A 72,089-nucleotide genomic window follows, 5' to 3' on the forward strand; every position below is an offset into this window, starting at 1 on the left:
ACAGCATCTTTTAACAGGACTACCTTGAGTCACTGGTCTGTCTATTAAAGATCCAGACATCTGGGAAACCTGAGCAAGTTTATAGAACAGACTGTTTCTGTTCATGCACTGCATTATGAATTGTAAAGTGCAACTGTGGGTAGGCTGTCAAGGAATTTCTAAATTAATCTCTCTTTTGAATAATAAACTTGTACTAATAAATAGTAAGGATCCTTTTGCCAGATCTTTCAAGTAAAATCTGCTCAGTGTAGAAATACCAAATGAAGTAGTAAATAGCTGCAAATTATTACAAACTTCCAAATCCCTGACCCAGTGAGGTCATCCAAACAGCATCCCTTCTTCCTCTGCCTCTTTTGCACTCTCACTCTGCTCCCTTGTTACGTTGCATAGGAACAGAGACTTCAGAGCAAGGGCAAAAATGAGTGCTCTGTGGTCCTCCACTCAAACCACTTTAGCGAATGTCAAGCACAGAAACAATAAATCCATGTATGACAATTTTCCATAAAGACAGAGGACTGGCAAACTGTAAAGCAGCCAACCCACTGCTAAAATTTAGTCTGAATGAGCTCACAAGCTGAATGATTAATGTGCATTTGCAAATGGGAACGAATCTGTCCAAAACGGAAGAAACCAGGCAATAGTCACTGAAGGGAAAAGAAGCAGGTTCTAAAAAGAATCTGAGATCACAGGGTCCAACTAATTGAACATCTTGGCATTGTTTATAAAAATCTGATGGCTGGTGGTGAGAAGAAGAATGAGCCAGACTCTTCTCTGCAGAGAAGACTGGACTGTGAGTGGACAAGAGACAATGGACAAAATCTGAAACACTGGAAATTCCCCTTAAACATAATAAAACCCTCTTGCATTGTGGGGTAAAAGACCACTAGAACAGGCTGCCCAGAGAAGCTTTGGAGTCTCTGTCCCTGGAGGTATTCAAAGCTGAACTGGACAGAGCCCTTGGGGCAATTGGTTCTAGGTGGCCCTGCTTTGAGCAGGGGGCTTGGGCAAGATGACCTCCAGAGGTCCCTGCCAGCATCCACCTCTCTTTTATTCTGTGAGAAGTTGACTGTGCTTTTCAGTACCTATGCAGAATTCAAAAATACAACAATAGAAGGACTAAAAAATTACTTATGTGACAAGATTTGAGAACTAGGAGCTGGTTTAAGTAAGATGCAAAATTTTGACCACCTGACTTACTGGAGCAATTTGCTAAGGACTATGGTGGATACTCTATCAATGGCAATTTCGAAATCCCATTAGACATTATTTTAAACATCATCATTTTATTCAACTAGGAATTAATTCAGTAGATTCTCTGTTATTGTGTTTAGATTAGATTCTTTTAAATAATGGTCTGTTCTATACAAAATATATTCTTATACTTTATAAAAGCATATTGCTGACTGAGGCCTATGCTCCACTGAATGTAAGTATCTTGATGTATCTTTTAGCTCAGGTCTTTCATTACAGTCTTTTAGCCTCAGAAAATTGAAAAACTACAATATATTTTTTTTTTCACCATGTAGGAAAACCCTATGATGAGAAGATCAGCTGATGCATTTTTTAACTCCATGAAAGTGCCTTTGAAGAAATAAAAAATCCTTTGAAAAAGAAAAATATAACACAAGACAGCCCTGTATAACCCATATCTCTCCCTAGGGTACCCTGCACTGTTGGTCTTCAAAGGGAAAACAGTATTGGTCCATCTTTTAGGTTGTGGTTTTAAAAAGTATATAAGAATGAAGAAATCTAATAATAGTACAACTGTAACCATGATGCCAAGCTTAATACTTGTACATTTATGGAAAACGTGGCCAACCTCCTTCTGACTAGAGAAAATGATACGGTGTGATAGGCACAGAACCAAGGCTTACTAAAATATTTTGAATTTTAAGCTAGGTTGAAACATGAGGACATGTGCATCCAAGTGGTGCATTTTCCAGATTACTGTGTCACCAGGACAGCAGCCAGTGTACGTAGCATGTTGCACAAGAACAGAGTGGCTTCAGACCTGCTACAGTTCAAGAATTTCTTTTGTAGCCTGCACTTTGATTAGGCCTAGGCAGACTCTTTGTCTGTCTATAGTGAGCTGCAAGCATTCAGGTTACAGTGCCCAGTTTGCTGTGTATCCTGCTTCTATGAAAAGCAAAACATACTTCCATTGTCTCCTTCTGAATGGCAGTTTTCAGAAGTGCAGGTGGAGCAGCTTGTCAGCATCTTTTGCGGATCACCTGGGTAGTGACAGCCTGGGCTCCACACTGGCATGCAGCAGAGCTGGGGACTGGTTTTTGCAGCCTTCTGTCAGGCAGACAAACCAAATTCCTTTAGACATAAAGAGGACATTTCTAGAATAACTAATGTTCAATCAGTGACAGGTCAGACAAAGTGATGTATTTCAGAAACTTGCTGCTCAGGAAGGAAGACTGACAATATCAGGGAAAGAGAATTATCAGCTTTACGGATTCATGTTAAATACTGCCAAATCTTTCCAAAAAGAAAAGAGATAAAACTAAGTTGCTAAAACCACGAAGTACATTTCATCTTTTTTTCCCCTATAAGCAAAATCTTAGATTTGAGCTGAGTTCTCCCTCTTGTGAAAAGAATAAAGAAAAGTTCTTCACTCTGATACATTTTTCCTTTCTATAGATGAAGAAGATGATTGTGATGTACATGATTCCAGCCTTCCACTCTAACTCATGTGGCCAGAGATCTGCCTCTAGATGGGACTGCATGGCAGAACCCCTCAGTAGCAAAGCTTTGCATTTCTGATGCTTTGGAGCACCCTGAAATGCATCTTTGAATCTGCAAAAAGCTGGGCTTGGGAATGACCAGTGCATCTTACCAGCTTTCCCCTCAACCTTTCACTCAGCTTTCATTAACAGAAAACCAAACAAAAATAACACACATGCACACACAAAGAGGAATATAAAGAACATTTCTCAGTCTTACGCACCCAGACTCCCCAGACACCAAGCGAAAATAACTGGGGAGGCTGCAGAAATCTTGTCATGTGAGTGCAGAAAGGGTGCAACTCACTCTCTCACATAAGCAAATTTCTAAATACCCAGAAAGGGCAAATTATGTGCTGGGACTAATGCTTTGTTTGTGTGATTGACCCGCAAAGTTCACTTTGTAAAAGAAGTGCAAGCAAGCACCACCATTTCTCTCTCTAAATCCGAGCCTGATGATTAGCAGAGGTCTGTACCAGCTCCTCAGGCTGCCAAATGATAGGTTCCCTGCCAAACACAGAGTTAAAATAGTGGCTTTCAATTAATGAAAAATAATTCTTTTTTTTCCTTTTATTTTCTCTTTTCTTTTCTTTTATCTTTTCTTTTCTTTTCTTTTATCCTTTCCTTTCCTTTCCTTTCCTTTCCTTTCCTTTCCTTTCCTTTCCTTTCCTTTCCTTTCCTTTCCTTTCCTTTCCTTTCCCTTTTCTTTTCTCTTTTCTTTTTTTCTCTTCTATTTTCTTTTTTTCTCTTTTATTTTCTTTTTCTCTTTTCTTTTATTTTCTTTTTTCTTTTCTCTTTTCATTTGCTTTCCCTTTCTTTTCTTTTCTTTTATCTTTCTTTTATTTTTTCCTCTCTTTTCTTTTCTCTTTTCACTTCTCTTTTTTCTTTTCTCTTTTTCCCTTATTTCCTTTTTTCCCCCCCTTTTTTTTCCCACCCCTTCCTTTCATGGGCAAATAGAATAAAATGAAGTAAACTAAAATAAAACAAAAATAACCCCCCATTACTAACTTTTAAAGTTTGCTGATTTTCTAAATTGCACCAGCATAATGCTTAACTAGCAACGGTGACAAAAATTCTTACAATCCATTAAACATGAAATCTTTCCAATTATTTTCACTAAAACCAGCTGCATTCAAAACCCAGGGAACACAACTTTCTTGACCAGCCCCCATAAATTATTACCATCCAGGTGTGTAAAAAGATGTGTTTACTAATCACAGGTTACCCACGTTTAATAGATCAGAAAGAAACTGTAGCATCAGTTAAAATTTAACAGTCGCCTTCTCGCATGTGTGGCTGCAGACTTTGAAGCAATGCCTAGAATAAAGTAGGAGTTCTTTGTGGGACTAACCTGATTTGAGAATGGTTAGAGGGTAACCTTTGAAGGACTGCCAATACAAATGATCCTTCTTGATAACATCTGCCTTGAGCATGGCGAAATATCCCTTGGATCCAATTCACTAAACATTTCTGTTTGAGCACCTTTCAAGTTAAAAAAAAAAAAAAATCACAGAATTGTAGTTAAAAGTTTACCCTAATGATAAGTCTAGATTGTTGACCCAAAATGGGGATTGCCCAAGACCCTTTTATATTTTACTAAATGAAGATATTTACTGTAGCATGATGTTAATTAATAACTGTCTGATGGGCTAATTTAAAGACCTCAGGATGGGACTGAATGATCAAAAGGAGAAGATTTTATCACTTAGTCTACATTTGCTGCCACAATCAGTCCTTTAAAGCTCTGCTTCAGCTCTGTTATGGTGAATTAAAAGCAATAAAGGTTGTGTACAAAAATAGTTAGATTTGCATGCTGGAGCTGGGATATAAAGGCACTGTTATTCTTATTCCCTATTTTTCTCCTTTCTTCTCCAATAGTACCATGATCTTCCACCAGTGATAGTACCATTTTTTAGGTATGCAGCTTAAGCTGAAAGTACCACAGAGCCCAGAAGTAGTCCACACTGAACTTTAAATCCCTGATTTATTCAGTACTTTGTTAAATGGAAGCCTGAACATTCACCATATGTACCTTTCTTTGCAGCTGGGAAGGTGGAGGGAAGCACAAGGTACAGCTTTTTGGGCCATTTTTCTCAGTGTAGTTTATGCTGGTATGCAGATTTGAGGACATTTAATCTGGAAGCCCAGTCCAAGCATTTCCCTTCGTTGGCTGCAGGATTTCCCAAACTTCTGAAGGCTGCTCCTCTTGCTTCAGGAAAAGAATGGTCCTGGAGCCCTACCCCATTTTGCATACTCCTGAGGCTTGTCACCACTGGATGGTGCCTTGTTTTGTCAAAAATACCACCTCAGGTTGTCATTAAAAAAAAAAAAAAAGAACTCCCTAACAGCTTCTCTTCAATGTCAGTATTTTAAGGGGTTGTTGCCAGTGTTAACATCAGTGTTCACTACACCTGCATGCCTTGTGTGTGACAGATTTCCCCTGCTATCCTTTCAGTGAAGTCTTCTCACATTTAAAGCTAATTATCACCAGCAGTGGATGGCTTGTATGGGTTTTCACAGAGTGTAAGTATCACAGGTTCAACTCTCTGTTTCTGATAGTTAAGTGTTGACTTCATTCCCAGAATTGAAAGGATGAACCCTCCCCTTTAGCTCAGGTACAGGACCCTTAGGAATTACCAAAACTTTACAGGGATCTCCAGAGCCCTGGTTAGAGATGCCATGAAGCAAACTTCCAGTGGACTGAAGAACCTCTGCTTTTGGTAAAATGGGCTCTAATCACCAAAGCACGTCAGCACACACACAGTGCTCTAATTCCAGCTGCCCAGTTCAGTAGCATGTGTAATCTTGGATTTTGTGTTATGATACTTAATGGCTGTAGGCAAGCAAGGAAATAGTAATAAAGCCATAAGCCTTTGCTGTGGCCTCTACAGCCTTAACGTTACTGCAGCAGAAAGGAGAGATGATTTTTCTGGTTATGGGAGAAATACAACTCTCAACAAAATCTTGTGCTGTGTATGAACAACACAAAATGCTTAAGAAATGTAAGATTCTTTTTTTTCCTAATATATTTTAGGACAGATTCTCCCACTAATGTCTTCCAGAAACATAAAGGACAATCTTGCTGCGGCTGAATAAGGTATTCCTTTGCTCTGTGCTTTGTGTGTTTCAACACACTTCCCCAGATGCCACTGTCAGCTGAAAGAGATGGGCTATTTTTACATTTAGCAAATAAAACTGTAAGCAGTCTGAACTAAAACTATGTCATGAAGTAGAGGTCTTTCCTCACACCCCAAGCAAGCATTTCAGTTGGCCTCTAAGCAAGTATTTAAATTTCTTTGAAGGCAATATTGCCAAAGTGGCTTTCATTCATTCTTCATACATACTAGCTATTAAATATGGAAATATCCTGGGACTTATTAACTGACAGGCTTGTGCTAACCAAAGAAGCTACTTTGTATACTTCAGTGTGAGAATATCACTGAAAGAAAGGAAAAGAGAGCTAGGGAAAATATTCAGCCACTGTAGGCAGAGAAAAACCATCAGAGAGTACCTATGCCATACGTTTGGTATCAAAATGCCCTTGCTTTCAGCAGGCAGAGAAGCTTGATTCTGAGCTGAGCCAACCTGGTCATATACCACTTCTGTTTCATGACATCTTTCCATCTTTCTTTCCTTTCCTTTAGTCATCCAGTCTAGAAAGTCCAGGTAAGCTCCAGCTAAGCAGGAGCTTCCCCTAGGAGCTGGATTCTTCTGACTGCAGTTTTTCCCTTTTGAAGCAGGTTCAGAATTTTCTTCCCCAAGCATCCCCAACAAAAAGAAATCTTTGGCAGCCCTGCAGTCTTTAGAACCGATTAAAAAAAATTAAATATCTGACATACAGCAGACAAACATGCATATGCATATCATCCTTGTATACACTGCTTTGGGTTTGTGTTAAAGTGCACTGAAGAGAATCTTCTCAGGGGCACTGGGATGTGACCACACTAATATTATCAGGCTGGTGGAAGGTCTTCCTGCCCATGGCAGGAGAGGGATTGTAACCAGATGATCTTTAAGATCCCTCCCAACCCAAACCATTCTATGATTCTATACCATTTTGCACATCTATTTTTCCTGGAAAAGAGAGAAATCAGTAGCACAGAGATGTACATTCCAGTTTCTAGAATTGTTCTGCTAATGCAATGTTAATAGAACATGTCCTGGAGAAAAGTCTTTCTTTGGGGAATATGAACACCCTTCTGCTTAAACATGGTGAAGATCTGAACAAAGAGTTATTCCATGTGTAAGCAAAATCTGCTGCTTATTTGAGAACATTTTAAAAAAAGCTGAATGTGGGTCAATCTTAGAATGTTTGAGAGCAACTTTCTGAGGGTGAAAAGGGGATACTCTAATGCTTATTCAGCATCATTCTTTATTGATGCTATTGGGTTTCAACAGCTGACTCAAAGTTGTGTTTTTAGCAGCCTTTAAACATGGAAGTGTCAGTGCCGTGCTATTTTAAGAAATCAAAAATGATGCCCAGAAAAACAAAGCTTGTTTCTTAATCTGGGAAGACATAGTTGGGAGTAGGCTGAGCTAAAAGCAGAGAAATATGAAACAACCATATAAAGGCAAAGAAAGTCTGTTGTAATCACTGGCTGAGGTAAATCTGTATTTGTAAGAAGCACATCAACTTAGCGAACAGAAGCTGGCAGCTATGTGTGCTACGTGTGCTAGCTTTTTCAAAGAAAAGCCAATGGAAAACTGGAATGTGTTTATTCTGGCATCAAGACACCTCACCTCAGCTGAAAGCTCACTATGTTTGTTCAAAGTCTAGAATGATCTTCATTCTATTCAGTGTATTATCATTCCTTTCATATATATATATGAATACATATATATATTCATATATATATATATATATATATATGTTCCTAAAACAAATAGTAGTTTGTTTTTGAGGACGGTTAATTCTGGTGAGATTACCTGAATGCTCATCAAGCAACAGGGTACCTTCTGCAGTTCTCCATTGTCTGGTGTCCTTCAGTATCCAGAGCTTTTACTAAAACCCTGCATTGCTCCCACTTTCTCATAGGTGGAAACTGAAGCCTAGGGGGATTACATGATTTACTGTAGGGTCAATGATTTCCAGTCCTACTGCAGCCTCATTTGAGAAAACTGACAACATACCATAATTCCCAGGTAAAGACTATTGGCTTTCAAAAAGAGTGATAATGAAGCAGACTGCTGTTTGCAAAGGTAATGTCACTCATAACCTATGTAGCTGAGGGAATGAGTTGGCTGCACTAAAACGCAAAATAATGATGTTTATCTTATTAGAGAGAGACGGGGGTCTCTCTCCATTTATACAGGCTCTAACTGGAGAAGCTACCTGGCAGCTGCAAGGAGTGGGGCTTTGTGATGCAGTTCAGCGTCCTAAGGCTTACCCAGGGCCATGATCCACATCCAACATGTCCCATCTGCTCCCCATACCTCACAGGGTTGCCCATGGGTGCTAGTCGTTGCTTGATCTAGGTCACCCAAAAAGCTGTGGTACAGAGCCAGATGCTGAGCCCAGATCTCTGGAGCTTCAGGCTAGTGCCTTCATCACAACCCCCTTAATTTCCTATCAAATTACTTGCACTCATTCTCCAAGGTGTATGTATGTCGGTGAACAAAAAAAAAAAAAAAAAAAAAAGGAAAAAAACCCTGAAAACCTGTGATTACTTAATGGAAAAATCTCACAGAATTAAAAAAAAAAAAAAAAAGAGAGAGAGAGAGAATTTTAGATAAGCAGAGTCTCACAGAAATGATAACTACTGTAGAATTTTATTATGAATTATGACTTGTTCTTTTCACCCAGAGTTGTATTCCTGCTAAGAGAGTTCTGCAGCAAGCCTGATAAGACCAGTTCTAAAGCATTAAATTATAATTGGTGCTTACTAAAGAAAGCCAGGGAAATTATTTCCTTATGCATATAAGCAATTACATACTTGAATGAGAGAGGGTTCACCTTTAAAAAAGTTCACTATCATTATAACTGAACAGTTCTCTGAAATATATTTTTGCATTTCAAGTGAAGTACTGCAAAGATGGCAAAGATGAATACCTTTGAATCTTTAGATATTTGCCCATCAAATATATGTTGAAACTTTTTTTTTCCCCAGATTACCTGCGTAACTGATATATCATGCAATATGAATGCACATTGTCATACTAAGTTCCTACAAACATACTTTTCGGTCATAGCATGAAAAGAGTTAAATTCAGAGCTAGACTTGTATCCTTACTCATTTAATTGCCAGCTGCAATTATTCAGAGACATTAGTAACCAGTTATCAATCCCAAAATATCAATGAATTTAATAACCTACTAGGTGGGTTTTAAATAAATAGATACTTTACCAACTTTGCTTGACACAGCCACATACAGAGCATGGTTGCTGGAAAGGATTTTGGCATCTCAGTGGTCCAAAAAACGTCCTCTCCCAGAGAAGTCAGACACAAAAGCTATCAGAGCCTGAATCTAAAGTACAGCATGTATCAGTTTTGAATTGAATCCCTATATTAACCAACTTCTGCTCAGAGCATGTACTCTGCCAGGAAGATTTATTTTCATTGCCTTCCTATTCAATTTTTATAGTGCTAATCCTGAGACAAGCTTGAAAAAGCAGAACACCATTTAGGTACCCATCTAGGTTTGGCTGAAAGTTTGTGGAGGTTGTAAGAGGGCTTAGGAAAAGATTATTTATCATCAGGTACATAGTTTCAGATCATATTTATTAGGAAATCTGCTATGATGACCAGCATTAGGGAGGTAGGACCTTGCTAATGAAATCCTTGCTGTTACTAGTAGTTTTTGCTGTATCCAAGACTTTATAATTTCCATGAAATGCTGCCTCTTGTCATAGGCTGCTCAAGATGCTGACACTGTTTTTAAGTAGTAAATTGGCAAATGAGGGATGAACAGGCTCCATGATGTGCTATGGCTGGTGTGACAGATCAGCCATTTCCATTTGGAGGGTGTTTTTTTTTTCTCCTCGCATCTGATATTGTATTCTTCGGAATCCTGCAATCATTCATGCTCTTACTAAGCTGGCAACAATACAGAATCACAGAATCAATAAGGTTGGAAAAGACCTCAAGGATCATCAAAGTCCAACCTGTCACCCAAGACCTCATGACCACTAAACCATGTCACCAAGTGCCACGTCCAATCCCCTCTTGAACTCCTCCAGGGATGGTGACTCCACCACCTCCCTGGGCAGCACATTCCAACCTCTAACAAGTCTCTCCATGAAGTACTTTCTCCTCACCTCAAGCCTAAACTTCCCCTGACGCAGCTTGAGATTGTGTCCTGTTGTTCTGTCACTAATTGCCTGGGAGAAGAGACCAACCCCCTTCTGGCTACAACCTCCCTTCAGGTAGTTGTAGACAGCAATGAGGTCACCCCTGAGCCTCCTCTTCTCCAGACTAAACAGTCCCAGCTCCCTCAGCCTCTCCTCGTAGGGTTTGTGTTCGAGGCCTCTCCCCAGCCTCGTTGCCCTTCTCTGGACACGTTCAAGTATCTCAATATCCTTCTTCAATTGAGGGGCCCAGAACTGGACACACTACTCGAGGTGCAGCCTAACCAGTGCTGAGTACAGGACTTGAGAATGCACAGGGCAAGAGGATATTTTACCTTGTCTGCCGTTTTCCTCCTCCTTTGTCTATGCTTGCTCAGGAAGTCCTGCTGCTGCAAGAATGGTGAGTCTGTAACTCTGGTGAGTAGGCTCAGCCAAATACACTTTCCTTATGGGAGCCTTAGAAGTAGCTGCTGTTGGAGTCAGGGCCTAATGTAAATCTAAACTCACAGAATTAGAAGTTTTAGCTAAGAAAACCACAAAATCTGTTTTGTTTCACTTCATGCCCCATCTTTTTGTCAGCTGCCACGCTAGCCTTTAAGAGAAGTGCCTGCAATATGCCGTGACACTGAGAATATTGGAAACGTGCCTCAAGAAAAATCTGAAATAGCATTTTCATTCGCCTGAAGTGTGCCTGGTAACTGCCAAGTCACACTAAGACACTGCCTCCAGAACCCTGATACTGATAGGGCAGGCTGATAGCCTCGACACAAGAGACTGGTCTGTCCACTGCAAATCCAGTCCGGCTCACAAATAGGCTTTGGCCCCTTCCTGGAGCAGCCAGGGTGGGTCACCTCAGCCCCTTCCCCTTCAGGTTATTGTCAGAAGACTCAGAAAAGCACAGCAGCACTGCCAAGGGAGCAATCCATGGAACAGGGACCAATCCATGGAACAGGGACCAAAGGCTCAGCCCTCTGCTAGGAATAAGCTGCTGTTGACAGACCAGGCCACTTAAGGGGACAAAGGAGGGGGGCTGGGCCCACAAACCTATCTTTAGACAATTGGTGCTCGAGGCACCATGGTACTCTGTACTACAAGCAGTCTGATGTCCATAAGGCATAAATTCCAATAAGGGGGAATCTAATATGTTTCAAAAAATGCATTAATTATACTTAAAAGATGAGGTAATTAGATAATGGATAACGCTCTTGGATTATGGGAAAGAAAAGATTTAAGTGATTAAAAAATTATAATGCAAGACAGGGTATGTTTCTGTAGATGAAATTTTTTCAGGAGGTTTTAAGCGCAGATTTTCTTTTTTTTTTTAATTTATTTTTTTCCATCTTAATTGTGAATGCTCCTCTGAGCAAACACTCCACATTAGAATGAGGATTTATTGTGGAGGTAAATGCTTCAGGTGGATTCTTGCCCAGCATGAACTCACATTTTTAGGGTGGAGGGTGGCTCTGCATGTTTAAATAGCTGTCTCCTGTTATACTGGGAATCACAGCTTTTGGTGCTGACAGCATACATGACCTGAGCAAGCTCCCCATATCAACTCTCTGTCAACCTATCAACAGCACTTCTTGCTTTGGACAGAGTCAAAATTCTTCAACAAGTTTAAAAGAAAACTGGTAAATGCCTAATCTCCTATTAAAAAAAAAAAAAGAGAAAAAAAGAGCAACAGACTAAGTGATTATTGCACAAACACACACACAAGCTATTTTAGAATAAATAAAGCCAAATTAAGCTGTACAAGATTTTTCTTTTGTATTAGAAGTATCTAAAAAATATTTTGATTAAGGTGATGACTTATACAAGCCCACGTTGAGATACCAAGACAAACATGCACCTGCAGAAACTGAAAAAAAGATGCACAATATTTGGTGTAATAGTATTTCAATGCATGGGGGAAACCTATAAGAACACTATTTACCTTCTGATACTTGAAAAGAAATACCTCCTCAATTAAAACTGAGAGTATTTGTGTTTCAAAGGCATTCTAAGTAGTAACTTAATAATAAAGCAGTTTAAAATATTTAGAGGCAATAATGCCTTTTTATGTTTCTGTGGTGCTTTGGGTATAAACTCTCACAAAACATCCAAGCTTGATAGAGGGGGGAAATATTAGAAGTTAAAGCTTTAAAAATGCCTTTTCATTGTGCAGATTGCAATTCTATACACTAAGTTACGATTTTAATAAATAAGGAAAGAATGAATGGTCAAGTTTTTTAGGTTTGGGAACATATTTTGTCAACTAGCAAACATATAAATAGTTGTATTACAGTCTTTGCCAATCGGGTTGTCAAACCGAAATTTCTACAGTCAAAACTTGATTTCTATGTTGACAGCATGTTTACAAGTTGGCAAATATGGGATTCATCCAAAACCTCCAGAAATCAGTGAGTGTTTTCATGGGCTTGAGTAAGGACGATATGCTTCATAATGCAAATGACAGAGCATTCTCAACACCTCTCTCTGAAAAACTGCTTGAAGCTTCATAATGAAAATGGATTGTTTTCAGCTTAGAAAGAACGTCAAAAATTCAAAAAGTTTCGTGAAGACCTCAAATACATATTTTTCAACACAGTTTTCTTCAAAATTGTCCATATTTCATTTATCTGCATTAAAAAAACCCAGTTAGTACGTAGAACAGAAAAACAGAAGTCATGAAATCTAGGTTAGGTTCCATCCTGTATGTGATTTTGTGCAAAATGCTATGTTCTTCTGTGAGGAAAATAGTTTCAAAATGCCATAAGCATGCTCTCTTCCGGCACTTGAAGGGCAAAGGTTTTTCTACTAAAAAAAAAAAAAAAAAATCTGCAGAAAGCATACATCAAACAGAGCAATGTAACTTATTTCTTTAATTATCAGCAATGCAGAACAGAGTTTTGCAGAAGAAATGGCCTAGAAAGCATTCTTAAACATCTACTGGCTGGTATGGCTTCTGCAAACACCCACTAAAAAAATACATTTACAAATCTCTCCATATGCTATAGATATGGAGATTCTAAGATGCCTTAAATCATATTTGTTCACACAGAACTACTATACTTATTGTGAGAGGCAGAGTGGAATGTTGAAAAGTAGCATTAAGAATTGTTGATTAGGAAATACTTGCTAGTAAATTTGTACCAGATAATAAAGCCCACATCTGATATGAAGGACGAGTCCATGAACCAGAGGTTCCCTGCTTTCTCCACTTAGTGGCTCTTCAGCTCAAAGCCTGACTCTACACCAGCTCTCCTCAGAGAAAAGGAGGGTGGTACTTCAGTTCTTTGACTTACGAAACTTTCCAGAATGCTTTCCCATTCTCAGCCCCTTCTGCCCTCTCAGGTCCTACCTGTCTTGGAAGCAGGAGGGAGGGTTTCAGTGATGACTCCTGGCCATGTTTAATACTCTGGTTTAGCAGTCAAAGTAAAACATTTCCAGAAAATAAAAACAGCTCAAATGAAGATTAAAGCACAGTACAGGGTTGTTTTATTTTCCTGAGGGGTGGACTCAAGAGGTCTGGTTCACGCTGAAACAGAAATTAAACTTCCATTCCACATGGGGATGTTTAGCAAGAGCAACCACCCAAGCTAAACACTAGAGTTCATCCAGCATTCAAGACAGTGGGAGAACACAGCTCTCTTTGATCAACCCAAGTGTGCCTACCTTGAGTTGGAGAGGGTCCCCTCTGCCTGATGTAAACCAGATTTAGGAGCTCACAGGCTACACAAGTTCAAATCCTGCCCTCAGAAGACTTGAAAGCCAGTCAGTGTTCTGGCCATCTGAGTGTTGGATGGAAAGGCAGGACACCTTCCTCCTTTGTAAGCAGACTCTCCTCACAATAATCATAAACTGAAATTAGCTGTTAAATTTTATCAACAATTTTGGATCAAATAAAACACCAGGTAGGTTCTGAAAACACAAGGGAGGATTGCTATAGGTTTGAATAAGTTAAGTATGCAAAACCCTGTAGCTATATCTTATGAATCCTTTATCAAATGTAATTTTAAATGTATCTTAGCTTATCTTGCTGCAAAAATCTGGTACATTTGCTGTAAAACTAAGTCATGTGTTTTAGTAAGTCATTAGTAAGTGAGCACTTACACTGCCGGCTAGATTTGTTACTGAAGACAGGGAGTAGTTACAAGCCAGAGCATTGCCCTAGAGTTACCTCTTGCTTTTTAAATTCCCTTCAGCCAAAGCCATCCTATCTTCTGCTTGTGGGTAGTCTGGGAACCCCACCAATAAAAACGCTGAAACAAAACAAATAAAAAACCCCTCCACCCTTCAGTGTGCAAAAATAAATAACCCTTTTTTTCATTATATGCAAGTTGCCAATGTGTAGTTCAGTATTTTCTGTGGTTTTCTTGTCACAACCTGGCTATCCTAACAAAAGTTGTTGAGGGAGACTAGGAAGGCTGTTAGTTTTACAAGATAATATGGACATGTTGTGTCCATATTTTGTGTTAAGATAATATGAGACACCTTGATGTAGCTGCTTTGGACTGGCAGTATTCAGTAACTATGATGAAGCTCTGATGTAAGCAATACATTCCCACATTCTTTTTATATCATCACTTGTAGGTTTGGTAAGCCTTCATTGACTGACTGACATTAATAACAACTCCAAATTGAAGAACTGGCAAGCATTTAGGGCTGAAGCAAAGGGCTGCAGCCAGCCTCTAGGAAGAGGCAGACAGCTTGCTACGCCCCTGGCACAGTGCTAAGAGAAGTGCTGCCAAGCCCCAGCCAGCAGCCTCTGCAACAGCTCTCCTGCAGCAGCAGGCTGTGTCTGGCTCTAACTGAGCAAACAAGATCTCCCAGGAACATTGGTTAAAAGTGGCTCTGTCTAGACAGACTTGAGATAGATATCGTTAACTGTTTAGCTTTCTAAATATTGTTAAATAGGGCAGAATTTCATAAGGTCCAAGGCAAGTCTCGCCTTCTTTCTCATCTCTTATGTGCTCAATTGCTGGGTTTAAATCTGAATTCTGACAGTCTGAAAACACGAGACTCATAACTGGTAGAAATTATGCAAGCACAAACTAGGATGAGGTCAATAGGGAAAAAAAAAAAATCAAACATTCCCAAGGTAATCCAAATAATAATCTAACTGCAAGAAAAAGGGAAGAGGGAAGTTATAATAACTGTACTGAAACACTTACTGTTATCCTACAGGAATTTTTCTCCTAGCTAGGTTGCCTTCAATATGTAACCTCTGTATAGCTTCTCAGAAAGCATAGCAGAGCTTCCTATGCTTCCCCCTGACACCACCACTGTTTTAAAAGTTGGAGTTTTTTGTTGTTTTTTTTTTTTTGAGGCAAAATTGCACCCTAGACACACAGCAACTCTATAGTTTCTCAGCAGTTCTATTGTTGTGTTCTTCATTAATATTAGAATCACTTTGATTTATGAAAATGTGCTGCAAGTAGCTAGGATAAGAACTATCAAGAGAGCTAGTCAAATAATTCATCTATGTAAGAGACAACTCAGTTCTAAAATGTCTGTTAAATTCCCCTAAGTTACCCTGTGTCTTGAGAAAGTACAAAATGAAACCTGAGGTCTGGTAATTTTTTTTTTTTAAAGAGAGAGAGAGAAAAAAAAATCACAAATAGCCTAAGGGACGATTTCTTAATCTAATGAAATCCAGAGTCAAACTTTCAATTTCTTTCCTATAATTACATATCTGTTTTATAATGAATAACAGTAGAGATCTTGAACATAGTGAAAGGCAACATCACTCTGCAAAGTACAGATTGTTGCTATAAGAAGCAGAAAGAACAAATTAGCCAGAGATTAGTTGTACTGCATGGCAGTAGTAAGTTCTTCTTCATGGTACACCTACAAGTATGAAAATGCTAACTGAATTCATGCTTAAGCATAGCATCTGTGCTTCTGGCATATATAATTAATAAACTTTATTAGTAGAGCCTGCAACAAATAAATTGAGAAGAAAGTGAAGGACAAAAGATAAACTAAGAATATCTGTGCATCATGACATATAAAAGCCTTGATTCATCATCATCTGGTGCCCTGGAGACAAGGAATAGAAACCCAAGTATATTTTTTCTTTTGAACAATATACAACATGAAAAATGACACAAGTAATTATACCTTCAGGTTCACAAGTGCAGTGCACCCACTGCAAAGTTGCAAATGGTAAAACACATGCAACTACAGCTAACGTTTGGGGGCAGGAAATCAAGAAAAGAGATCAAAACCTTTTAACACTATCACTTTAATAAAAATTCACTCCTGTCACATTTCTCACATTTTGGTTACATACCTACTGTAGCTTATACCAAAAAAATATAGGGAATGAAGAATAGAAGACACAGCTCCCAGCACAGCTGAGTTGATGCTGCCTGAACGGCTTTGTTTATAGCATGATTTTTAACTCTTAAAATCAAGTACAGGAAAAAAGTTGTACTGACTTTTCTAAAGTAATTTAATTGAGATTTTAGTTCTGGATGTGTGAGTTGTTGTTCATAGATTATTGAAAAAACTGAGTTCACTCTTTGAAAGAATTATGGGTAGTAAGTATTTCAGTGCAAGACATGTATTCTTAAAAAGATGTAAACACGTGAAACCTATCACAGTAGAAACCAGGCAAGCGTGATCATTTCCTAGCCCAATAGGATGAAAGCAAACATCCCCTAGTTAATTCAAACACAGCTTGGTTGTAATAACCCAGGAAATTTCAGCCTGGCAACTAACAGAGAAAATTTAAAGAAATTATTAACCTGGAATCTTTTTCGCAGATTTCCAGTAACCTTCAGCAGAAAATACTACTGAAAAGAGGTTTCAACTTCCAAAATGTGCCATTTGAGATCATAATTTAATGCATTTCAATGAATATACAGAAATACGATACTGAATAGACTCTGAATTCTAAAACAGTAACACCCAAAAGAAAGTGCAATGAGGTTGTTTATATGCAGCAGGAACAAGTGTATGGTATTACTTTAAAAGCTTCAGCTTGAATGAGTACCAAGTGGTTTCAATACTTAAGAAAGCTTTTCTTACACTGCAAAAACTGCCACAAAAGTCAGAATGCTGAAAGAAAAGCGATGCAGTACAATCAGACAATGCACCATGCAGTGGTGCACATGGGAATATGTTACAATTTACTCATGTTTTAACTTTATCTAACATGGTGACTGAATTAAGGGAAAATAATTTCAGTTCTTAAACTCTCCAAGATACAAATCAGTAGAAAAACTGAACTTCATCAGTTAAGGAAGTAAAATTATATTTCTGCAACTCAAAAGCAATTCTACAGAACTCCTGCATAAGAAGGCAGATCTTTTCTTCCAGTAATAACCAGCTTTTTCCTGTGCTCGTCTCTGTTTTATGTAAGTTAAATTAACCTGTCATAATCTATTAATTTTTCTAATAATGAAGTGAAATGTTTAAGAATGAATGCATTTAGTATCCCAGAATAAGTCTTGTCAGGGATTTTAAAAATATGAGGCTACTCCTCCAACTTGGATTCCAGAAAAATTTTGGAAAAGATCCCTTTGTAAAGTCAATGAGCAAGAGGACAAAATCCAAGTGCCTTCTCTGTTCACTGGGATAGATTGTTGCCAGCCCATCTTCTGTACAGGAGGAAGAATTACTTCACTGTGAGGATGACAGAACACTGGAATATGCTGCCCAGTGGGGTTGTGGAGTCTCCCTCTCTGGAGATATTCAAGACCCACCTGGATGACTTCCTGTGTGACCTGGTACAGGTGATCCTGCTTTGGCAGGGGGGTTGGACTAGGTGATCTCTTGAGGTCCCTTCCAGCCCCTAACATTCTGTGATCTACCCATTCTTTCCTACTAATCAATTATTAAACTCACAAGCAGTGTACATACTGCCACCACAACCCTTGAAAATAAGGTGTGTGAGGTTACATAATATCACTTTAAGACAACCAAACCCAAAACCCAGGTGTCTGAGTTTAAACTATATTGTTTTCAAAAAGACTCTGCTTTGGCTACTTATATCCAGCTGGATCGATTTTCCAGGAGACAAAAGACAGCTTCTGCCCTACACAGTACTGCTACCTACATGAAGTGAATAACAAAGTAAATGAGCGTTCTAGCTCTCTGCTAGAGAGAAGAGATGGAGGAATTGAGTAAACTCACTCATTATATCTGGTTACAAATAGTTCTGTTCTGATAACGTGTACAGAGACCAGCAGAGGCTGGATTGGTATTATCCATAGCGTGGCAGTAGACAGACTAGTGTAAAGACAGACTCTGGAAACAGATGCATTTCTCCTGGTTAATATGACAGCATGTTACTGAGTTGAAGAAACACATAAACAAGAAGCCCATAAATTAAACTTGACCATCGTAAATCTACACAGTCCAAGACAGATCTCCTGGGAAGAATATAACAGAAGCCTATTCACCACTTACTACAAATACAAAATCATTAAAATTGACACCAAAATCAAAAATGGTAAATGAAGCCTTGCTGTGAGTAGAACACTCCTGAAACATGCAACAAAATCATTAATGTATGTATTCTAGTCTTACACTTATAGGCATTACATAACACTAGTACTGCAGAGGAGTCCAGGAATGAACCTGGGTGCTTGCCCAACTTACACAAACTTCTCTCACCCTTCCAGTTTAATGAGCAACTACTCTACCAGATCCCCATAGATAAAACCTCTCTGGCTTCCTTGACCTCGGAGGTCTTTCCTAAATGTAGCCTGTAGAACAAGTTATTTCTGAATCAAATATCCATTCTGCAGTTATGAATGCACTAGCTACATCAAACTGTAACCCTTGCCATACCTATTCTACTGTTTATATTTTACAGACAGCCATGAGGGGTTTTAAAGACTTTAATGATAATTAAATCAACAATTTGAAAGGTGCAGATCTCTGGGGGCCCATTTTTGCTTGTTAAAACAACAAAGCCCACCAGACTGAATGAGAACATTTCTAACACAAGTGAAACAGCTGTGGCAGTCCAAGCTGACCTGATACGTTCCTAGACCCTATGGATCTTTTAAAAAGCAAGAAACTTCAACAACATATACACATAAAAGAGCACAGATCCTCAAGGCCTGTCATTATGGAATGGAAAATTACTTGACCCAAACGAAAAAAAAAAGTTTTCTTGGAAGACAACTAGGTGGCAGAAAACTACATGCTCTTACAGTCTGCCAGGGTTTCAGGACATGAAAATAGAGGCTTTCAGGGACCTTCAAGGTATTTACACTTTTAAGGGAAGGATTTTGAACATTCACAGCTGTGAAAAATAACAACAGACACAGCATTTATGTTTGGAGCAAGTCAGACAGTACCACCACCAGCTACCACTACAGAGAAGGAATCTCACCACTCTTAGCCAAAAAGTCAAAAGGAAATACTGCATTTCAATTTCTAGCCCCAGCACTAGCTCTCTGGTCCCTAGTCAGAACAGGACAATACAAGCTAGGTTTCTAACATCTTTCTAAATATCAGTCTTGAAGCTATTGATTATTACTGATCTCTGAAGACTTTGGCAGACTCTGTCATCGATCCCAATAACACATTAGGAATGCTTTATGGAAAGAAAAGATGCTTTCAAAACCCATTGCTAGACAGAAACAACCACTTCTCCCTCCACCATATCCATCTTCTTGAAGCCAATTTATATTTGCTGACTTTACAAATCAGAAATTATTTGTGATACACATCTATATGACATAACCTTTTTCTTCATTATTTGTACTTAAAACATCTACTGTTAAGAAGAAATTCTGACACCCAATTAAGTGCTGTCAATCCTCACCTTTGCTGCCATCTGTAGGTAACTCGGGTGGTACAAAGGAGAAGAGGAGCAAAATTTGAATCTGGTCAGACATCAGTCCTGTGTCCAGGAGAAAGCATGATGTTCTTGTTACTTGCCCCTCCTCATTTTAATGTTAAAATCAGCAAGAAAAAGACAAAGCATACAACAGCTTGGCTATGTTTCTCCTGGTACCTCAAAGTAACCTTGGGTTACTTGGGTAACCTTGGGGGAAAAAAAAAAAGTCAGAATAATTGAGAATCCTTGCTATTTTACAGCATTATTACACTATGGTATGCACTGGAACATCTATAATTTTGACTATAAATATGGATTATAATAGTTCTGGCGGTATGGCTGGTAGCTGAAACTCAGTTTCTTTTCATTGAGCCATACAATGTTTTGGCAAAACTGTTACTATGAAGAAAATTTTCAAAAGAAAAGAAGGAAAAAAGCATAGTTTGATCAACTTTTTAAAACCATTATGATCAGTTTTGGAAATCTAAAATTAAGCAAGTGAGGCAAGAAATTGAAATATTTGATTTAATGACTGCACAATTTTAATACATAAAAATAGATACTTGGTAATGAACAAGTTTATACAAACCAGATTTCTTTTGTATGGTACAAAACAATGACAAAGATAAAAAAAGATCTGCTAGATTACAGGGCAAGACAAAAGAACAGCAAAACATCATCAAGGAAAAGTTTTTAAATGAGCTGATGCTGATTTAATAAATACAGTACAACGCTTTCATTTAACAAATACAAAATTTACTATTTAATTTATCAACATCAGGAAATATATAAAATGTCATTGAATGACAACCTTATTTAAAAACTAATGCAAATACAATAGCCTTTTTAGAATTCTGAGGTAATATTACACAGTAAATAAAAAAAGCTTCCATAAATAAAACTAAACCAAAGGCAAAGTGCAATTCAGTGAAAATAAGATAAAGCTTTTATTTTAACAATAACAGATAAATAGTTATTAAAAGTGGACTTAAGCCATAAAAAAATATTCTGGCTAATTTGCCGTGTTTTCAGATAAACTGTATAGCTATTTATTCACAAGCAAACCTTCTATGAATGCAATTCTACAGGGAGGGGAAAGGGGAAAGTGTTTGTTTGCAGATTTCTTATCTACATCCACATTGAGCTGTTAGAAATTTAACATTGTTTGAAGCTATCTAGTTAATTCAGTGCAAAGTTTCATTTATTTCTCAACATCTGAAATCTTGTAAATGAAAATTTATCTTAAAATCTCCGTTTGGGAGACAATACAAAATACACAAGTTTGAAGTGCTGCTTTTAACTCTCTCCATGCTAACCATGCTGAAGTCAATGGCAATTTCATTACTGGTTTCAAGGAGAGCACTATGAATACAGTGGCAAACATTTTAAAACATCCCACTATTTATCTGCTTTAATTAAAGCAGTAAAATCACTACTACCTTCTCTTGGAAACGGAATAAAACTTACACAGAACTATTTAAGAAAGTCCAGAATGTCCCTAGAGAACTCAAGATCAGACTTGATGAGGCCCTGGACAACCTGATTTAGTTGGAGGTGCCCTTGCTCACTGCAGGGGTCTTGGATAAGATGACCTTTGAGAGAGGGTCTCTTCCAACCCAATGCTATATGTGAACCAACAACAGCTTTGAAACAATGGACTAGGCAGATTAATTTCTTCACCATTTGTAAATCTGTTGGTTGTATGTAAATAATATGGAGAGGGAAAATAATAATAGTATTTCATTCTCATTGATAACAAGTAATTGAGTACAGACACTATGAGATATTGAAGCATCCATGCCCCAGCAGAACTCAATGGGGAAAGCTGACAAATTAGATGCCAAAGTGTTTTGAACGTCAGCCTCGTTCAGCTGAAAGAAGTCTATAGAACACACAGCAGCTGTTTGAAAACCCCAACTATTACTGCATACTTATAAATTCTTTACAACTAATGAACTTAATGAACAGACTTATAATTAGGTCTGCATTTTAGATACAGTTTATTTCCCAGCTCCTAATTTACTAACTCGGAGCAGGCATACCAGGAATCCTTTTCATGTAGTTTGTACAGTGAAACCCACAAAACATTGTCTTTAAATGCTGGCCTTGAAGTTAATGAAAGCTTCAACACTCTACTGAAATGCTATTCTATACACTTTTGTCCCAAATTTCAACAAACAGTGGCAAATTTTGTTAAAAAATTCAACAAAATTGCAGAAAAAAATGGTAGCTCGATACATTTACATCAATTTTCCATGTGTTGGGGATTTAATTATTTTCCTGAAATATTTCACTATATGTGAAATTTATTTTAAATATCTAGTTTTGTTTACTATAATGCTACAGTAAACCTCGCTATTTTGCAGTCAAAGAATTAACATACAGGTTGCTTAATACATGTATCCCAAACTAGAATCTACTCAGGCTGAAAAAAGATCCTTTTAACACTCTTGTACTGTCAAGTGTAAAAGCTGAATATAGAACATTAAAATTTCTTATTCATAAAAAATACTTTTTCTAGCAATAAATGGCACTATCAAAACCCTATTGGTTCACAGGCAGTTATTTACATGCTTCTCAGACAGCCTGTTTCATTGAGAAAGAAACCCAGAATACTAAAACTGCATACATTTTATAAAGACTAAAATTGTCTATTTACCTTTGTGAAAATATGTCTACATGCTGTATTTTGGTTTGTTAGGGTCTTTTTGTGTGTGGGTTTGTTTATTTCACCTTTTTTTTTTTTCTTCCTTCTTCTATTATTCAGGTTAATGGAAAACTTTCTACCACTGGGATTAGCTAATAAATAAATATTTTGCATACTATCTCCCAGTGGAATACCTGCGATGTAAAAAGAAATGTGATTAATGATAAAGTGCTATTAAAAAAAACCAGAATAATGATAACTTAGGGATTGTCATAGTTGGATTTCCTTCATCAAATAGACTAGCTTTTTGTATGAAGAAAGCAACTTTGTGTGACAGAGCAAGCAGGAAATGTATTGCCATTCAAGAAAAACATACACTTACTATTAAAAAAAAAAATCGCTAAGTTGGGTAGGACTGGCAGATTATCAAGAGACATAACAACAAAAAGCTTAAAGGCACAATTAGAAGAGTGAATGCTACATAAAAATGCTGGTTTTGAAGCATTTAATTTTATTCTAGACCAAACCCTTCTGCATTCGAAATTCCAATGATCAATTTTTGCTTCAGTTCCTTCTTGCTCTTGTAAGGAGGGAGACAAAGCTGATTGAAGCACGTATGAGCCACAGGTAACCTAAAATAAGTAAAAAACAGGCAATAAAACGCATTAATAATAATACAATAGAATCATAGAATGTTAGGCATTGGAAGGGACCTCCAGGGATGGAGTACAACCCCTCTGCAAAGCAGGACTATTTAAAGGCAGGTCACAGAGGAACACGTCCAGGGTACAGTCCATCTCTTCATCTAAGTCCTTGATGAATATGTTGATCAAGACTGGACCCAGCACTGACCCCTGGGGAGCACCACTGGCTACAGGTCTCCATCTGGAGTCTGCACCATCGATCACAACCCTCTGGGCTCTGTTGCTTAGGCAGTTCTCGATCCATCTCACCATCCACTCTTCTAGGCCTACACATCTACAGTTACACATTACAAAAACTCTGTAAAAGGAACATTTATCCTAATATTGTTGGTTCAAGTTCCATTGAATCCAAGACACGCCTGTCATATGCACCTCAGGTGAATTTGTTTGCATGGAACTCCCTCCCTACTTAATTTGTTAAGTTGGAAACATCTCCTTCCAGGTTTTGGAGACTCCAGGTACAGAGGACTTCAAAATCAGTTTTTCTCTAAATGCAAACTCTGGGTACAATAAAAATCTGCACTATGAAGAAGGAACGTGGGTCCTGCAGAAGATACAGGAACATCTAGATGACCTGGTTACTATAGGGATCACAGAATCACAGAATTAACCAGGTTGGAAAAGACCTTTGAGATCATGAAGTCCAACCTATCGCCCAACACCATCTAATCAACTAAACCATGGCACCAAGTGCCTCATCCAGTCTTATTTTAAATACTTCCAGGGATGGTGACTCCACCACCTCCCTGGGCAACCCATTCCAATGGGCAATCATTCTTTCTGTGAAGAATTTTTTCCTAACATCCAGTCTAAACCTCCCCTGGCACAGCTTGAGACTGTGTCCTTTCATTCTGTCACTGATTGTCTGGGAGAAAAGACCAACCCCCACCTGTCTACAGCCTCCCTTCAGGCAGTTGTAGATGGCAATAAGGTCTCCCCTGAGCCTCCTCTTCTCCAGGCTAAACAACAGATACAGAACTCAGAGTTCAGCCTGGTAAAATACACACACATCAGTGCAGAGCACTGAGGAGCTAACTGAAGCCCTGGCAAGACAATAGTTCACAAATTTTGGTCTTAGCCAAACCCACACTTTCAGTTGCAAAGTTTCTTCCGAGAGCTGAGTTTGAGTATATATTGCAGATACCTCTTAAGATTGCCTGACTGAAACCCTGGAACTCTGCTCCTTACTGGAACGGATTAGTTTGATGAGAACTGCTCTTCAGTAGCAGAAGCATTTGATCTGCCATCAGCATGAGATGTCATTAACATCCTGCCTCATAGCCACAGACAATAAGAAGCTACAGGTTCTTCTTGGCCTTTATATTCTCAAGTAACACATGGGACAGAACTGAGAATTCAGACTTGTTCTACAAGTGATTACTTTGGGGGAGAAAGGAGAAAGACAAGCTCAACCTCACAACCTCAGCAAGCAAAGATCTGTTGATCAGACTGGAGTCGTGCTTTGGAATATGAAAAGTTGAGACAGATTCAACAAATTTAGGAAAATTCATGGTGATTCACAGTACATTTCCATTAGCTCAGCTGTCATGTTAGGAACAATGAAGCAAACGATCTATCTGAATTGAAAACACGTCTTTGACTCAAATGTAAACATTGTCTGCAGAAGGAATTTTGTATTAGATGGCCACCTGCAGAGTTAATACAATCAGTAAGTATAACAGAATTTTGATGATAAACTAAAGGAGTCCATGCAGTTTCTTTCTTATACATTAGTTTGGTCTTATTTAAAAAGATATTCAAGAGTGAGAAAAGCTCTCAGGAAATAATTTAACAAGAAAGTGTTAGAAATCTAGAAAACTACTTACCAATTAGTAGATGTTTCACTCTTTGAAATCCTGAAATTCAAATCAGCCATTCCTCCCACAGGTACTCTGTCACTTCCTGTAGCAAAATGTAGCAGCTTCTTCTGAAGATCAAGAGAAAATCCCAGTACTACATCCCAAAAGTATCTATGTTGAGGGCAGAAAGAAAGAAAATTAATTAAAAAATGGTGAAAGGTGCAATATCATGAGAAGACAACATGAGGATAATACTACAACCACAAATACTACATGATGAATGTCACTTACCAGGAATTGAATTAACTTTACATGCAGGACATCAGTAGTATCCTAAAATCCAAGGTTAAACTAATTTCTCAGCACTTAAGTACAATATACTACAAATTTTGGAATGATGCCTTGTCAAATGATGCCCAAATCCACTTTTCTATAAAAATATAAATGCCTCTGCTCATTAATATGAATATCCTTAGTATTAAATAGAATTGAAAGAAGGAAAAACAAACAAACCCAAAACCCCAACAAAACAAGAAAAAACCCCACAGAGTTTTAGAAGATTGGATAATAAAGAGCCAGATTTCACTATGCAGGACATGAAGCTCTTTATCTCCATTTCAATGTGATCATAACTTTTTAAAGGAATTCAGGAACACACAATGCCATAAAGGATCCACCTCTTCATACTTGTAGATAATTTAATGGTGTCTTTGTTGTATATGGAGATAGGGTTTTCAGGTAGTCCTTGAAGATGCTATTCCTGACAGTCTACCGTTCTATGAAGTCTTAAAACTTGATAATTAGAAGGAAAAAAACTTAAATGTACCGTATAGTAAGATCGCTTTTTTGGTAGCCCTCATATTGGGTACTTCGCTGTAAAGCTGACATATCCAGTTCAGGACTGCCACAGACAAGAATCTCAACCTCTTCTGGACGAAGGAGCTGCCAGAAATTAAGGATAAAATACTCAATTACTGGACATAATATTATAGCATATTTCTTTTGTTCTTCGTTTCTTTTTACTTTTTACACTTATTATACTGACTTGCTTGTCATCTGATTAGATAACAAATGGAAGGAAGAAAATTGAGTTTGAATTCAGAGGGAGGGTCTTGATCTTAATTTTGGTTACAACTTCCATTTCATTCACACTGAAAAGTCTAAGGTAGGTTGATGAGTAGCAGTTCCTCACAGAACTTGACACTTAATTGTACACGCTGCCATGTAAAGCAAATACACATAGCAATAAACTAAATAATAAGCTAAATGTACATCTGCAGAACCTACTCACTCACTACAACACTGTTAAATTGCATGAAAGTAAGTAATGGTATTTTAACAGAATTTCATTCTCCTTCCAGAACCTTCCCTGCAGTTAGTCACATCTCATTTTGCTGCAAACGTGTCATACTTAGCTAATTTCACAGAAATGAAGCAAATTGTAGTTGCCTCTTTTTGATCTTCTTACTGCACAGGAAATGATGTAAATTGATTGGATGTCAGGAAGAAGTTCTTCACCATGAGGGTGGTCAGACACTACAACAGGTTGTCCAGGGAGGTGGTAGAAGCCCCATCCCTGGAGGTGTTTAAGGCCAGGCTGGATGGGTCTCTGGCCAGCCTGATCTAGTGTGAGGTGTTCCCGCCCATGACAGGGGGGTTGGAGCTTGAGGTCCCTTCCAACCCTGACAATTCTATGATTCTATGATAAATTATAAAATGGCATTCTAACAGCCAAACAGGAATGAATACAGAAGAATGTTTAAGCTCGGCCTCACTGAGTGTTCCTCCTACAAACAGTGATAGAGGAGTCACTCACAGGAGAATCCTTGCAATCATTCACACAACAGCTCATGAAGTCCCTGTGAATGCATCCTAACAAATCTGTGTTATGGAGTTTTATTTATCTGTTTTCAATGCAACACTACAGAGAACACTGAATTACCTGCTTAATAACTTCTGCTTATGTTGGATTAATCAACTACCTTGTTTAATATAGATAAATCATTGCCATGTATTTGAAACAGAAATGAAGAATTGTGTTTCATTTTATTCTTACCAGTAATGCATATGAAGCACAAACACTATGAAATCCATAATAGAAAGCTGCAAATTGTTTGTAGATTGATTTGTTGAGAAGAAAATCAACATAGAGCTGCACATACTCTAAAAGAAAATAACATTTTGTCACGTCATAATAATTTTAAATAATAATTTGCTGTGCTCTCTCAAATGGTACTGAATTGAGAAAAAAAATAATGCATTTAATTTTAGATAGTATTAAATTGGTAGGCATACCAGAAAGAACTACAGTACTTTCATTTTCACACTTTATTAAAGAAAACCTAGACTTACAAGAAGGAAAACAAGGACATATTAAATCTACCTTTCCTATTCTGATTTGTGACTGGAATTTTATCTCCGTTTGGCTTTAAGTTGTATGATTTTATAACACCAAATTCTTCCTGAAAAACCTGGAGAAAAAGAGGAGTCAAGCTCAGTACTGGAAAATACATTCATATGCTCACAAATGACAAAGTTTGTATTTGTTATTGTAGTTCCCCTGTCTCTCTCTTTAGCACATGCAGTAATTGAGGGTTGTGGGTTTTAAAAAAAGTTAAATATTACAGCTTTCAATAAATTGCTCAGAATTCGGTGTTAAAGCAGAATAAATTATCTTTTTACACAGTGGCATACATGAAACTGATCTGCAGGCTCTGGAGCCACAGAGTTTTTCATACAAGAGAATGATTTAGAAGCATCAATTATAGTTAGGAAGGTGTTTTTTTCACTGTAGCTCACATAGGTACAAAAAAGTATCTGCTTTACAAAAATTCTCCTATGTTCTGTTAAATAAAGGAATTCAAAGTTGAGGAAAAAAGGCCAATACTGGTCCAATACACATCCACAAACCAACATAAAATTTTACTGACTAATATGTGTTCTAAAACAATGAATAAAAGAAAAAGGCTTCAAGTAGCAATTAGATGTACAGGTCAGGCAAAACTATCATAGCCTGAACAAGCTATTCATTGTTCAAGTGAGACTTCTGGGACAAAGCATATAAAATAATCAGAGTAAGCACTGCATAGCATCTGGGTTGGGCAGAAAAGGAATTGTTTTGCAGCAAGATCAGTTCCACAAACCAGGTCACTGATTGCAAAGTGATGGTGTCAGAGCTGGAAAAGCACCAGCAGCTGGCCATGCAACCCCAGCACTCAGTACTCAGATCCACCTACGTTGCTAGGGGACAGTGTAAAGTCCCATAACAGAACCAGGTCAAGCCCCAGGACTAGATGGTCTTGAAGCAACCTTTTATGTCCATGCACTTATATTCCAAACAATCAGCAATTGCACAGTAGTAGGCCACTCCATAGCAAAAATATTGGTAAAATATACTGTACAAGCTTGACAATCATTTACAATTGTGTATTTAATGACCTGAAAGGTTGAATAAAAATCCTCTTCAACATTGCCTTCATATGATAGAAGTTCACTTAGTCCATGGGCCAGTTCCTACAACATGAGTAAAAACATTTTAGTAAATGTACAAAACTAAGTGATGTACTTTGCAAAGATGTGCCAGAACATCACATTATACAGAAAGTAAGTTGGAAAAAAGCTGTATATTCAAAATTTAAACTCACTGTGCATGTGTTTGTATATATTTATTTACTTTTGTTTCAGTATAAACTTACTTTTTTTTTCTTTTTACTAGGGAAAATCAATCTGAATGCTCATAGATTTTAGCATTCCAACTTCAGGTAGATCAACAAATCTGCTTTTCTGGAAAAACAGAGAATTTCTGTTTTCAACAGAATAAGATTTTATCAGTGTGTTGAAAATAGTGCTGTTTTTAAATAGTTTGCAATTTCAGCACTATAAAACAGGCTTTAAATGAGTAGCTTAGTCTCTTAGAAATGTGGTACTTACAGGCATAATTTGAAACAGGTCATCTAATGTGACATCACAGATGCCTACGAGTGTGTTATGATCACATGGAACAATAGGAGGACTCAATAATTTCTTGTAACAGCAAGGTGGGAAACGAATATCCAAGGTGATGCTATTATACACAGCAAGTCCCATAAGCTGTACATGTCAAATGTTAAGGGCAAACCACATACATCCTCCTGATAGTTAACATTTGAAGTGATTTGGAAAAGATATTTTAAGATTTTACTCAGTATACTCTAATATATGCTATCAAACAGAAGCAATGGAAATTGCTTTTTTCTTTTTTTTTTTTGATTGACAATTTTAAATGAATTTTCAAATTACAAATTAGTAGTAGTAAAAATGGCCAAATGAGGCACATTTGCAGGACACTTAAGAATCTTCACCAGACTATTCTGTACAAGCATTTCTAGAATAAATTGTTCCAAAGCATCATTATGAAAAAAAGTTTTTAAAGAGAACCGCAGATATATTTTTAATCAAAAAATTCTAGACAGCTGAATATATTTTTTCTTTTGAATGAATCTAAAAGCACAAAGACAAACGTGCAGAGACACCACGGCTCATCAGCTAGCACATTTAAACCTATCTCACAAAACAAATCTGAAATTATACCAAAAATTGGAAGAATCGAGCTCATGACTCAGCTTCTCACTAGAATGGAATACTTTAGCTGGAAGAGACCTGCACCTGGTCCAGTTGCAACTGGTAAAGCGGAGGCATCGTCATCTCATCTTAGTGGAGTTATAAGCACATATTATGACTGATTAATTGTTTGAGAACTTCATAAATGAGCACAGCTGAAAACCTAGGAAATAAGCTTACCTCAAAATAGCACATGGCTTCCATTCAGTTACAACAAAAGATAATAAAAAAGCCACACTGAGACTTAACAGAGACTTAAATGAAATATTAATGCATGCAGGCTCATTTCTGTCTACTGAAACTTAAAAGGTTTAATAATAAAAAGTACAATTTATAAACAAAACCGTTGCATGTTTCATCTCAATTCTGTTATTTTCCGACTGTGAAACGTACCATGTACCCACACACCACCATTTTCTTCGTATTTTTAATTCACTTGCTTGAATTACTTTTAATAGATTTGAACTGTTTTACAGCGGCCTGAGGCTGCCTGGGCAGCCGCACGCACACCGCCCCACCTCACCTCCTGCCCCTACCAGCCGCGGCTCGCTTAGCACCGCCTAGCGGACACAAAAGGATACGGCTCCAACCAACCGGAATTCAGAATAGTTGTCGCACTTAAAGCTGCTGAACCAGTGGCAGTGAGAGTCCTTGTGGTAGGTGAACATGCCTGCAGAAGAGGAACGGTGGCCTTTACAAAGCCCGAGCTTCAATAACAAGTCGTACAACCCCTTGTCTTTCTCACATAAACGCCCTTAAGAGTGCTCCTAGGAGTGGCTGTATCTCCACACTTGTTCTCCTCCAATCTTGCCACCCACAGCAGGAGCTTGGGTGAGGACTACCGATGTCAGCACAAATCCAGGGAAAGCCCAAGCCCATAGTTCGTCTACAAACCAAAGCACTGAACAGTTCTAAGGACATCTTGTATGCAGTACCTCACCACATCTGTGACTGAAGATGAATGTGGAGAAAAATGTTTAAATGGAAAAAAAAAAAAACTCAAAATTCCTTCAAATTAAAAAAAAACAAACAAAGAAGCAAACAATCCAACTAATATCCCAAAGACTTCTAGTTCTTATGAAGATGCATAGGTAAAACTCTGCTTTTCTCCCTACTCTCCTGAACAATCTAAGTTTATCTTTTGAACTTTAGCTCAAAAATGTGCTCATCCAGTGCTTTTAACAGAAGCATCAGAATATATGTGTATAAAGCAGAGAAGCTTTACATACTGAAAGATGGCAGTGAGGGTGGAACAAAAGTTTCAAATCCTTTTATTAACTGTCCACATAGAGATAAAGAAAGCATTGTAACACGCATAGGAATGCAGACAACTGAGTTAGATTGGAATCTTTTAAATTTAAGGGATTAGATCTGCATGATCAGCTAATCTGGAAATGGTAATAACAATGATATTTTCTTCTGTTTTTCCTTTCAAGCTTGTGACATACATTATTTGCAACCTAAACAAAGACAGCAGAGTATAGTCCCTTTCCAATGGAAAAGAACACTTCTGAACTCCTCCCACACTTAGCTGATAGTCATTATCAATGTAAAAATTTACACTTTAAAATGAGAAAGCATGCCAGAGGTAGGAAATGAAATGAAAAAAACTACTCTCAGATGTTTCCAAACTCATCAGTTACCAAGCTCTGCTGACAACACATTTTTACTAACAGAACTGTCAAATGTACAGAACACTTTCTCCAGGATAAGTTGTTTCCTGTTAAAGTTATCACCAAATGTTATCTTTCCACACAGACTCTTTTTAGTAGAGCATATTTATGACATAAAACTCTGCACCTCGAGAAGGACTCCTATAAACAACAGAGGATCATATATTTATTGGACATTACACTTTCAGACAAATACAGACAACCTCTTGCATTCTGCCAATGACTATCAGCTGCATGTTGAAGTCCCTGGAAATCAATAGGAACACTTTAACCCATTATAACATCAGTAACATATCCATGTGCAGTTGAGGAAAGATGATTCATTTGAGAAGTACCAACAGAAAGAACGCAGGTTGCTTGTTTATGAATACACAATCATGCCTTCCAATCTCCTATTTAGAGGAAAAAAAAGGAGCAACAACAACAAAAAAACAAACCCCACAAAAAACAACAACAAAAAACCAAAGCAAACCAACCAACCAAAAAAACCTCACAAAACCAAAACAAACCCCAACCAAACATACCCAAAACCCCCAAATTTCCTTCCCACCCCCCCCCCCCCCACCTTGGGCCTTAAAATATCTTTATAGGCTCACAGGTCCTGCTAACAGCAGAAGCAGACCATTTCATTCAGTTTCACATCTGTGCCTGTACTGTCTCTGCACCTGACTTAAGGACTCTTCTCTCCTGAGAGCATCTCAGACCACTTTGAGAATATTTGGCACACAAATACCCCAAATATAATATATGATGACAAAGCCAGTACTAACATCTACCTATACTAACCACAGAAATAGTGCTAGAACTTGCAGATGCTATCAGCACAACCCTTTGTGCAAATGCAAAACATTGACACATGGCTGGCCAGAGTCAGCGGCTTGCCAGAACTCAGCACAGTAACAGTGTTCAACTGTATCTACTTACAAAAACCAGGAAAACTCCCCCAAACTAGCAATATGAAGTTAGCTGAGAAAAGAAGTGGAAACATCCCTTTCAAAGGCCTGATTCTATCTTAGTTATAAAAGATTTAAATTATCCTTGTCCTGTTCCATAAAAGAGTTGACCTTCTCCCAACTGTCCAGAGGTGAGTCAAGACCCTCTCTCTGGACAGAGATGGAAACAGTGACAACACTGATATATCAAAGTCTTGAGTCCCCTTTCTTCATATTCAATATGCTCAGTAACAAACCATAAACACTGAGCCTCCAGTTTCACAGAATCACAGAATTGTCAGGTCCTTCACCAGCTTTCTTGTAGGCCCCCTTCAGATATTGGAAGGCCACAATAAGATCTCCTCAGAGCTTTGTCTTCTCCAAACTGAACAACCCAACTCTCTCAGCCCGACTTTATAGGAGAGGTTTCTGAAAGAAGGTTTAGCCTGACTAACATCTTAAAAAGCAGAATCCCGACTTTAGCTGTAAACCTTTCCATTGATCAGATATTTGCTCACCCTCTAATTTTGCCCTACTCCTGAAGTAAAATCTTAGTTTTCCAGCAAATGCTTGAAACTCCTTGCCCAAAAGCTAAGCTCTTCAAAGCTGTCCTACTCTTCCACCAAAATTTCTCACCTATATACAATTCTAACTTGTCTGCTTTTGTTTTTACATCCATTGGTATCTGGTCTGCCCTAATCCTGGATTACTGAAGAATTCTTATCGTCACTGTTTTGATAATTTAAAATGAACAGATTTTCACATTATACTTAATGAAGACTCACCATAATCTGGGTGAAAAATCTGTCGAATCAGAAGAAGAAACCATTCTTTTGTCAGGCCACCCATATCAAGACCAGCTTCCCCTACAAATGTGACTTTCAACTTCTTTTTCAGGTCTGCTCTCTTCCTTGCTAGCTATTGCAAAACAGGTAGAGAAGAAAAAGGAAATTCAACATATTTTTTCCTCTAGCCATAAATAATGCATTTCTCTATCTCTGCCACTCTTGCTTTGTTTAAACTAGTAATTTGCATCGTCTCCTACCACTGGGTCAAAACTACATTACAACAATGAAGTCTGTCTGGCACATTTTGGACCTGTACAATTTCTTGCCCACACAGAAGATATTCTGCCAGGAAGAAATGATAGATTGAAAAGAAACAGTTAGAGACCTTTTGGAGATATTTACAGGCAGTTAAAACTTTCAGTATTTGAACACTGTTCTGATCAGCATAAGATACCTGCCAGCAAGTATCAGCTGTTTTGTAAAACTGTTGTTAAGACAATGGTAACAACCTCTTTTCGTTCCTTTCTCTTGAGACAGCATTTCACCCAGGTATGTAAAAGACCTGCAAAGAATTAGGTTAGAGCCTTTCACAGTTACCAGCGATCAATCTGATTGTATCCCTACAGAATTTTTATGTAAATTATTAATTACAGGCCAGCTCCAGAGAAAATGTTTAAAGCAATCAGGAAGATACATGTGCTAAAATAATTTCTATATTGTTAGCTGCCCAAGTAAATTCCAGCTGCACAGATTTTATAACTATAGGTATTTATATTATTTGACACAACCTATTTATTAGCTGAAGTGATTTTCCTTTGTAATTTTTTTTTTAAACTTGAAATACAAATATGACATCTTTCTCCAACTTCCATTCCTCATACTTTTGAGAATATGGATAACACAATTCTTATTCATTCCTGAAATGGACAGAAGTAAACATCAGAATAAGAGGAGAATATTTTGACTGACAGAACTCTTGAACTTTCTTTTGGGGAAAGTGTGGTTAAAAAAAAGAACCTACAATTCTTGAGAGAAAGTAGTATTACCACTTTAATTTCTTCTGACCAAAATAGACAGGCTTTAATCTAAGGGAAAAAAAAAAGTTTAAACCTGTGGTTTCCAAACATGAGTAATCCAAATTTGTTTGGTCTTGTTTTCACCATTCAGACTTATTTTTCAAGACCATCAGGTTGCTTTCAGTGTTAAGAAAGGGCAGGGAACTTGATTTTATTAAATAATTTTAATTAGCAGGGTTCAGTGGACACTGAAGAATTGCCTATAGTCCTGGAACACATATGCTGCATTTCTAAAAATGCAAAAAATACATTCACGAATGTGAGAAATTAGTTAAATTCAAGGTAAGAACTTAAGAAAAGAAACCCTAACATACTGCTAGCGAAGGAAAAAAATTAAAACATTCCAGGAAATGGAACAGAACAAACTCAGTGATTAGTCATTTACTATTCAGGCTCCTAGCATGGAACCAAGTCCTACATAACCTGATAATTACACACTGTATTCTTAAGACAAAAATTGCAAACACAAACTATGTGGCATGCAAATATGTATGTTTGCTATGAGTTTGGCTAGAGTGTAGTATGGAGATGGAAAATGAAGTTCAGAATGTCTGACCTAATTTATTCTGCGGCACTGCTATCTTGACTGTGATTCAGTTCTTTTTATTTAGTATTACACAATCTCATCAGTGCAGAAAGACTTAAATATGATTTATCGAACTGAAACCTAAGTTCAATAGGTATTCTGCAGCAACACACCATTTAATTACATCTTTTGTTACCTCATCAAGTGAGTCACTAACAAGGTGTGTCCTCCTTACTTTCACATTTAGGAACAACATATTCATGTCAGGTTTCTGTCTGCGAGAGACTTTATCCACAAGGCTTTGCTATTTAAATGAAAAAGAAACATCATACATACAGTATCTTCATTTAAAGGACAAAGTGACACACTTGCTAAATGTAAGAAGTCATTAGTATCTTGCATTAAAGACATTATCCTAATACAATAGCTGCTTCAATAACTTCTAAGAAGTGGTGAGCAATTTCTTTTCTACTGCATATTTACACTATATTTGAACTTCTAGGGAAGTTTAATGAGAAGGCAGCCATTGTGCAGCAACCTTCTGAACTCCCCAAATAAAAATAAACCCGTAAGATTCTAGAGACTGGCTTGTCCTTTAATTATCTATTCACAAGACATATACAGCAAGACAGAAATGGTGGTGCCGTCACACTGAGCACCAAGGAAACCAATATCTTCTAGCACCTGAAGAAAATTGTCACTGTAGGAGGCAGACAATGCTTCTTTCAAAATCAGAAGAGGCCACTCAGAAGAAGTGCCTCTTCTGTTATTAGTGACCATGCAGTTCATCATGGTACTCCATGGCAACATATCTCCATGGGATAAAAGAGGAAACAGTCCAAAATTCTCATAGAATTATACTTCCTAAAGTATCTCAATAACTTAATGTGCTAGTACAGTATGTTTTTTTCCTCAAAAAAGAAAAAAACCCAAACCACCACCACCAAAAAAAAAACCCCAACCACTAATTTCTTCTTGACAACCTCAGTATTTATAGGCATCCTAAAACTAAGCACATCAAAATAAAAAATAATAAAAAAAACAAACCAAAACAAAGCCCCTGAGAGAATCTAGCATAGATATTTGTAGCAATCATAAAATGGCTCAAGTTCTTTTTCAGGGTAGGCAGAAATACTGAAGTTGTGATTGCCTGTATGCAATATCAATTTAACAAAACCTTTTAAAATACCAGTGGGTGAGACAAGCATTTGTCACTAAATTACTTACCCTTGCAAAACTTATCATCTGTTGTTCTGAGTCCCTTTGAATAATAACTTTTTTTGCCGCTATAGAAATAATAAATGGGTATTGACAGAAAGAAAACCTAACAACAAGAGAAGAGAAAATATTTCCTTTTTAGCATCTAGCATATTATTTTCTTCTTAAGGTTATAGGACTGAATCTTTGCATTGTCATTCAGTAACAACCTTCCCTCCACTGACAATAATGTGCTGCTGGCTTTTTTTTTTGGGCTGTATATATAGACAGTAGAACAAACGGTTATTTCTAAATACTACTGGAAATTGAAATTAGTAACAACATTTCTCAATAAGCCTCTATTTTATTGTTTATCATTATCAGCAGACCTAATAAAAGCCAGTCGTCATCTGCTTTAAATATTGAATTTTAATTGCTACAATGAATTAAAGAAAACTAAAAGATCTTCTTATTAAATATAAGAAAAACAGCTATTTCGGTGCAGCATTCTTAGGCATACAGTAGAAATATTCCTAGTTTGGGTTATGTGCTGCAGGATTGATTTTCAGATTTTAACCCAGGGTTACAAGGGTTTAGGACTTCTACAATATGAGGTCATAGCCACATTCCACTGCAATCAAGTAAGTTTAAAAAAATCTTCAGAAATCATCAAGATGAACAATTTTTTTTGCTGCTTGTTATTGCGGTAAGATTTTTTTGATGATTTAGCTCTTGCATGATCTAGCACAAGTTCATACCAAAAGACCCAGAGCTTCAGACTCTGTGTCCATCTTCAATCAAAACTGCCTGTGCACCCTGAATCCCACCTGTGAACAGTTCTGGATTTTAATGTCTTTAGAAAAGGAAAATATGGAAAAATATGGAGACCACTTGGTCTCCTGAAAACTCTAATTGAAAATGTTTTACCAAGGACTTAGTTTGAAGATTTAATCCCTTAAAACTATTTCATATGGAAGGTAAACCAGGATTTGTCCCTCCTTGGCCTTCTTAGAACTATGCCTATAGTCTTGATTGCGATTTCTTGTTCTTTTCATTGTTGTCATGGTTGGCTGAGTTTTGTTTGTGGTGGGTATGTTTGGGTTTTTCGTTTGTTTGCTTGTGTTTTGGGAGGGGTTTGGTGTTGTTTGTTTGGGTTTTGATGGTGTTTGGGGTTTGTGTGTGTTTGATTTTTTTCCTTGTGTTTCCTTTTGGGGTTTTTTTGGTTTTTTTTGGTTTTATTTCCTTCTCAAGCAGTATATCAGGTATCAGACAGAAGCCTAGCCTAAAATACCTGTTGTGGTGGAGCAAATTATGCTCTTCATGTATCCCTCAATTGCTTAAAGGCAATGAAAATTGCACATGAAATAAAACTAAAAAGCTACATTAGATTGCTGATGTCTTACATTAGATTACTGAAAAATCTTGAAATAAGGAAATTTTAATTGATCTTGTAATTAAAGCAATCAGGATTGGTATACTGAAAAATCAGCTATATAAAGTAAAATTTATATTAAGAAAAAGTAGTGTTTATTAAGAAAACATTAATAAAATTTTTAACTTCAGCAGAAAGATTAAATGTCTGCTTCTCTAGGTGTTTATAAATCACACTGCTGGCTGCCTCTCACAAAAAGAGAAATACCTTTGCAAACTCTGAGTTTGTAAAGATTTGTGTGTTTATTTTCACGTAACAGAAAAAACAATTAATTTCACTGGCACAAATATATTTTCACCATTAAGTGGCAAGTATGCACACACAACCACTTTCTATTAATATGTTGGAAGTTAAACCATATTTGCAGTAAGACACAATTAGAAGTCTATACCAATAAATTAGAAACTGCTATTATTATCAGCCATCTATATTTTACACTTTTCTCCAGTTTTCAAATGCAGAACGAGATTTATTACAGTCAATCTTACATCCATGCAGTAGCAAATATAGCAAGTAGTAGTTATACTATACTTTTCCAATGAAACAGTGCTTAATGTGTCTATATATAAACATAAATGGTATGCATACCATACATACACACCATACATAAAATAGACATACATAGCTTAGTTACAGGGCTTTGAAATACTACATAACAGGAAAGAAGCAGTCATTCCTCATACCTGTGAGAATTTCCATAACATTGCCAGTTATGATATTCTTCCATAAGATCAATATGATCGAGAGTAGAATTATAGAAATCCGTGTATGAAATGATAGGAGGACTGATCAGACTATTTGAAGCATCTACAAAGGAAACAAGTCTTTCAAAATACTGCCTGGATTGGGAACATCTCTTTTTCTAGGCATCCTGAGCACCAGTGACCTCAGAGACTTTAAGCCAAATCAGCTACTATTAACTCTGTCTCAGTCTTAGCTACAGAATTACAAGTATAACATCATACTAATTGTTGTAGAAAATACTAAATCCCTAGCTCATCCTGTTTACGAAAACAGAACCTCCATTTGACACCAGCCCACTTAATGTTATATGCTAAGTTAAGGTTTCAGGGATAAAGAATGCTACGTTCTGTTGGAATCAGTGAAAAGCAGTTTCATGGATGGATTTCTTTAACATCTTCCTTGAATTTCAGACATAGCTCCAGATGTAACATCTACACGCTTTCCAGTTAACAATCATCTGCTTGAGTCTGATGCCTGTTTGCAAAACAGATGGAAAGGGAGGGGTACAAAACATAGTATGCAAAGATATGCCCATTTCCTCAGGTAACTGCTATATGATCTAGACTCACCGGTATAAAAATAAAATACTTGACCAAATGAAGAAAAATCAATTAACACTTAATGTGCCTGTCTCAGTAGGTAACATTCATATAATGTCAGACAGCTCATAAGTTTTCTCTGTTTGTACTTGAACATAACTTAATCTTAATTAGTCAGAATTGTTAAATATCCCTTTTCCCCAGAATTTAAGGAATTACCAACTCTTTCATAGATAACTAGACAACAAATCTTGGGTTTAGATACAATTGAACTGTATGTCTAAACTGTTGCTCTGGACAAGCAGGACTCTGCAGAATGCTTTTAAGTTGACAGTGAAATGAAAATAGCCCCAATTTGATCTGAATTTTCACTTGGTAGTTTAGATTTCTCCTAGAAATAAGAAAGGGTTTTCATCCATCAAGTAAAAGTGACTGACTTTAAGCCTTCTGCTTCCATAGTAAATGCTTTAATCACTAAGCTATTGGGATGAGTGGAAGAAAAGCTTTGCATTTGCAGTGGTGAGATTGGCTGTACTCTTTGTTGAACTGGACAGGGACTTTCTTGTAAGTTTTAGTTTTGGACTTAAGAGGCATATGCATTGCCTAACTTTTCTTAGATGCTAAATACTTGCCTGGGGTTAAGCCAGTCACAGAACAAATTCTGGTAATTACACATTTAAAACAGTTTCTATTATAAATCTGTGGGAAACCTCAACCATCGGTTACGTCTGGGGTTTTTGTTTGAATGACCTTCAGTTGTTGTTACAGGAAAATGATTTGTAGCAATTATTCTCTACTGGAAAGCAAGGATGAAAATTTGCTAAGAGAAGATGGGGGTTTTTGATTACTACTTTTTGAGATTTTATTGTAGCTCATACTGTGCCACCATCACTGCTAGTCTTCCCCAGAGAAGGAGAGGTATAAACTATCTCCACCCCGTATGTACACACACACACACACACACACACACACACACACTTACATACACACATATATAGACAGCTCAAGAAAATACCTACTAAATAAAGACAGGACTTTGGTTGCTGCTGGAATCCACCAGGTACATTTCACCATGGGTGGAAACTCCTCAGGTTTTGCAGGAAACAGACGTAAAGAAATAAATTGCAGTAGCCTGTCCACCAGCTGCTTGAACCTCTTTTGTGTAATCCTAAAAGAGACATGCTGCAGTTACTCTCATGCGAGCACTGTCTACAGGAGAGTTTATATTATCACATCAATGTTATTAAAAAAAGAAAAAAAAGCTTTTGTTCTACACATAAAATCAAAATTCCAAACACAATTTTTGAAGACACATGCTTTAGGAAAAAAAAAAATCTAAAAAGAAAAAAGCAATATAGAATCATTACTTGTTCTTGACTTCTAGTAAACAAAAAAGAAAACAAAAATATTTAGCTATTGCACTCCACCATCTGAATACTAAGAAATTCTGAGATTTTTATTTTGAGTTACTTGGTCCTATTGAATTAAGAGTAGAAAGTACTTCATACATTTGTGACAAGTGCACATTTTACATTATGTGCTACATCACTTCCATAATCTCACAACACACATATACGTGTGGATAATACTAATGCATCCTTTTCTAAAGAAGAGCTCTCCTGTTTCAATGGTTTAGATTTCTGATATATTTTGAGTGTAAAAAAATGAGTATGCCTATTGCATCCTTAACCAAGATGGTTATAAAAACCAATTCAAATGAAATATTATCACAGTTTTAGGCAATGTAAGTGGTGGGAAAGAAATATAATTTACATCGTTGCAGAGAAGAAAATCCTTTATTAACAGACTCCCTAGGAGAGGACAGAATTGTGAATATGGCCATTCAAACAGTTTTTTACTCCAGACTGAACCTTTTGCACATTCATTATATGGAAGGCAATCTGCATACCAACTTAAAAGCCCGCTCTTTGGGTAGTTATTCCCATATGATTTTACTAATGATGTGCTATTAGAGTTATTTCAATTAATTAAAAATCAAATGGCCGAGCCACATCCTCTCACCACCTCTATTACACTATGAAGCAGGGACTCAAATTCATTTCTGGTTTCGATACAATACAGTAGTGTTGCAGTATCTTTTGCAAACTATGCAAGATAAAACCTTTATTTAAACAAAGACCATAAAGCTGTTGTATTAATAACACCATATAAACATGTATCTAAAAACTTTATGTACATAAGTTATTTTGCAAAGAAGGCTTTTTGCATAAAGGTATTAATTTTTATACATTATATACAGTTTGCATCTATAAATCAGTATCGCTTAGTGGACTATGTCCAAATATACTTTGAAGACAATAAAAACAATCACTTCAGTCAATTAAATTAACTTTCATGTAATTTATAAAACAGTCAACATCAATGGAAAGACAGTAACAACTGTAATCCTAAAAATGGAATTTTTAATTTTATTTTTTTATGTTTTTTACTTTTTAGACCAGTGCACTAGGAAATGATGGTCAGCTTCTGTTAAGGCTGCTATCTGTCTTAGCAAGTGAGCATAGATGACATAGGTAGAAGTGTTACTAAATTGAGGATTCTGAAAAAGATTAAAAAAATGTTAGGTTAACAAACTGTATAAAGGGAAAAACGTCATTAGGATTTTTTTCTTATGTTTGTTGTTGCCAATACAACTAATGCAGGAAAGGAATTTACAAAATTGCTTTAACACTGGTAAACTATGGGGGAAAAATATTTTAAACCTCTAGTTAAATAAAAAATTACATAAATTCTATATTGTAAAAGTATGAATATTTTTTATGTTTCAAAAGAAGGTCCACAGGAAATAAAGGCAGTGCTTAAAATATTTTTCTGGATTAGTATTTACTCTGTAGCACATAAATTACTCTCCTCTGAGTGATGCGCTTTCCATCATGATAATAAAGATTCTCACAGCTCCTGCCTTCCCTCACATGAATCCAAACTTACTTCCCCTCTTACTTATGAGTTCACACATCCCCAATTTTCATCAGTATATCTTTCTTATAATTCACAGCTATTATACTACTCCAGAGATGAAAATCATGGTCTCAGAAAAATTAAATTGCCATCTGATCTCAAAAACCAGAAGAAACCTCTCCTTGTGTGAAGAGGTGCTAACTACACTGGTAAAATTTAAAGAGGACATTTGCTACAAAGGCAAATTAAGTATAGTAGCAAAGGTAATAGATTAAGGCAGACAGAAATCAAACAATGTAGCCAGTCAGACAGAGGGGAAGAGTGTCTGATGGACTAAACATAGTACTGGAAAAAGTTACAGCAATATCAAGGAGTGTATATACAGAAACTTTCTGGAAGGATCAGAGTTACAGCATACCAATACAGCAAATCTGGGAATAAGGAAGAAATAAGAACAAACAACCTGCTAATACATTTGTTCTTTCAACCCACATAACAATAGGCAACAATTACATGTCTATTAGTGCATCATTTTAATCTATGCAACCTTTCTCCAACTAGCTTTCATCAAGCTCCCATTCCCATCATGCACCCCCTACACCTCCATGTTATAAAGCATTCTTATGACAGGACATGTGAAGTATCTCAGCTATACAAAGTATCTTGTTTTGCATAGTATACTGGTTTATAGATTATAAACTAAGCAGACATATACTTAAATAAAAAGACTGTATTTTTCTTACCTGTAGAAGTATACAGTATGCTCTAAGATCATCTTTTGTTCGTGGCCTATGGATGGATGAAAGAATAAGCAGAGCCACACATATGTATCATGTATACCCATTGAGAGTCATGAAATCATGCACCCTAGAATTTGCTTTGTCAATACATGCAAAATACCACATTTAAGGATTTTTGTTGCTCTCAGAAACTGAAAAGGGCACTTCATGATTCTGACTACTTCCTGAAGGTGGAAGGTTGTTTTAGCATCTCTCTTTGTGGCATAACACAAGACAGCAAAAAGAAGAGTCAGAATTGGAGCTAAGAGGTGCATGCTGTTGTCTGTCTTGGGTGACACCACAGAAGAGTTTACTTGCCCCATATTTGATATTTCCTGCCAGAATTTTCCATACACTTCTACCATTGCAGCCTCTGTTTTTCTTGCCATTTTTTTTTTCTCCTTCAAGGGCTTTACATTCCCACAAATACACACGCAGCAACAGCACACAAAAGGTAGTACAAGATGGAGACAGGAATAGCCAAGGGCTGGGTCACAGTGAATCACAAGGTGCTGCCTCTGGCTGCATCTTTTGTGTGAATCAAACTACACATTCTTACTTCTACTACTTCTTGCAAAAATGTTGTCATCTCCAATCCCCCTGCTTCTGGGCTATCCTTTTCTGCATCCTGCACTGCCCTTTTTATGCTATTGCCACACAGGAATGGTACTGTGAAGTAAACTTTGGATCAAGGTTAAAACGTCCTAGTTGCTGTAGGGGGGTGGGTGAGGAGAATATCTTTCACTCCAGAGAAATTTCTTAATACATCTTACAACTGAGATGCTCAAAAGATTACACTGGCTGAGATTTTGTGGGGGAATGTTTGGGTCTGCCTCTTAGAGGTTCAGTATCAGCTTACAGCATTAAAGATATACTTCAGCAGATTTGCTTGCCAAAAGGAGACAAGTTCTTATGAGTCAAATAAGAACTATCAGAATATTTTCTTACTTTGACTAAAACAATAAAGACCAAACATATCTCAGCTGTGCTGGCACAGGACTAATGCAAACATTGATTATAATTACCCCTTCCATTCTTGTAGCAAACCATTAATTATTCCTTTTAGGACTGACTTCTGAACATCTTGAGGCTATGGAAAAATGGAGAGGAAAAATCATATCTGATGTAATTACACATTCTATACATGACACTGTATGAACAAGCAAGTTTGTTTTGCTTAGGATTCAAGCCAGCTAAGAAATCTTTTGTCTTCTGAAGCTTCTAAGACTCTTTCCTCTCAGACTATTAGCTGAAACCTGGAGCTTTGACAATAGGGGCTTTCAAAACTTTAAATAATTAAAAATCTCCAAATATGCTTTCTAAATTACTCTTGCCCACTGTTTACTATGCACAGCAATGACTTTTTTGCTACCATCATCCTCACATTTTCCTTATTTCCACCATGCATTGTCCCATCACTGTCATGTCATATCTTGCCATCTGTGCATTATTAGTAGCAAAAATTTCCTCCTCTTTTACTAGAGCAGTGTTCATGATTCTATGGCAATTCCCATGGGACCATTTTAAGTATGTTTTGAGAGATTCTTCAGAAATCGTGCATATCTAAGAAAAACTTTTGGTATAATTGCTGCTTAGCATATTTCTTTCCTGTAATAACTGTTATGATGTTTTACAACAGGTATTCTTTTCTTCTACTTACAGTATTTAATAAGGCATCATAGACAACATTCACAAAATTTGCATCGATTCCAGAGTCCTCAATGGTATTAAATGGAGAACTGGTGTCTTTCTGTAAGTTAGAAAATACATGAAGAGTTTTTGAAATGTCTCAAATATTTTAGCTCTCTTTGAAAAACAAAAGTTTAAACAGCGAGTTTAAAAAGAACACAGAGATATAACTTTATTTTCATCATCAGAACATAAGTCCTCCCCCTCTATTCTGCTCTGGTGAGGCCACATCTGCAATATTGTGTCCAGTTCTGAGCCCCTCAGTTGAAGAAGGACAGGGAACTGCTTGAAAGATTCCAGCACAGAGACACAAAGATGATTAAAGGAGTGGAATATGTTCCTCATGAGGAAAGGTTGAGGGAGCTAGGGCTCTTTAGCTTGAAGAGGAGACTGAGGGGTGACCTCATTAATGTTTACAAATATGTGAAAGGATGGAACTAGGCTTCTCTCAGTGATGTCCAACGACAGGACAAGGGACAATGGGTGCAGGTTGGAGCATAGAAAGTTACACATGAACACAGGAAAAACTTTTTCACTGTGAGGGTGACAAAACACTGGAACAGACTGGCCAGAGAGGTTGTGGAGTCTCCTTCTCTGGAGATATTCAAAACCTCTCTGGATGCATTCTTGTGTGACCTGTTCTAGGTAATCTTGCTCTGGCAGGGGGGCTGGACTAGATTATCTTTTGATGTCTCTTCCAATCCCCAGCATTCTGTGATTCTGTGAATCTAAGTTGCTTTTATTAATATGTGAAAGATGAAGCTAAATATCAGTAATCCTACACATTGGCACTATTCAAGTAACTTCATTATCTTGTCATTCTACTTTAAAAGTGTAATAAGGCTTCTAATAAGGAACTAAATATAATTCTCATTGTTGCAAATCCACCATCAGTCAAGATCAACAAAATAATAGCATCCACTATTTATTAAGTAACTAAACCCCACTGGTTATTGTGTCTAGACTCAGGTCCCGTTGTCCATATTAAATATCATGAACACACTTTACTTGGTAATAAGCAGGAAGTACTGATTTAGCATAAATGATTAAAGTTTTCATATGAATATAATCTTTCCCAAGGAAAACAGAGCATGCCATCATGAGACAAGAGCCCATATTGTACTTTTTTTGATGGACAGGGAATATTTGTTTCCAAATCTGTCTGGGCCTCCACATTAGCTTGCATCTTTTTACACTGTAATTTGCATAGAAAGCATCTACACAGTCATAGTGTCAAAAACCAAACTACATACTTGAATTTTAAAGCTCTGTATAAATTAATGCAGTAACGGATTGTCTCCCAAAAGCAGGTGAGATCATAAAATGATCATAGTGGCCTTGAGTAACAAGCTTTTGTAAACACTTTGAAGATACAAAGCACTGCAAGGACTAAATAGCCATTATGAATTATCTTCTACCTTAAATGCAGCATTTATCTCCAGGAAGGAATCAAATGTTGTGGAATAAAAATTATGTACAGCTTTCCAATCTCCTGATGACTTAGCCTTTTCCACATCATCCCTAGAAAGAATACATTAAAAAACTGGTAATAAGGGTTCAAGCTTCCCAACCACTTAAACTTTAGACTGCACTGTAACTCTAAACTTCCCTCACTAAGAACATTTAAAAATCAGACAAGTATAGTATCAGTATCTTTCTAATATCTTCTTTGTCACTGTAAGATCATGGTATTATAAGAGAACAAAAGCATACTTTCTATTTGATACACCTGAGCAATGTTTCTCATTCAAAATATTAATTCATGGTGTCACAGTTCAGAATGTTAAGACAATTAGCAGAACAGAATTACACTGAAGATACACCGATGTGATAAGATTTCTGAGACTAATTTATTCAGGTATGCAGACTCCTAAACTAGTCAAATTCATTATAATTTGCATAAAAATCTTTTTCCTCTTAAAATTTTTCATATCAAACTGCATCTTTGTATGCAACTGTACACACTCTTTAACGGGACAACAAAACCTATGGATTTACTCTTAACGTATTTTTAAATATTGGACCTTAAAGCAAATACCTGTATATAAGCTTTTGTATAATATCATACATTGAAAAACAAACAAACAAACAACACAAAAAGACCCCAAACCAAAACAAAACCCCAAACCAACCAACCAACAACAAAAAAAGATCCTGCCAAGCAAAAAATCCCCAACCAATCTTTGAAACAGAATTTTATTTTAAATACCTACAATGATGATGACAGAAATCCCAGTTTGCTCCCCACCCCCAGATAATTTCTTGGTACTAGATATTTTTATTAAAAGCTACCAATTGCACATGGCAAAAATTCTAATGACTTCTTAATACTTTATTTGAAAGAATAAAATTCTTGATAATTATGTAACGAGGTAGCAGTCAATAGATAAAAAAATCTGCATATAGAAAAAAACGCAGCTCTTCAGATGACCTGAACACTAACAAAGGTTCTCCTCTAGTCAAATTCTCTACCACATCTGTTTCCTTTTCCACCAGCAACACACACTGACTCATCAGTATGGCATCACTTTTCCTCATGGAATACACACAATTTCAAACATGGGGAAGAGCAATGAACAGTATATGCTCATACATCTCTTAGAGCAACTGTGATGTTTCATTTTTTTTCCCCCATCTGTTTTAAAACCAGAAGAATCAAGCTTCTTCACAAGAACACTTCTCCCCATCTCCTAAGAACACATCCACACTAAACAAACACTCTGCCAATACACATTCACGTATTGCTGGCAGAATCCCCTAGTCCAGATGCACCTTATGCTATTAGTTTTTCAACAAAATGATGCCATTTCCTCAAATGACAGTGTCAACACCAACATAGTTATGTTCTCCAAAACTGTAAGTAAAAAAAAAACTGTTCCCTACTTCTTTGTGCCCACAGCAAATCAAGCAGCACATGGGAAACAGGCTATACTATTTAAAAACAATTCAGGTGGTTTCCCTGGAGACTTCTGCTAGTCGATCAAGTATTTTGTGCCAGCAATCATTGCAGCTGGAAGAAAACTAATGCAGGTATAGTTTTGATTAAGAGTCCGTACTGCCCTGGAAAAATCAGAAGTGGAACACTATTTCACATCAATTCTACTTCTAGCTAAATTAGTCTTATGGGGCAGCAGCATAAATATTGTTTGCACAGACTTTTAATTTTAAAACTTTTTACTTAAAACGTAGTGCTTTTCATAGAGAGGTGCAGGAATAGCTTACATTTATAACACTTAAAATTGCAGTCACACAAGCAGCAAGGATACAGGAAAGAAAGAAATATTTTTTTTTGCTACAAAACAAATACTGAAAACTAACACTCTCTAATGTAATGCATGAAGAAACACTATCTGACCACTCCAGGTCCTCAAATAGGACGTTATACATTTTAATGTCTGATGTGCAGTGCCTGAGAATGTACAATGGACAGGACACACCATAACAGTCAGCATCAACAAAACACCCAACATCAAAAGGGATTTTCCAGCCTACAGTAAGACATACATATTTTTTCCCAAAACTAAACATACACTGAATGGCAGGAACTGAATTTCTAACTCTGAAGTATGAGCTTTGCCATTCCCTGAACACAGCAACACTTGAGCTAGAGGAAATATTTTCATAAATTTCACAACAGAAAGTATTGATCCCAGCATCACAAGATGACTAGCTCCTCATCAGACTTCCTGAACTATTTTCTTGTTTGAGATTAACAAAATCAAATGCATGAATTAAGACAAAATTAAGAATGTCCAAAGAAAGAAAGTACACCCTCAGAACAACCAGGGTAACTTACTGAAAATCTTGCACAGTTTTGGTTCGGATGGGAAAGGAAGGTTCAGGAGGAATCGGCGCTTTCACTTCTTGGGGTAGCGTATCTATAGAGATGCGCTGCTTTTGTCGTACGTCAAGGCAAATGGGTGGTAGGTCTCTCACTTTTTGATTAAAAAAAAAAAGAAAAACAACAATAAATACAATGCAGTCATACAGATAATAGCCAGTAAAATACAGATATATAGGAACTTGGACAAAAAAGAAAAACCCCAAAACTCACGCTGTTTGATTCTACATCTTTAGACCCATATTCATCCAAGTACTTTTCTTATCATGGGCTTATCACAGACATGATAGAAACTGCCTAATTGAGGGGAAATAAAAGCTCTGGAAGTGTCCTAGAAAGAATTTATAACTATGTCTTTCTGAACAAAAGTGCTCCCTCCTGACAACGGAGAGAGAAAACTGTCCAGTCTGTCACTTGTGTAAGGCTTTCTTAAAGAAGGGAATCTCTATTATTTTATAAGTGAGCTTCTGGATCAAGTTGCAATGCCTGTTACAAAAATCAAAGCAATAAAACCAGTCCAGATTTTCACAACCGAATGGCTGCTATGCTGCTGGGGTAAAAAACCAACCAAACCAAACCAAAAATTAAAGGAAAAAGGCAACAAACTCTTGACCTATGTTCCAACTCATTATTAGGGAAAACAGCAAAATATTACACTTACATAAGACATGCTGGTACTAGTATACATACAGCAGTACTAACATCACACAAGAAAATCTCAGATTCATATATAGCTTAATTACAGAGATGCATGCTGCGGAATTTTCATTAAATCCATTTGTAGCCATAGATGCCCAACGTTCTGAACATTAAGCCACATGCATTCTAAGTTCAGATGAATAAAGTGCCTATGTTGAGCATCCCATCTACCTGAAGCTATGAGAAACTCAAGCTAAGCAAGTTAGACACAATTACCAAGAAAACAGATATCATGGAATTAGAGTTTGCTGTTTAAAAGACAAACCAAGGAGTCCATGACTGATAACCATTAGTCAAAAATCGGTAGTGTTTGTGTAAATATTGGACATGCAAACTGTAACACTGGTGTTTCCTACATATAAGAAAAAACCTCAAGCACAACCACACCAAGCCCAAATATTTTCTGATGTACAAGGACAAGGCTTCAGTTAAGTTTTCTACACTGCAGCATATAATTTTAGCTAGAGATAAAATTATATAGGCATCATCTACAACCTCCTAATATAATCTCTCCAATAAGTTAAATGGGAAACGTGAGTTTTCTGCCTTGCAGAGAATTACTGCTGAAGTAATAGCATCTTTAAGCATTTCTGCTCAATAAAGCTGGCTGCCCCTTCCAAATACAAACAGTGGTGCCTTAACATGGTCTAATTCTACTCCTGATTTTGTATCAGGTGCGAGAACACAGTATTGTGTTTATGTGGCATGGTTTTGGCAGCAAGGTGGCTGCAGGGGTGGCCTCTTTGAGAGGAGAGATGGGATTGCCAGTCTGTTCCTTAAGAACATGGAAAGCATCCACATTGGAGCAGTTCTTGAAGAACTGCAACTCACTGGAAGGAAGCATATTGGAGGAGTTTGTGTAAGATTGCATCCCCTGATGGAGCAGGGGAACAGTGTGAGGAGAGAGAAGTAGCAGCGATGAAGTTTCAGGAGCTGGCTGCAAGCTCCATTCTTCAGCCCTCTGTGCTCCTTGGAGAAAAGGAGGTAGAATAGTGGGGAACAAAGGAGACAAGTTGAGCCTAGGAACAAAGAGGTGCAGGGGGAAAGTTTTGTTTTTGTTTTGCTCAACCAGCAATAAATTAATATCCTCAAGTCAAGTCTGTGTAGCCTTTGATGGTAATTGGAAAATGGACTCCTGGTCTTCATCTCTATCTATGATCTTTATCTTATATCCTCTGTGTTCCACTGGAGAGGGGGAGTGACAAAGGAGCTTGGTGAGCACCCGGCAGCCAGTAAAGGTAAAGCCACCAAAAATAAGAAGAGTATTTCAATACAGTATACATAAACATCCATTTCACTGACAACATCTTTTTAAACACCCTTAAATCAGAATAACAATGCATTTTTTTTTACTGCACATTTTTAAAGGCATTTATATAAATTACAGTGTATGGTTGTATAAAGTACTATATAAAGTAAGTGTCCTCAAAAGTCAAACATATTAAATCAAAATCCTCTATGAACTGATTAAGAGTCCTCAAACACTTTTCAGAGAATTGTTTTTTAAAAAACAAAACAAAACACCAAAAAACCTAAACATCAAAGTAGTATCACTGCTCTGCTGCCTACTCCATTTATCATAGCAGGAAAATAGATGCTAACAAAATCCCCAGAACCCAAAAGCAGATTCTTTTCAGTCATGCAAATGACAGAGACACTGTCTGACATTGTGACTTAACTGCCATTTATCAAACAACAATAGATCAGAGTTGCCCTCAATCCCCTGAGTAAAGCATTGATTACAGATATTGAACCTTGCCACTCTGGCAACTGGAATTTAAAGCTATTTGAAGAGAAAAGCAGCAATTTAAAAACCAAAGTGGACACACAGATACTAAACCAATTCAAGTCAAGGTGTCAAGCAATCTCACCATGCAAGTGCTCTGCCTTTGCAAATCGTTTGCTAAAAGCAAAATGGATCAACTTAAATGAAACTAAGACTATGTCTTATTTTTATACTTTGAGAAAAACAAGTCATCTTCATTTAGCTCTTACTTTGTCTTCTCAATTTGAAAGGGATTAAACATTGAATTATAGCCAGCTGAATACACTGAAAAGAGGAAAATATTCTCTCCATATCTGCAGATGAGATGGGTGTTGACAGAAGCTGTTTCTCATTTCAGTAAATTGAGGCTGCAAGTGCTAAGCTGGTAGCTTGCACCCTGTCAGTGATGCAGTTTTCTTTGGAATATATGCAGCTCAAATTTAGATACACTGAGTTTAAATAGTGTGTTTAATAAATACTATCAAATACAGTATGTTTTGCCATAATTCAAGTTGATTTGTAAATAGATTTATTTGCTTGTCTGACATTCAGAAACATTAATTAAAATCTGCTACTTGACTTCCATTGAGGAGAAACTTCATGTATTGAGTTGATAAGCAGCAATAACACAATAGTTCAAGACAAGTAAAAAAACAATCATTTCTGGCTGTCTGCCCAGTTACATCAAGTAAAAAAGACTCAGCAATGTAATACTGCATAGGGCATGATCAAAATCTTTGAGGAAGAAAATCTCATTGATACAATGCAGAATTTACTAGTTCAAGGATATTAAGGATGAATTTACTTACAACAGTAGTTGTTTCATGGTGACCAACACAGCCACTGGCAGAGGAAAATTTACAAAGTAAATCAAATCTTACTTATATTTGTAACATTATAAAAGAACTAGAACTGTCCAGCTAATATATGGATTTCATGTCAGATTGCCTTTGCATTAGAAGACCTGTTACATAAACACAATCTCTGTTGCAGCTACTCAACAAATATTACCCTACGCTTCATGCTGTATTTACCAGCATTACTTTTCCCATGCTTTTGTTTTCCAATGAAATTAACTTTCTTTGAACTCAAGCCTGAAGTATTACCAATATATACAGCCATATATACACACCCATATATACACACATTATTTAGACAGATAGCATATGTATAGATTAGCTGAAAAAACTCTCCAACTAAGCACCATTCTTGATTCTAGAACAGCAAAAGAAGTATTTGTAACTGAGAATTTTTTTTTAATTATTTTTTTTCCACAGAATACACATAGCCCTTCAAAAAATTTTGAGTGCACCTTGGACTGTTAGTAATCTGTTTTTATACCAGCAGGTTACCATGATCCTGAAACTACCACAATACCTGCTCAATTTTAAACATTGAGTTTTATTTCAATAATCACAGGACGACAGCATGTTAGGGGCTGGAAGGGACCTCTCAAGATCTTTGAGTGAAATCCTTGACTGCTGCATCAAAAGAAGTGTGGCCAACAGGACAAGCAAGGTTATTCTCTCTCTCTGCTCTGCTCTTGTGAGACCCCACCTGGAGTACTGTGTCCAGCTCTGAAGTCCCCAATACAAAAAAGATCATGAAACTGTTAGAGTAGGTCCAAAGAAGGGTTGTTAAGCTAATCAGAGGACTAGAGCACCTCTTCTGTGAAGACAGGCTGAGAGAGTTCAAACTGAAGAGGAAAAGGTTCGAGGTAGACCTTATAGCAGCCTTCCAGTGTTTGAAGGGATCTTCAGGGTAGGTGAAGAGGGACTTTTTAAAAAGGCATGTAGTGATAGGATCAGAGGTAATGGCTTCAAACTGGAAGAAATTAGATTTACAGCAGACATTATGAAAAAATAACTGTGAGGGTGGTGAGACACTGGAACAGGTTGCTTGGAGAAGTTGTAAAGGTTCCAACCCTGGAAGTGTTCAAAGCTAGTTTGGATAGGGCCTTGAGCAACCTGGTCTAGTAGGAGGTGTCCCTCCCTGTCCAAAGCAGGATTTGAACTAGATGATCTTTAAGGTTTCTTCCAATCCAAACTATTCTATGACTGTAACAAATATTGCCATGCATTACTATGTTGAAAATTAACAACTGAGTACATAACAAGGCAGCAATTACAGCTGGAACAGTATCACCTGCAGCAAAAACTGAAGATACTTTTAGAGAGAGACATTTAAAGTTTACCATGTATGTCAGGTTAAAAAAAAAAAAAAAAAAAGAGAGGGGTGGAGGAGGGACTTCATTTTTAATGAAATGAATGAAATGAATTGGTACTGCACTTTTCACACTGATTGGCCCAATGCTAGATTTAATATTACTTTGCTCTAACTTTCATTAAGCAGGCATTCATATCATAATGTAAGATTATAAGATTGTATTAAGCAATACTTTTAGAGAGAGGCATTTAAAGTTTACCATGTATGTCAGGTTAAAAAAAAAAAAAAAAAAAAGGGGTGGAGGAGGGATTTAATTTTTAATGAAATGAATTGGTACCGCACTTTTCACACTGGTTGGCCCAATGCCAGATTTAATATTACTTTGCTCTAATTTTCATTAAGCAGGCATTCATATCATAATGTAAGATTATAAGATTGTATTAAGCAACTATTCAAACAGAAGCTGGACAGAAAACAATTAATGCTTAAATGATGAAAGGCAGTATCTTGGGGTCTATGAATCAACTGCATGCAAGTTTAGAATGCTAGCAGCTGAGTTAATATTGACAAGACGTCGTATTTAGCTTCTGAGGAAAATAATGGTATCTGAGAAAAGCAAAACATTTTATTTTTCTGAGGACTTTCAAATTCCAACAATATTGCAGTTGTTTACATGGAATTCATACACAAAGACTTTTCTTTAAAAACTGATAAGTGAGAGCAATAGCCACCCAAAGGTTGCTCTTCCAGCTTTGTTGTTTTGACCTTACAATACTTTGTAAGAATCAGCAGAGCTCTGATCTGCTTTGCAGCATTTTCTTTTTGCCTTAACCCAAGTATTGCCCTCAAGAACACTACTTCTGCCTTAGCTCCAGCAGGTTACACAGCAGTGGAAGAATTCTTCACTGGCTATGTCCAGCCACCTTGATTTCCTTTGTGCAGCACAAAGTGACTCGAGCAAAGTACAAAATCCTGTCCAGCTGTCATTTACACTTAATTACCTTTTGTGTTTCAGTGATTGTTTGGTTTTGTTTGTTTGTTCATTTTTTAAAGGCAAAGTAAGCATATTTCCTTGCTCCATAACAAAAATTACTTAAAAAAAAAAAAAGTATCTTGCACTGACTTTTACTTTTGAGCATAGCAGCAAGAAGATATAGACTATTTTAGTAAAGATCCACTCCTGCAATGTACAAGCCACCTTCTTCTGCACAGCTTAGAAACTGAGTATACCTGTACATAATTTTGTTTCAAACTCACACTATTGAGATCTCTTATTAATGCAGTGTCTTTCTTTCCAGCCTCAAATTCATTGAATGTTTAGAAACATTTTCATAACCACAGAATAGTAAGGCTGAGAGGGATATGCTCAGAGGCAAGATCAATACATACCTGACAAATGTTTGTACAACCTGTTTTCAAAAGTCCCAAACTGCTGAAATTCCATATCCTGGCCCAAAAATCTAATAAAAATCTCAGGTCTAATCACAATGTCATCTCATCAGGGTCCAGCCTAGCTTACTATACTGAATACACAGTTCCACTTTCTATCATTACCTCATCATACCACATGAACCTTCCTTCTCACCTTTAAAGCTCTTCAGAACTTAACAATCGTTGCCTGTAAATGCTATCTGGTGTCATCACTGGCCTTCATCTTCATTGAACAATAGCAACTACCTTCCTTAAAAGCCCTATGCCTGCATCATCCCTGCCATCCTTCAGATAACAACAGAAAAATCTTCTCCACCAAGTTCTGACACATTTTCTTGCGAAATTGCAACGTGATTGCATTTATACAAACAGTATTTGCAGACAGACTACCAAATCTGTAACTCTCATTAAAACTTCAGAGGACTATTTCATCCTCCAGGTATATTATTTTTTTTTTATTTAATCCAGCCTGTCTCTATGACATAACCTCTACAGAGGATGGACTATCAGGTCTATCACTGCCTGTACAATGTACTGAATGCACTCTAGCCTTCTAGATTTTCTGGCACTACCACAATACAAATACTGGCAGACCCCTGAGCACCTTAACTTGGTAACTAAGTAACACAGGACTTTTATTCTCTTACCATTTTTGATGCTGGGTATAACAAGTTGTGTGGGTGAATTTCTGTTTCCGATGCCTTCTTTCTTTTGGTTGATACTTGAGATGAAACTGCTGAAAGTGGAAAACTGATTTTTGGCTCCTCTTTCCAACCCCTGTAATTAAGATGACAGCATGCTATAAAGGGCTAAGACATTACTGCAAGAGTAATCTTACCAAATTAAGTATTACACAAAATACTTACATAACTTCTACCTTGAAACTAGAGTAGTAATACCTAAATCAGACACAAATAATGATTCTGCAAGTTTGTTTCAAATTGAATCAGGAGAGATACCATAAAATCCTTTCCATTGCATTCAAACCCACAAGTATTAATTTGCAGCATATAAAGTTATCTTTGGATTAATGTGAGGAATCCTAATTTCCTAACTACTTTTATATTCCTCACTACATCTACCTCAGTTTAAACAGATGACAGTGTCACATTCCTTTTTTTCAAATAACTCTAATATACTGAAGACAAATTTCCCAAGACTTGAAATGTAGGGCCAAAAACTATATGTGAGCTAACCTGCTAACAAAATTTAAGTGACAGCTACCTGAATAAAAATGCCTAATGATTCAACATCGTCAGCATCATCTGCCACTGAAGAAGGGCAGCCAACAAACATTTGTTAACACAGTGTTCAAGGACACCTGCTTGAGTATGTGCTGCCACCAAGGAGTCTGCACAAGCGTTTGCATGAACACGTTTTAACAGTGAAAAGAAGTTAAATCACACAAGAAGTTCCCAGAGAATTGCACCAGCTGGTCTGTCTGACACTGAGGGCTATTAGATAGAGTTATTTACTCTGGAGATTTTGCAAAGCATAGGTGGGTTAAGGGGCTTGCCTAAGACAACAGAAGCTGCATGATGGGGATGTTAATTTCAATCTCAGATCTGAGTCAGTTGCTATCAGGCAAAGATGGATCAACTCAGAAAATTTACAGACTCTCCCTGCACATGATGATTTTCCACCTCACATTAACCTAAAGATTCTTTTACTTATTATCTATTATCTGCCCTCTCAGGAAAAAAAAACAAAACCAAACAAAACCTAACCAAAACCCCAAACCACAACAGAACCACAAACACACTTTCATGCAAATCCAAACTGTCATTCCCCAAAGAGCAATAAAAGTTCTAGATTAATTAACATAATATCCTGTCTTTTTTTTTTTTTTTTAAAGCCATACATTTCCCTTTCCCCTTAAGAGCTGTAAATTTGGAATAAGACACACAGGCAGAGTTCTGAGGAAAGCACTTCACTTCTACCACAACATCCTGAAATACCACCAGGAGGGTGATAACAGAGCCCATAAACCTGCCGTGCCACAGTGTATGTAACCTGGTACACTGCCAGGAATTTTAAATAACTGTGACACAAAAGCTGTTTTTCTATGGCTTATAACTCAGCAAATTATAAATCTGAACAATCAGCAGGACCTCTGGCTTTAAAAATACCAAGTTTCAATTTCTAGTTCCAAATTCCTTGCATGCAACAAACATTCAAACATAAAATGTAATTACCACTGTAATTTTCACAATAACTTCTTTTATTCTACAACCTTTGAAATATCATTAAGATGTTTCTTAAAAATCACCTGGTGCATGACTGGAGATAAACAGACCCTGGACAAATATGCCAAGACATGACTGAATGGAAAAGAACTTTTAAACAAATCCAGGTCTGAGGTTAGTCTGCTGTGTCACAAAATGTATGCTCTAGGTAGAAAGCCTCTGGAGCTTGGACTTAGTCTAACTATGATTAATAGGGAACATATATCACAGATAATTAGGAAGAGGAGCTTTTATGAAACAGACTATCATGACAGCCTTTTTGACTGACTCAGCTTTCTAGGTTTTACTCCAGCCATACCACTGAAATAGTATAGTTATTTTAACATGTTCTTAATGCTACCTCCCTCAGCAGTTGTCAGAAAGAACAAAAGTTGTACGTGCTAGTTAACTCTATCATTCTGCTCCAAGTGCACTTCCAACAATATTAAAAAAAACATATGGACAAAGGCTTTACTGGAAAGCCCTGAAGGAACACTGGAAAACTACATGCTCGTTAATGAGGGTCTCTGACATCCTGGGAGAGTAATCTAGGACAAGTGTACAGCACCATGTCGTAATTCCAAGATTTTGTACAAGGTCAGTGAGCCTCCAGAGCCCAGGACTCTACACACATACTGCCATCAGAAAACCAAACCCACACCTAAAGAATGAGTATACTTAGAAGGAGTAAATGGATCAAATCAAACTTTAATCCTCTTTTTTTTTTTTAAAAAGAGAATATTAATAACTCACAACTCTGCTGGCTTGTTAGTGGAAGTTTTTCAAAACATCAAGCCCTCCATAAAACTGGAAACATACTAGCATTATACTTTATAAATCTATGATTTTCATTATTGAAGTTAAATTAGTAGAGAAAATAAGTAAAAGGAAAGTCTGAACTCCTTGCAGGATCATGTTTATTCGTGGAGTAAGTTTATTTCCATAACACTCCTTAGTAAAAAAAGAGCAAAGAAAAAAATAACTATTCTTTCACAATCCCACAGTGGCCTTTGGCTAGGAAAGACCACGATACTGAATGACAACAAGCACAGGATCACTTTATGCCAACTTGCAGCTATCTTAAAAGCATGATGAGACATCTTTCACACACACTCTTGGGAGAGAAAGGATACCACATGTATCTATTGACTTGCTTAAAATTCTTACCGTTTCCACAGCTGTTATGGAAAACAGAAACGGTTTAAATAACATCACACCTTTATGTTGCCTTTTCTGAAGCTCTAGTCATGCCTCATTAGTTACACAAATGTATGGTGAATTCTCAGTAAACTGAAAAAGTCAATTACACAAAATCTATGGAGATGCTCTGAGACAAGGATATCTGAAACTCACTCCACATAGAACACAGATATAGTATCTGTATGACTGTGGTAATCATATGAGAGCTATAAATTTAGAAATAATAGGCACAGAATACAAAAATTAAGGTCATCTGGAGTATCACTTTAGGCATGTATGGGCATGTATTTTTAAAGTAATTTTAATGGGACCTTCCCCCCCCCCCAGATAAGCAATTATGTTTTGTAGAAGACAATAATTTGCCCCTTTTGTTATCACGTCATATTACAAACTGTTCCCTGGTTTAATGAGGAGGAAGATGAGAATTTATTTCTCTCTTTAAAAGTGTTGAAGAAGATTTCAGTAAAACTTATTTTTTGATGTTCAATCAGAACATCTAATATAAGAACTTGTATTAAAATCATGCTATGGATGATGAATCTCACAACACACTTTGAAGTACTGGAATCACATGTCAGCTGGTCATGACTAGGGCTTAGCAGACCAACAGTTCAACACCTTCCTATAGCAACCCATACAGGTCTTGCAGAAACATACCTGTATTCCCTGTTTGATATAATTGGATGAGAAATTGCATTCTGTTGCAAAGAGTGAAATCCAGGGCTATAAAAATGTTTATTACATCTCTCCACAAAAGTCTCTCTCTGTAACAAATTATTAAAACCCATATGCAGCTATTTGTAAATTCAAAATCCTGTGCGCACTTGACAAGCAAGCACACCCAGCCAATTTGAGCTCCTCTATAGAAAGTCAACTTGGACAACTTCTGCCTTTCTGCCTGTGGGCAACAGCTCAGAGGTACATGAAGAATGTACATCTACAAACAAGCTCTCCTGATTCTTTAAGGCAATTGGAGTTCTATATGGCTGCCCAGTTGCACACACTTTTTCATTATCTGAGCCTTACACAATTCAGACCAACTGTGTCTTCATGTATCATTCATGGAATTTGCAATTCAAAGTCTCAAGCAGACAATTTAAAAATAACTCCTGGGCGCTTGTCCATTACAGGCTTCTCTCACCAAATCTGTATTGAATCACAGGAACAAGCACATTCTTCCACATTCAGATAGATTTGCAATGCTGAAAGTCTTTCACAAGACTGGAACATTGTAAGCAAAACACAAAATTGGCAGAATTGCTCAAAGGAGTTTGCCTGTAATTACTTTGTTTAACATTATAATTATTTCATGACAGTTATAAACATTAGATGCTCAATCTTTTAAACACACATTATGTAAATTTGTAATTTCTAGCAAGACAGATACTTATCAGAACTGCTGAATTAAAATCTAATAACTGTATTACAGGGCTGGTAACATTTTTGCTCTGCTGTTGGACTGAAGTAACTTCCAGCAAGCTTGAACAGTGGGGCTATGCAAGACACTCAACTCATACCAGGAAAATGTTATGTTCTGTAGTATCGTATGGTCAGCAAAAAGAAAATCATAACTCCGGTGAAATTAAAAAGCTCAAACGAGGCTTCTGAAATTAAATTACTCTGCACAATAACATTCGCACCGTGTGTTTACCCATGTTAACCTATTCATCAATAACTAAAATGTTTTTGCCATCATTTCTTCAACAAAGTGAAAACCGGGAAAGACCTTTCAAGAAAAAGTTAAAAACACATCAGTACCTTCCCGCTAGCTTTCTTAAGTGTATTGAGACCCGAAACCTTCCACCCCCGAAAGCCCTAACGAACATTCATTGCCGCAAACCCTCAGTCATGACTAACCCAAAAGAGCAGACCGTTGTAAAATGTTAAGAACTATAAGTAGATGGAGAATTTATAGCTTCATTATGTCACTGCTTACAGATGCACTTGTTATTTTTAAGAAACTTGAATGAAAGCCTCTCAGTTGAAAAGAACATGAAAGAGAATGAACATGATGCTCCCCCATCGCCACGAATAAAGCGGCAGACAGAACGAATGGCAGCGGAGACTGCAAGGACGGTCACGTTACCCGTGGCCGGGACCCGGCGGGCAGCAGCTCGGGCGCTGACGGGTCGGTCGGCACCGCCGGCAGCTGCAAGAGACCTACCCCGGCTGCCGCGCTGGATCCTGTCGGGATGGGCGGCAGTATCTCTCGCTCCTTTTCTTTCTCTCCTTCTTCCTCCTCTTCTTCCTCATCCTCGCCGCCCTCCTGGGCTGACGGGGGCGCCGTGCTGTCCTCATTCAGTTCTGCTCCCGCCGGCAGCCCTTCGCCGGGGCCGGCGGGTAGGTCGGCGGCAGCAGTGGCCGCTGACGGGGTCTGCAGCGACATGGCCCGGCTGCCGCCCGGCCGTCCCGCTCCTCTCTGCTCACGTCAGCCCCTCGGCTTCCACTGGCACCCGAGCACCCGCACTCTCTTCTTTTTCTTCTCCTCCCTGCTGCTGCTGCCGCCCCCGAGCCCGTCCGAGGAACCCCCGCGGGCACTCCCAACACCGCCGGTTCTGCTTCTCTCGGGGCGGCCGCAGCAACGCAGCAGCCAGCCTGCTACCGGGCGCTCAGACACCCCCGCACGGCGGGGCGGAGCGCAGGCCGCCCCCGCCGCGGCCCCGGGGAGGAGAGAGAGCTCGGGACGCAGCGGAGCAGATGCGACCGGCGCCGCCGGACCTGCTGCCCCTGCGCCACTGCGCCCCCTACAGGTCGCGGGCAGGAAGCGGGACCGCTGCCGCCATGTTGTTGATAGGCGGCCCGTGGAAACGCTCTTGGCGACCGGGGGCGCCGCGCGGGGGCAGCGGAGGACACAGCTACGGAAACCGTGGCGCAGGAAAAGCGGCGGTGCCAGTCAGGCGTGAGGGAATCGGGGCTGTCCCTCGCGCTCTGCGCAGCCGCTGTGGCGAGGGGCGAGGGTTGTGCAGCGGCTGAATCCCTGCGGTGCTTCGCTCTCCAAGGCACAGGTGGGGGGCACCGCCGCGCCCCGGGGGTAGCGGGGACGCTCTGCAGCGCTTATCTCCCGCACCCCCGCGAAGATCCGTCAGCAGGGATCTCCCGTCTCGCAGCGAAGTCGTACCCACCGCGAGCGGGGAGCGGTCGGGCTGGGACATGGCAGCGAGTGAATAAACGAGTAATAAATAAAAACCTGCGGTGCAGGGAGCTGCGCCGTCTTCACAGCGGGCCGGTGTTGCACGTTGCACCGCTGCCAGGGGCTGCGCTGTTAGTGCCGCCTCTCGCACTGCCCTGTCACCTCAGGGTACCTTGGTCAAAGCTTCGAGTCACACTCTAACAAGGAAAATACAAAATAAAGTGTAAAAGCTTAGTCTTATCTCTTTCCCCCCGGCAAAGCCTGAGCAGTGCCAGGTGCTGTTATGGATGGCACAGGTCTCAGCCATTTGTTTGGGCAGGTCTTGGGAAGCCTGAGCTGTCAGAGCCGCTGTGCTGTAGCCCGGGCTTGCTGAAGGTTTCCTGTGATAATGTAAACCAAAATTTTCAGAAGCGCTGTGTTGACTGCTTGAAATACAATATGCGGCATTTGTCTGTGGAGTACTACTGACCATCACTTGGCTCGGTATGCAAAGCTATACAGCCCTTCAAACCATTAACTGCCAGACGAAACAAGTTTCTTTCAGATCACTCTAATTTTGTGTCTGGAGAAGAGGTCCTTTCCCAGCTTCAGGATCAAAGGAGTGTGAAAAGCATTACAGACCACTTGAAACAAACCTTCGGAATTGTTTTTCAGATGGAGGTAATCCACGTGATCGTTTTTCTCAGAACTGGCGTTACACAAGTAGCTCCTGTAGGCTGGGGTTGTGGCAAAGATCTCTGTCAGCTGCATAAAGGCAAGGGCATAATAGGTACTGCAGTGTTAATCTAACACAAACATTGAAAAATGCTTTCTCTTTTTGAAGGAACAGGCAGACCTGGAGTTTACCACGTTTCATGAAGAAATCTCTTTGTCTCCTTACAAAGTTAAATATGAGAGCTGGTTTTCAAAACGTTCATACCTCACTGTGCTTACCTCCCAGTTGCTCTCAGTAGTTTGCATGAATAAGTGGCCTGCTGCACTTAAACAAAGCCCCCCAAACACACACTCATCTTTTTCCTTTATATGTCAAGAAATAGCATAATGATAGTAATTTCAACAACTTCAGTACAAGCAGCTGTACACCCAGTGGCAGTCCCCAACTGGAAGTAATTGACACAGCTTGTGCCAACTTGAAACACGGAAGGATCTGCTCCCTTGTGCTTGCAGAAAGAGGTGAAGCCAGAGGAAGTAGAATTGTATGAAGACAAGTATACAAACAGATTCATAATGCTTTTTAATGAATTTTTTTTGGTTATAATTCCATTGAGCTATAAGATCTGATCTTTGATAGCTTCAAAAGCACTGAAATAGTCTCCTATCAGGATTTTTTCACAAAAAGCTCATGCAACATAAAGGCATCAATTTTTACTGTCCATACTGTTCTGTGCTATTGAAAACTGAGGTGTTCTGCTGAACTGAACTAGTTTGGATTAATGTCTTGACCCATAATAATTATGAAAAAAGGTACAAAAGTACTCTTAAAGAAAATGTCTTCCTATTTTTTATGAGATTAGAAGGACCACATAATGAATGAAGGACAAGCAAACACATTTTCTTATTTCTAACAAAGGTAGCATACATCTGGTGCCTAGGGTCTGTTACTAAAAGTATTTCTGTATAATTCATAGATCCACAAGACAGTCAAAGATGTAACCACAGCTGGGAAAAGCAGGTCTAAACTGGCTTTCAATTTTCTACCAGGGATTCATGCTAACTGGATGCATCAGTGTTGCAGGTAATGAGGCAATGCATGTGAATCCTGCAGTCGTTTGTTGGCAAAGTGATAAAGCATGGTAGTGGGCAATGGAACAGTGAGAAAACAAGACAAAGATGCTCTGTCTTCTAATAAGACAAGATTTCTGGTATATACAACATGCAAAATTTTGCAAAAATTTGCAAAACTAAAGAGAGAGGTACGTAACTGCCATTTTAGAAGATTTTACAGAATCATAGAATCCTACCATCACAGAATGGTAAAGGTTGGAAGGGACCTCTGGAGATCACCTAATACAAACCCCCTTCTAATGGAGGTATGCCTAGATCAGGTTGCACAGGAAGGCATTCAAGTGGATTTTGAAAGTCTCCAGAGGAGATTCCATAACCTCTCTGGGCAGCCTGTTCCAGTGTTCTATCAGCCTCAAAGTCAAGAAGTTTCTCTTTAAGTTCAAGTGAAACCTCCTGTGTTTTAGTTTGTACCCATTGCCCCTTGTTCCATCACTGTCCACCACTGAAAAGAGCTCGGCCCCATTCTCTTGACCTCCACCCTTTAGATATTTAAATGCATTTGTAAGATCTCCTGTCAGTCTTCTCCATGCTAAAAAGCCTCAGGTCTGCTCAGCCTTTCCTTGTAAGGGAGATGGTCCTGTCCCCTAATCATTTTTGTAGCCCCTAATCTACTTTGTGGCCCTCCAGTAGTTTCCTGTCTTTTGAACTGGGAAGGCCAGAAGTAGATAAAATACTCTGGGTGTGGCCTCACCAGGGCAAAGTAGAGGGGGAGGAGAACTTCTCTCAACCTGCTGGTCACACTCTTCTTAATGCACCCCGGGATGCCATTGGCCTTCTTGGCCACCAGGGCACACTACTGGCTCTTGGTGAACTTGCCTACCAGCACTCCCAGCTCCTTCTCCGCAGAGCTGCTTTCCAGCAGGTCAACCCCTAACCTCTACCGATGCAAGGGATTATTCCAGCCCAAGTGCTGGACTCTACACTTGCCCTTGTTGAACTTCATGAGGCCCAACTCTTTAGCCTGTCCAGGTCTTGTAGAATTGCAGCACACCCTTCTGGCATGTCAGCCACTCCCAGTTTTTCTGTCATTAGCAAATTTGCTGAGAGTACACTGTTCCTTCATCCACATTGTTGATGATTACGATGAACAAGACTGGATGCAGTACTGACCCCTGGGGGACACCACTAGCTACATGCCTCCAACTAGACCCTGTACCATGGATCACAACCCTCCGTGCTCAGCCAGTTCTTAATCCACTTCACTGTCCACTCATCTAGCTATAGTTTATCTATGAGGATGTTATGGGAGACAAGCATCAGAAGCCTTGCTGAAGTTGAGGTAGACAACATCCACTGTTCATCCCTCATCTACCCAGCTGGTCATACCATTATAAGGGCTATCAGATTGGTCAGGCATGATTGTTCTTTCATGAATCCATGCTGACTATTCCTGATAATCTTCTCTTCCTCCATATACTTAAAGATGACCTCCAGAATAACCTTTCCATCACCTTTCCAGGGATGGAGGTGAGGCTGTCTGACTTGTAGTTTTCTGGGCCTTCTTTCTTGTCCTTTTTGAAGATTGGAGTGATGAATTTGTCAGACAGATGGCCTAGGAATCCTGACAAAGAGTCAAGCACACTCAGTGTCTTTATTTTGAAAGTATTTGCAGGCTTTTTGTTTGTGTCACCTTTCACAATATTTCCAGTGCTTCCTTTTAGGCTGATAATGCTTTTGCTTTCCTCCATGGTTGGTTTTCCACTCCCAGCTCTTATTATGTTCCCTCCTTTAGCCTTCTAAGGATATTTTTAACCTTCCTTGATATTTTTAATCTCTTCTGAGCTGTTAAAAGTATTAACTTCATAGTATTTTTTGGTGACTGAGGGAAAGGTAAAGTTCAGTCAAAAGCTATTGGTCATGCCAAGTACATGCTGTGTGGGCTTACATATCCACCCTGGCTCCTGGGTTAGTTTAGCCTGCTCCGGACCTCACATGGATGTGCCACACTCCTGGCTCAGATAAACATATGTACACTGCAGTAACACCCCTGAATGAGTATGGGGTGGGGACACACAGGCAGTGGTCCTGAACATGTTTTCTTGTACTTATGGCTTAGCAGGTTATTGATCATTTCAACTAGAGGAAGACCTTCTTGACATCTTATTTTAAAATTGTTCACAAATATATTTTTTCTATCCAAAGAACTTGAGTTGCCAGGAAGGGAAAAAAGTCAGCAGCACATCTGTGTGCAATGACACGGCCAGGCACAGACCACCACTAGGAACGACAGCTGGAAACAAACCAAATGCTAACATTTATTCACAAGTGATTAGTAAATGCTTACATGTAATAGGTACACTTGCAGAGACTGGCATTTGGGAGTAATACACAACTGGGAAAAAAAATATAAAAAGAGCTACATTCCCTGGCTAGTATTTTCATGACAAATAATTGAATATACCTCACATGTTTCTCTGTAGTCAGAAGTCAAAATGCAGCCACAGCCAAAATCAGCCCAGATTTAATTCAGTAACATTATGTGTTGTTTGGACCCATGATGGGTTTTCCACTGGCCCTCAAATGCTTTGCTTATGTTTGAAATCAAAGAGGATCAGAGATCCTGCTGCAAACTGGCATTTCAAGAATTGAAATGGCCTATGTCTTTTAGAAAACGTAGGCTGAATTTCCTGTTCAGTTGGTGATACACTGTTGGCACACAGCCATACTCTGTGTCTCTTTTTATTCAGCAATAGTTTCTTTCTCTTCATGCTGATTGAAGACCTTGTACATTCCCCAATACAAAATATTTGGAGCATCTAGCTAACAGATGTGTGCTTTGTGAGATGGACCCTGAGTGGGCACAAGATGAAGTACAGGATGGCTGAAGTATTGAAAGAGGAAGTGAAAGCTGAAGACAACACATTTCCTCTCTATGGGAGTAGGAGAGAGATAAATGGTTGGGAGTTTTCCAACACAACAGGTTTTCAGCAGAACACTTCAGATTCAACAGAAATGCCTGATTCATTGAATGGAAATGTTTTACAAAGAAGCATCTTTTTCAAGTGACCTTTTAGCGGAAAGCAGGCAAGATGCCACCAAATTCTACCTGTTACTCTGCTGACTCAGTTGGAGAGCTTGCTATACTTGTCATATGAATCATCTACATCAGAGACTGCATGTCTTCTGGGCTCCCTGGCTAGCTAAATCCCAAGCTGCTCTATGCTCCTGTGCCACCTGCCCACATCACCCATTAGAGAAGATGGAAATTAATTTTTGCTCACTGGTCATGACTGTTCTGAGCCTGCACAGCTTTAGAGCTTGTAAGGGATGACCCCAGTCTCATCTGACCTTCTTGACCATCTGTTTCCCTTGAAGTTGGACTGAGGTATAAATTTGGGAAATTTGTCTTAAAGAATCCATTTGCTTGTGAATTGGTTTGCCATTGTTGACAAGCTAGTCCAATTATGTTTGCTATTCTTGATAAGAATAGGAAATTATGTCAAACTTGAGGTTGTCTTACTCTGTCTTTTAGGGTATATGCCTTTGTCTGCAGGAAAGAAAAGCCCTGTCTTTTACAGCAGCACATGTAGAAGGTGCTCTCAAACTTGCCTAAGCTAAGTCCACATTATTTACCTTGTGATTAACATTAGATGACCTAATCTATAGCTCACATTTTGTCTGTCCTTCAGTACTTGGAAAGCCCCATTTTAAAAAGAGTTTATAAATGGTTAGAGAAGTGTTTCAAAGCACTCCTCAGCTAATTCATCTGAGGCACTTACATGCAAATTATCCAGCTGTTGTTTTGTCTCTGCAGATACTCATTATACCTTTCTCTTTGGTAAACAATAAACTTCTGACTGAAGGTACATCAGCAGATGGGATGTGTCCTGCTTGGACATTCCTAACACAGCGAAGTGAGAGCTAATCAGTAGTTCTGTCTTATCTCTGTCATTCCATCTGCATTTTGGATTCCTTGTCATCAGTGACTGGTGCAATATGACGTCTGTACCAGCTAACTGTAAAAGGCTTATGGACACTGGTGCCTAGGCAACAGCTGATTTATTAGGTCAATGATTAACTCTTTTTTCCCCTTTTTGCCCTTTTTTTTTTTCCCTGCCATGAAGCAGGAACTTTGGATTGAAAGAAATCATTAGCTTCTGTTTTAGGATATTATAGCTATTTTAGGATACTATAGCTATGTCCAAAGTGAGGTGATCTCTGATAATGCAGAGTATGCAAAGATTAGAAGAGAGACATGGCAAGAGAAAAATCCACCAGGTGAAAGGAATGAACCATGCAACTTTTACTAAGGTTTTAATTTTTTTCGCTCAAAAAAGTTGGTGCTGGGCATTAATTTTTTAAGCTTCAGTTAACGTCACTTAAACTCTTACAAGACAAAACTGTAGCATGATCTTCTTCAAGGTATGTCAAGGAATAAATTAAAGACTAGGAGATAATCCTCTTTGTTATGTGTGATCTGAAAATTATTTTAAAATGAGATAGAGGCAGGTTTTAGAATTTCACCCAGTTTCTATTCAAAATGGAAATATGAAACAGGTATGCTACGCTCAGGAAAGTTCAAATGAGGCTGCAATATATAATGTTTCATTCAGAAAGTTTCATTCAGAAACTTCTGTATCTTTGTCATCACATCATCTGTCAAACTGCAACATACTCTTAACGAAGATTTCTATTTAGCATGGCTACGCAAAACTTTGCTTATTTATGCCTTAACAAACTAACCTAATTTCTTTGAAAAGAGAACGTTCTTGAACTGAAGAGACAGCGAGAGGTAAGATTTAAATAATTTCATTATGCTCACCCTCTCTGCTTAGGAGGCCGTTGCTGAAAGGAGCAGTGCCGGTGGAGCGCCGGTAACCAGGGCTGCAGCTCCCTCCAGTGCTGGCACAGCGGCGTTTCCAGCCGGGAAGGGAGCCGTCCTTGGCTGAAACAGCATCGCACTTGGTTGCCCTCCTGGTTCCTAGCACTTGGAAATTAGCTCACAGATATGCTTGATACCATAAAGATCCGAGCTTTAAGGGTAATAAATGTGGGATCAGATCATGTGTGCAATAATTTGCATGAGTATCCTGGTAACGGATAGGGCAAACAGCATGGACAAGATTGATCTCGTATGTTAGTTTGGGCAGGATTAAAAGCTGAATGGTTGAGAATTACAAATTGGATTCCTGCTGAGAATTTCACATCTTAATTCACTATGTGGTATTCCCTTTGTAATGTCTAAAAGGGGTGGGCACAGAGCCTGCTCCTTCCAGTATCTTGGTTAGCTAACTCTCATTGTATTTCCTATTTACGGTTAACTTCCATAACAAGGAGAGATGTCTGAACAACTTACAGAAGTCTTGGATCTCCCAAGGAGGAAAGGCCTCTGGCAGACATATGACAGTAACTAAAATGAGAGGGCTGGGGCAGTTGCTGCCCCCACCCCCTGAATGGTGCTGTTCTTGACAATAAATCCGTTCCTTTCCTGGCATTCTTTTCAGGCAGATCTGTAAGATAAAGCAGCTCTGTATTTAATCTGTTGCTGCAAGCCTATGGGAACCCAAAGTGGAAGGGAGGCTTCTCCCACAGTGCTAGTGGGCTGCAAAACAAGCTCTGAGGACAATTCTCAAATTCTGCTCCTCATGTGCAGCTGGAGCTGGGCATGGATTCACCTGCAGATCTGTAGCACACACACCAATCAGTCCCCAGCTCAGCACCTGGCCAAGTGGTAGCTGTTGGGTGCTGTGTCAAACAGAGAGGCATCTGGCTTCTCAGTCTCAGTTTTCCCTGTTACTGGGCTGCTTCACTTTCCCTTCTTCCCTGCTCAGAGTACATTGTTTGAGAATGTCAGTCATTTCAAAACGTGTCTGAGGGCTTCCTCCCCTGTCTCCTATAAACGATAACAGTTCAAACCAAATTATTCCACTTTGACAAGTGTTTTTTAACTTTCCCACACTGCTATCAATTGCAAATTCCTCATTGGATACTGCTATAGATCCATTGACTGCCTTTCAACATCTCGCCTGGAGTAGCTGTGAGAGGGAGAAGAGACATAAGGAATACTGTGCAATGCTATGGCAGCCACTGACCAAAACCACTGAAGGGAGAGAAAAACTCTCAAAACAACCCCAGCTTGTGTTGTAGCATCAGCACAGGCCCATCACATTTACATACTGAAATGTTCACCATACCTCTGAGAAGCACACCTGGGATTTCACATCAGACTTGTGTGAAGACAGCAGCTTCAGTGCACATCCTCAGTCAGCATGGACCAGGAGCTCCCTGTGTGCCAGGAGGCAGCAAGAGACACAAGTCATGATTTTCCAGGAGATCGGGCAGGTGCCATGGGCATCCCTGTGCTGTGCAGCATGGATGCCATTTGAACACCCTGAACAGCAGGCAGGATGCTCCGTTGCAGGTCGTGCTAGCATTCTCCTCAAGGGCCTTTTAAAAAAAAAAAGATGCACAAATGTAAGTGAGTAAGATCTGTATGTGTTGTAGGGATACTGGCTAGCTTCTCTTACAGAAATACTCATCCTCACTCAAAACTTATTTCTTCAGTGTCAATTCTAGCAGATCCTCCTTGTTAAAGATAAAGCACAAAAGTGTCCTCTTGGTGTGTGTAGAACAAAAGGAGTAATGGAAACAAAACTAATATAATGGTGACCGAATTTACTTAATACATGCACAAATAATGCTGTTTTGCTTTGTCTTCTTCAGAGGAAGCGTTTACCAAGTGGTTAATAATCACATTTTCTGCCCTTGCAGAAATGCAAAGTATTGGTTTAGATAATCAGATTGATATATCTGACTTCGTCCTGAATAATCCTCTTTCAAGAAATGTTTTTGTTTTGTACTCTTCCTCCACCTATCTTCCTTAAAAAAAAATAAATTCTGACATTTTCCAAAGATTTTCACCTCTATGTAATCTCTAACAGGGTTACACTCTCTGGTGTCCTTGAGACACACAGTTAAAGCAGTAGAGAATCTTGGAGTTACAAGACAATTTTCATATAAAAATAAACAAACAGCTATACCATGTCTCTGTATGAATGACTACAATCCTCTAAACTGAAAACTCCATCTACTGGAAATATATCTGGAAGCATTTTTGTTGAAACTGGCTTCAGCTCCTGGCTTTGCTGGCGAGTGCTGGTAGCATCAGCAGGACACCATTTTGCTTTTCAATCTGAGTGACAAAATAGGCTCATCCTGGTCTTCAACATTGCACCACTCCACTTGATCTCTCTGGAAAAAGAAAAGAGGCAGAGGAAAGCTCCTGCAGGGCTTCCTGTGACCCTTCTGTCCAGGAAAAGAGGCAATGTGTAGATCCTCTCCATGTTGCAAAGCCTGGATGGGATGAACAGGGGTGGCTGTTCTGGCAGGGTACAGAGGGAAAGCTGGGTGAGGATGGCCCTGCTCCCTCCAAGGCAGCAGGAGTCTCCAAAATTTTCAGCTGATATTGCAGAATTTCCTGTTATTGAGTACAGAAGTGTCTGATTTGCTGAAGAGAACTTCAGGAGTACAGGCTCCTTCCCAAGACACTGGTGCCAAGTTATAATGTCATTTGTATTCAACCAAGTACTTCTATTTATAATAACCTTACCAACCATATACTTGGTAAAGCACTTCTAAAGGAGGAGATTACTTTCTGTCTTTCCAGGGTATGAAGTAGTGTACTATATAAATACTGCAGATTAACTACTGTCTGTTTTGAATGTCAGTTAGGATCAGGTAGTGTTTATAAAGTCCTGATTTTTAGCAGTTTTTATTCAGTACTTTTCAAATTTGCATCAAACTGAAACTTGGCATGTAAGCTGTCAGCACAGATGCTAGTTTTATTCCAGAAATAGAGTATGTTAAAGCTTTTAAAGGTGTCAAATGGCTTATTTATGCAGTGGTTGCAGATGCTTTAGTTTTCTAGCTCTTTCAACTGTACAAAAGCTTACTTTATCACCTCCCTGCCTCCTCCATTCTCCAGTGTTATAATTCCAAGCAGTGAGGAACAAGAAGACAAGTAATTACACTGAAATAATAATCCAAGGGCAGTGTGCCCTGGAAGCAAGAGTAAGTAACAGCAATTTTGGAAGACACAGAACTATACTTACAGAGTTACTGTAAAGAAAAAAAAATTTGAGAATGTACTTGAAGTGAACATGTTACTCAGAATGATGACAGTGAAAGGGAAGACAAAATTGTCAGCACTGGGGAGGGTCCCTAATGCTCCCATTTAGACAAGGAAGAAGCTCTTCCCAGTGATTAAAACTACTTTGTCTTCCTCTGAAGTGATTATTGTGGAGGATAGCTCTATATCCACCATGATATTTGTGGAGTATGTGTATTCAAGTTTTAGGTATCATACTTTAGAACACTTATAATAATAGATATCACTTATATTCAATGATCTACAACATTGCTTGAATGGCAAAAAACAGCCCCTTGCATAATAAACCCAACCACATCCACAGGTGAGTCCATTTGCTCCATTTTGCACAAGCAAATAAATGTCTTCTGAAGTTAACAAATCTGAGTTCTGCTAGACTAAATTATATTACTAAACAGAATGTCCTGCCAGATGAAATACACTGTTCTCTTCATTTTCTAAGTACTCTGGAAGACGAGATGGAAGACATAAGAAAGTTAGGGAGGTCCTGCCTTGTAAGAGATCTGTCACCAGCACAAGCATCTGTAACAAATGGAGGCATAATAATTATTTGCAAGTATGTTTAAATATAAATCAAAAGTATCCCATATGATATGTAGTTTCTTATTAATTTTCTAAGTTTTAAGAATACTCGAAGGATGCAAAGGTTGTGAGGAGATTTCAATTAACTTACTGATTTAACATGATCTTCAAATTCACAGCTGTATTTTTTTTCAAGTGAGCAGTTTAGTCTTGGTAAAAGCACTTGTGCCAATGTAAGTTAACATGCATGACTTCTTATTTATTCTACCTCTCTAGGGAAAGCATGCTCCATCTGCTTATAAAACAAAGAGAATTTCCCACAATGGTTACAGATAAATATTTTTAATTTTAGACCCTTTAATTCCACTGAATCCAACTAGACACAAATATGAATAGAGACCAGTCACAGGATTATAAGCTTGAAGCATTTGCTGATATATAATACAATATATTAACTGCTCAATGCTATTTGTATTTTTTTTCCCCTGAACATTCAACATTCTTTTGCTGTATCTCTTCTAAAAGATTTTAATCAGTGATTTCTTCTCTAAAATTTGCTCTGATACCAAACGCTCATGATACCATATCAAGCTCTATTTAATAGCCAAGGTTTAAAACCACACGCCTGAAGTACTTATGACATGCAAACATTTTAGTCCTTTCTGTCAGAGTGAAGCAATGTGAAGAACCTGAGCTAATTTCTTTGGGTTTCAGAGAGCTGTCTGAACTAATTTACGATCATGTTTTGAAATCATGCCAGCAGGAGCTTACTCTTCAAACAGATATTTTAGCAGACTATTAGAAAAGTCACATATCTCATGTGATCATTTGATAGGAACCTGGTCAGAAGTCTCTTTCCCTCCTGCTGCAGCTGTCCTCTGCAACAACAAACTTCTTTTTCTGGCCATTATATGGTCTGTGAATTATTTCTCTAAAAGTTTATTTACAGAAGACTCAGGGATCCATTTTCTTAACCCTACAACCCTGGTGGCTGAATAAATTCATATTAAAAAAAAATTAAATTCTTCAGTGTTGTAAAAATCAGAATTGTTTTTAACAACTTCAAAATTTTAAATAACAAGAATTAAAAAAAAAAAAACCCAAACCCACAAGGAATTCTTCTTTATCAATTCTCTGCTTTTGAAAAAAAAAAAAATCTGAATAGTTAGAGGTTACATAAAGTGTATAAAAATGAGACAGCCCAGAAAGACAGAGGCAGAAGAATCCATGTTTGTGTCAGTGTCTGCCTAGACCACTTCTTGGATCTGTGTGAACATGGGGATTTTCACATTATACATCATCAGCTACTGCTGTGTGGGCACAAACTGATGTTTCTGTTACACTGTACCCTCCTTTGAAAGAGGTTTCCGGAAGACTAGG

General features: G+C 38.2%; 1 protein-coding gene across 1 annotated transcript; it reads right to left on the minus strand.

The window, feature by feature from the left end:
* Positions 1-22,953: 22,953 nt before the first annotated feature.
* Positions 22,954-59,551, minus strand: HECTD2 (HECT domain E3 ubiquitin protein ligase 2). The gene is made up of 21 exons (XM_054382237.1): positions 59,330-59,551; positions 54,388-54,517; positions 47,635-47,773; positions 45,257-45,359; positions 43,810-43,899; positions 43,175-43,239; positions 42,114-42,159; positions 40,902-41,011; positions 39,471-39,619; positions 37,852-37,975; positions 35,767-35,863; positions 34,736-34,843; positions 32,935-33,067; positions 30,126-30,214; positions 28,876-29,034; positions 28,384-28,458; positions 27,329-27,416; positions 27,002-27,108; positions 25,772-25,887; positions 24,973-25,116; positions 22,954-23,074 (listed from the first exon to the last, which is right to left on the minus strand). Exons 1-21 carry the CDS (start codon positions 59,549-59,551, stop codon positions 22,954-22,956), a joined length of 2,415 nt encoding a protein of 804 aa, XP_054238212.1.
* Positions 59,552-72,089: the final 12,538 nt, after the last annotated feature.

This window comes from Indicator indicator, chromosome 7 (genome assembly GCF_027791375.1).
Source record: "Indicator indicator isolate 239-I01 chromosome 7, UM_Iind_1.1, whole genome shotgun sequence".
Classification (NCBI taxonomy): Eukaryota; Metazoa; Chordata; class Aves; order Piciformes; family Indicatoridae; genus Indicator; species Indicator indicator.

Bases quoted from the DNA above. Each gene is read 5' to 3' on its own strand.
- HECTD2 (XM_054382237.1), bottom strand. From the start codon at position 59,551: ATGTCGCTGCAGACCCCGTCAGCGGCCACTGCTGCCGCCGACCTACCC. The intron at 47,774-54,387 runs GTAAGAGAATAA...TTAATCAAAAAG, and splicing joins TATACCCAGCATCAAAAATG to TGAGAGACCTACCACCCATT. The intron at 45,360-47,634 runs GTAAGTTACCCT...TATTCTTTCTAG, and splicing joins AAAACTGTGCAAGATTTTCA to GGATGATGTGGAAAAGGCTA.